Source organism: Panthera tigris, chromosome A1 (assembly GCF_018350195.1).
Source record: "Panthera tigris isolate Pti1 chromosome A1, P.tigris_Pti1_mat1.1, whole genome shotgun sequence".
NCBI classification, from domain to species: domain Eukaryota; kingdom Metazoa; phylum Chordata; class Mammalia; order Carnivora; family Felidae; genus Panthera; species Panthera tigris.
The window spans coordinates 96,032,373-96,104,461 of record NC_056660.1 but is presented as its reverse complement, the minus strand read 5'-3'; the positions used below and the strand labels follow the sequence as shown (position 1 = coordinate 96,104,461).

The window sequence follows — 72,089 nt, the reverse complement described above, 5'->3', positions numbered from 1 at the left end:
GAAAATACAAGAGAGAAAAGCAGGGTAATCTGTGGCTGGAGGCCTCTTCCTGCTTGATGATGTGTCAGAAGGCTGAGATGGAATGACCCCCAGTTACTACATAAATCTACTCTCCATGTAACCCAGGTGCCGTATCTATTCACCTCTATGATTAAAATCTCTTTTCCCCACTTGTCAGCACCATAGAGTAAATACGTAGCCATGAGAGCTCTGGTGTGAGAAATGGTGCCGCTGCATTCTCAATGCAGACAGAAGCTTGACTCTGGGCCAGATCTGAAGAATGAAGAACGTGGACTTCGACACAACACATTGTGTTTCTAATGATAACAACTGGAAGGGAAATTATTTCAACTGACCAAAATTGGTGGAAACCAGAGGGGAGATTGAAAACCAATAAAACAGTGAACAGATAAGAAAATTTCAGGAAGACTCAGGACATTAAAATCCTGTTTTTTGTGTGTACCATGCTCATATTAACCTAGAGCATAGAGACATTTGTTTACATTCTACAACAACAACAAAGACGGTTTGAAAGTTGGGATCAGAGAAACTATCAATGAAATATTTATGATCCCCTAAATCCATTCAGAGATGTCTTCCCTGTCTCTTAGTTAGTCCTCCAAACAGTTCTATTTCCTAGTTGTAATGGTCTTCCTATTTACAGATGAGGAAACAGTCCCAGAGATAGAAAATTATTTTTCCATGTTCCTGCCATTAGAAAACAGCAGAGCCAAAGCTAGAACCAAGATCTATGGGACCTTTGGGGTCCTTAGATTCTTCCTTCATGTTGCTTCAAGTCCCATTAGCCTCTTTTACAAAAGAGTAACAAAACAGGGTTCTTTCACTGACTTTGAACTCAGAATACCCAAGTTTATGTTTAGAATCTGCTCCTGAACTAACTTGGTATGAGCATCTATGAACTGTGGATTATTTTTGGAATTTGTTGTAAGAGCGCATTATTTGTGGGTGCCTGGATGGCTTAGTTGGGTAAGCATCTGACTCTTGGTATCAGCTCAGGTCGTGATTTCATGGTTCATGGGTTTGAGCCCCATATCGAGCTCTGTGCTGACAGAGCCTGCTTGGGTTTCATTCTCTCTCTACCCCTCCCTGTCTCTCTTTCTCTCCCACCAATCAATCAATCAATCAGTCCCCCCAAAACCCACATTATTTATTAACTGCCTTGTGGCTGTTGTTAGAGTAACAGAAAATCTCAATGTGATGTAAACTCACCTTGCAGTCTCGAAACAATGTATAAGGTAAGCTTAATATTACAGTAATTAATTAAACAGTTTTTAATAATTTATTAAACATTAATGATGATGGTAATATTTGTTGGGCTTTGCAAAGCTTATGTTTTGCTTTTAGTGTGTTCCTCTTAATTCTGGCGTTTAAATGAACATGATTATTTTCATCTGTCCAGTGTCAATTTTGAAGTAGAAGGCCAACTGTAAATGAACATGTAAATGCTGGGGCACCTGGGTGACTCAGTCGGTTAAGCATCTGACTCTTGGTTTTGGCTCAGGTCATAATCTCACAGTTCATGAGTTCAAGCCCCATGTTGGGCTCTCTGCTGACAGCTCAGAGTCTCGAGCCTGCTTTGGATTCTGTGTCTCCATCTCTCTCTCTCTCTCTGCCCCTCCCCTGCTCTCACACTCTGTCTCTCTCTCAAAAATAAATAAAAATTAAAAAAAAAATAACGGGGTGCCTGGATGTCAGTTAAGCCTCCAACTTCACCTTGGGTCGTGATCTCATGGTTTGTGGGTTCGAGCCCCACATCGGGCTCTGTGCTGACAGCTCAGAGCCTGGACCCTGCTTCGGATTCTGTGTCTCCCTCTCTCTCTGCCCTAGCCTGTCACACTCTGTCTCTCTTAAAAATAAATAAACATTAAAAAATTAAAATAAAATAAAATAATATTTTAAAAAGGAAATTTAAATGGTACCTAAGAAGAAGTTTAGAATAATGGCAGATGTTTGAGGTTTTAAGTCCCACAGACCTGGCGTGATTTTTTAGCCCAGAAACCCCTCCAGGTGTATATTTTGGTATAAATTACTTAACTTGAAATGTTTCTATATTTACAAAATGAGGATATTAAAAAAAATTATTTAACACTATTATGAGGATCTGAGATCCTGTACTCAGAGCCCCTGGCAAATAGTGAGTGCCCAGTGAAAGACAGATTCTCTTATGGTTACTAAAGTCATTTTCCATTTGATTCCTTCATGTAGATGGAAATGTCCCAGTCACATGAGAAAGGAGATAGTTTTGGCCAAGAATATTTTCTTTTCCTTCTGAAAATTCAGTCACAACAAGAAAGTTGATCACCAGGGCCAAACAAACCCCAAAGTCCACACTCTTGGGTCATTTTCCTCACTCTTCTGTGAGTTCTGGGGGAACGTGAAATGATATCCTTTCCAGAATGGGCAGTGAGCTCATAGGATTGAAGTCCTTTACACCAATATTCAGGCACACAAGATGATGCCTTTGCTCTTTATCTATTCACATGTACATAGAAAGTTTGTGTAATTAGTTTGCAATATAGTTTGCAATCTATAATAGGATTCATACCCATTCCAAAATCATGTGAAAGGCAGCCATTAATAAGAAAACTATACCGAAAGATAATCTTCTGATACAGGGTCTCAGAACCCTAAACTGAATAGTATGAGGTCAGACCGCTTAGTTTTATTCTGGCTTTTTCTGTGCTAGCTGTGGGAGGCAGGCTCATTTGACTTCAAACTCCAGCTCCTTCATCTGGGTAAAAAAAAAAAAAAATCACAAAAATTGCTAACAGCTGCCTCTTAAGTTTGTAAAGCACATAGAACAATGGTCAGCACATAGCACCTCACAGGACCACTTGTGCCTACTGTGATCAGGGAGATCACCCATCACTGGGGGGTCTGTTGTCCTACACAAGACCCTGAGCCCTGGCTGACCCTGCCCTGACTTGCATATTCCTTTGTGTATAACTCACAGCTTCACTTCGTTACAATCTTTCTTTCCAAAATAGACTAGAATTCATTCTGGCTGTTTGAAATTTCTGGTCCTTTGACTACAAAGTGATGATAGTTTTCTCCTTCTGTCTGGAAATGCCTCGGCCTGTTTTCAGTAACAGATTTAGTGTATTTAACCAAGTGAAATCAGTTTACGAATGCAAAATCAACTTTGCGTTTGAGATGGACCTGTAATTTTTCACCTCTGGTTTCTCTGCATGCCAGAGTGCACGCTTCTACGGGCAAATCTCATTTCCCTTTGAAAATCTGAAGGCATAAATTTGCAAGCCGCTTTCAAAATTTTGCTTCATTACACTTAATCCTTTTTGGAATCATAATAAACTTATTGGCTTTAATAATTTCCTCTGGGACCTAGTTCCATAGGCTAACTCAGCTTTATGCAGAGAAATATTTCTTTTTATCTATTCTTTATTTCTTGTTTTTTAACACTATTGTATCTTCCTAAAATGGAGCATCTAATTAATGTTCTGTTTATGTTTATGTTATGTTCTCATCTCATTCATCTTATAATGAAACCTGGGTGTGGCAGAAGGGACATATGCATGCACTGATATCTGCATTACTTTTTAATATTGATACCCTATCAAAATATTAAGAAAACATGTGAAAATAATATATTCTACAATTTATTCACAAATTGGACACCAAAGATGCATTTGTAAGTTTGTTACTTGAAATATGCAATGGAATTTCCATAATAATGATTTAAGAAATAGTTACTAAATGTAGTTTAGTTCGATCAAATACATATTTATGGAGCACATGCCATGTTTGGATAATGCGATGTGTCCTGCTCGCTATCAAGGACATAATCTCTGACCTCGTAAACTCTACAGTATACCTGTTAATCATAATGCAAATAATCATAATGGCTACCATTGACTGAGAACTTATATTAAATACTCTTTGAAATGTTATATGTAAATTACCTCATTTATCCTTCATGAGTGCCCAGTGAGGTAGATAAAATTGTTATACTTACTTTACAAATAAACACCCAAGGTTTGCAGATATTTTGAGTCTTGCCTGAGTTCAGAAAGTCAGAACGTGGCAGAGTCCTTATTTGAAACCAGGCCCGCCATATGTTCCCATGCATAAATAACATTATTGGCTAGATGGATATATGTTGGCTAAGCTAAGCAGCTACATACCATGGCAGTATTGCTTTCTTCAACTGTGTCCTTCAGAACGTTGATAACATATCTGTTCTGCATCCTAGAAGTCAGCAAGTGCTCCTTCTAACCTCAAACCTAAAAATAAGCCTGCTGGCCTCAGTAACAACAGTGATGGCGAGAACAGACATGCCAGTTTAAGACAGTGGAGAGGTAGGCACCTTGGCTCTGAAAGAAGGCTTGCCCTCTGGATACAAATAGATGAAAGAAGTCGGGGCTCCCAGAGGTGGATTGACTCACCATCTTACTCTATATTGAGATTAAGTTGAAATTTTAGGAAGGAGATTATAAACGGGAAAGATTTTTTTAATGATTTTTTTAGTTTTCTAAATTTATTTTGAGATAGAACACAAGTGGGGGAGGGTCAGAGGGAGTGGCATAGAGACAGAATCTCAAGCAGGCTCCACACTGTCAGCACAGAGCCCAATGCAGGGCTCAAACTCACAAACCATGAGATCATGACCTGAGCCAAAGTCAGAGGCCCAACTGACTAAGCCACCCAGGTGCCCCAATGGGAAAGGATTTTAAAGAAAAAAAAAAGGTAACCAAAGAAAGATTAAATTGGATAGAAATTATGAGACTATAATAGGGATTTCTGAAAAGAACAGTGAATGTTAAAGCAAAACAAAACACTTTCCCAAAAATATTGTCCAGTCAAATGGATTTATGTTTTTTTTTATTGAGAAGACATTGATTGCCACAGCAAGTGAAAATCTTGTGGCTTTCTGATTTGGATTCTGATTCAGTGTGCTTAAAGACAAGAGGACAGGCATGATGGGACAGAGTCTCAGAGATTAAGTTATTCTTCACATACATAAGGTTGCATGATGAATAGATTTTTGAGGCTGAGGAGGGCTTTACACCTCTGTTCGGGAAGCTTCATGAGTTGCACAGGGTGGAAGCATTTTTTAAGCAAATCTTGATAACTGCATACATTTTATTTATTTATTTGAGTTTATTTGTTTTGAGAGAGACACACACACACACACACACACACACACACACACACACACACGAGCTGGGGAGGGGCATTCAGAGGGGGAGAGAGACAATCCCAGGCAGGCTCCGTGCTATCAGCACAGAGCTCCATGTGGGGCTTCAACTCACAAACGGTGATATCATGACCTGAACCGAAATCAAGAGGCAGGTGCTTAACTGACTGAGACACCCAGGCGCCCATAACTGCGTAAATTTTAAAGCAGCAACACAAATTTGGATATTTTCCTGATGAGGGTGTGAATCGGCTAATCTGTGGAACCTTTTATTTATGTCTACATTATACAAACCTATGATTCTGTCATTAGAAATTGTCTCCGTAATTACTAAAACATAAAAGCTGCATCATGATTAAAACATGAAATATAGAGGATGTTTATCAGAAAATTATCCAGGTCTCTTTGAACTTATAATTCCACAAGAATAGATTTCTTCTGAGATTACCTCCTGGGGAAAGCGTGACTGTCTAATCATAATAAAAGTCTGCCTTCCTGTGTTTACAAAATTGACTGATGCGGTTTTCAGAAAATCAGACAATTCATAAGCTGTGAAAAGACAAAAACAAATGATAAGTTTGTAATGTGTCCTAAGCTATTTTAACTTCACTATTTTTTTTAAAGACCACGGTCTGAATTTGAAGTAGTTATACACATTCTTTTTTTTCTTTTCTTTTCTTTTTTTTTTTTTTACAATGCTTTGTGTTAATCTAACATGAGTAAACTCAATGAAAGAAAAGACAATAATAACATTTTTTAATGAATGAGCCATTTGGTGAAAGTATTTAAACATTAAAAACCCTGAGTCCCGGCTAGTTAGTTAGCTGTGTCTCTGAGAAATTGTTTCAGATAATTGAAGTCTCACGGGATTACAAGACTGGAAAATCTTGGAGATTATTCTAAGATGCATATTTCTCCAAATAAGAAAACTGAAAGGAGAAATTAGGATTTGTTTAACCCGGTGGTAAAAATGGACCAAACTGTTACTAGAAGCTGGTGTTTACAAACTCAGTTTAGGGTTCTCCTTTCTTTGTAGAGAATATGATATAATCGTCCTTCAAATGAAGAAAAAAAAATTCTGCCATTTCTCATGGTTCACAGGAGATACTAAATAGCCAATCTATAGAGCAAATGCTTTTTAAAAAAGTATTTATTTATAAGGTGATGATATAGAGTTTTGACTTTTCATTATGTTTGAGGGCATCTGGTTTTACTAAATAAGGAAAGTGACTGGCTTTTCATGGTCCATATATTCTATGTACATTCTCTTCTCTGTGCAGCAGTGATAACAAAGATAATCAGGTCGAATTATCATGTTTCCAGAAACTCTTTGGTGGGTACCTGGTTGCCGGAGCTACCTCCTCAAAGCCAGCAAGTTTAACCTATGAACTTGTAATAAAGGAAAACGTTCATGGTGATGCTCAATCAACAGAAAAATTGAAAGAGAGACTAGATTATCTAAATGGGGATAAAAGACGTTGGTCCTCATTGCTCTGCGGATGTGTCTGAGGCAAGAGCGTTTCAGAGCCAGCCAGTTTGATGCAAGTCTCTCTGGGACTCGCTGTATATGAGTTGGACCTGAACAAAACTGGAAACACAAATGTAACTACCTCTGAAAAATACCTTTTCTTTAGGCGTGGGTCTGGAAACCACTGTCTGGCAAACACCAGGCTGTTCTAAGCAGTACAGTTGAGTTGACAATGATGGTCCAAGGTAAAATAATGAAATGGAAATTGTCTTCTTAGAAAAGCAATCAAAGTGAAGTTAAGCACCCTCAAGATGAACGGGTCACTCTTTGCAGCTGGAGGACTTGACTGGACTCTTTGGACTAAAGCAGTCACACAACTTAACTGATAGTCCAGGCCTAATTATGATTTAAGATTGTTTAGGATGTGCCTCTTAAAAAAAAAAAAAATCCTGTACCCGTTCTTGCCCTTGAAAACTTCATCCCAGAGGGCCTTAATCCCCCTCTATTGGATTAGGGTTTTCTCAGCTTTCCTAGCACTAATTTCATGTGAATATTGACTAGGTCTCAAAGTCTTGGTTGTTCCCTTATGAGTTCAAAATATGATTTGTGTCTAATTTTCTATCATTGCATTCTGAGCATTGCGTTGATACATTAAAAAATTTTTTTTTGAATGTTTATTCATTTTTGAGAGACAGAGAGAGACAGAGCATGAGCGGGGAAGGGGCAGAAAGAGAGGGAGACACAGAATTCGAAGCAGGCTCCAGGCTCTGAGCTGTCAGCACAGAGCCTGACGCGGGGCTGGAACTCATGAACTGAGAGATCCTGACCTGAGCCGAAGTCGGACGCTCAACCGACTGAGCCACCCAGGCGCCCCGATACATTTTTTTAATGTATCACCCACACGTTTATCCTTGTGTGTCTTTAATTATTGAATAATTAGGTAATTAATGTCTTGAATGTTGAATTCTCAGTGAGTTATTATGAAAGTGTCTAGGATGCTTAAGTGGTATTTGGAGAAAATTGGTTGGGATTTTGGAATAGGCTGGGAATGCGTTATTTTTCACATTTAAAATAATAGAACAAAGGCTACCCTGTTATTAAACAGCATGATATTCTACCCGTTTAAAAACTCAATCTCAGTGATTATTGAACACATATAAATTAAAGTAAAAAATAGATATATTTTAACCCATCAGATTGGCAATTATTTAAAGATTTTGATGGTAATTCAGTTTTGGCATATTTATGGTGAAACAGGGATTCTTGTATTTCACATAAGAAGCCAAGATATATGTGTAGTATATACTTTACAGCATTATTTTTGACAGCAAAAATCTAGAATATACTAAATGTCCATTAGTTGGGAAGTGCTTAAAAATTATAAATGTACATTTCAGCTGTTAAATAAAATGAGGTAAATTTCACATGTTTTGATAATGGAAATATGGGGTCCTTTTGGTAAAAATAAACCAGTATTTATATTTCACAAGTATTATATTTCACAAATGTACAATTTGTGAAATATGGGTACCTTTGAGGAAATGTACAGAGGTGACTGGATGTGGAAATAGAAAAATATATTTGCATTTTGTATCAAAGCCTTTTGTATGTATTTTCCTACCATTTACATGCAATATACATTTTAGTGTCAGCAGGATTTTTGCCAGTGATGGGATTAAGATTTTTGTTTGTTTATTTATCTCTATATAATGTTCTTTCACAGCAGAATAAAAGTATGAAGATTAAAGTAAAAGAGCCACCTCAAGTATTTTTTAATGAATAGATATTCTTACAAACATTTCCCCCTAAACTGTGCTCTAGGGTGATTTTTCCAGATATTTTAAATATCACAATTGTAAATTAAGCCATCTAGCAAACAACCTGAGCTTGAAGTGATATTAAATTTGAAATAGAATTTTTTTCTGCCATCTCTCTTGGAAATAACATGTATTTATGCATATCCAATCATCCTTCCCCAATCCCTGAACCATTACACCATTTCCAGTCGCTTCCGCGGAACTAGAAACACGAGTAGGTTCACTTTAAACCTCTAATCTCATCATCCCCCCTTGCTTTGACCTTGGTCAGGGAGACCTGGGTGGAGATAACCCTTTTAATTCTCTCCTTGTCTTTTCCAGTATTAGAGAAAAGAAACAAAAATCTTTTCCTTGAACGGGCAGGCGGGTGTCCTCTTTCTTTGAGGTGGCTGCTTTGAAAGATTCCGTGGAGCACATGTGTAAATGCTTCGGAAGCTTCCCCATTGCCCTGTTTCCCAGCATGTGAGCTCTAACTCCATGTTCCTGCACCTTTTCTGTCCAATGTGCTTTCCTAGTGGGATGGGGAGGAGTCAGCATGTAAACCCCAGCTAGCCAAACCACGCTCAGCTCAGTCTCATTCTCCCCTTTTGTTTGCTGCCTTTTTCCACTGATGAGGTCAAAGCATGTGGGTTGTGTAAAGAGGTAGTTAGCCAATTAACTGACTTCTGCTAAAGCTTAGGAAGGGGACAGGGTCCCTGATTTTGTTGGGTCCAATAGCAGGACATTAGGAAGAGCTCCATCCCAGTTCATTGCCCACTAAATCCTCTCTAAATATGTGAAATAGACCCCAGAAGCTAGCTATCGTTACAAACTTTAGCCTCTGATGCTAGGAATCTGCCAGTTTATTGTAAATCTTGTTTGATTGAAGATTTCCTGAGGGTATTACTAAGCTAATATTTATTCTGTGCCTAAAAGAGGGGAAATGGTAAGACATAAGGCTGAAGAGATCAACCAGAATAAGGTCCTGAAAAAGTATTTTATTCCCCCCAAAATGAATTTGGATTTTGTCCTTTCAGTAATGAGAAACCTCTGAAAATTTTATCCGGGGTAATGATAACTAGCTTTGTCATTTAGAATGCACATTGGCTGCTATAGAATGGTTGGGGAGAGGCTGGCTCCTTTGGTGGAGTGGACTCACACCTGAATGAGTTTGTTTCTAAACTCAATAGGTAAGTCCAGAAGCATTGAAGGTTGTCAGATATGCCTTGAAATCAACTGGGGAAGTACCAAGTTCGAGACCAACATACCATCTTTAAATAGATATACAAGATAGGTAATTTTTCCTCCCCTTGTGATATGTCTGCCATATGTTTGGCTAAATGGCTGGTTAGCTTGCATTCAGCGGTTATATTGTAGTTTTCTGAAACTGTCTATTGCCAAGTCAATGAGAAGTTTACGCAGGAAAGGAACACACAGGAACTCAGACCTATAGAGGAACCAGCAAGTGCATCTGACACGTCTCTAGTTGATTCTGGGGCAACCCTTCATGAAATTAAAATAGTTGGTGGAATTGCCTATACTATCCAAGTAATTTTACCCTCTTTATTTTTGCAGAACATGTTAATTATGCAAAAGTTAACATTAGTATAATACAGCGCTGTCATGATCTAGACAGAGATAAAGAACCTTGATAGAGAGGAAGAAAGGTCAAAGTTTACATCAAGTTTTAGGGGAGGGAAAGTAATGGCATTTGGTCAATGATAGAGTTTGAAGGAGATGCAAATAATATCCAAGACATCAGGCTGGGAAACCAGAAAAATGCTGTGGTCATTTCTTTTACTAGAGACAACATTAGGAAATGTAAATTTGGGGAGAAGATTATTATTTCAATTTTAGTTTAGTTTAGATTTGAACAGTTAGTAGGATATACCAGTGTGTAGCTCTGGGTAAAGAGCTAAGTCGGAAGGGGGGAGTTTGGAAGTCATGAACCTATATGATCAGAGTTTCTCAGCCTCGGCGCTACTGACATTCTGTACAAGGTAATTCTTTGTTGTGGGGAATTGCCCTGGGTGCTGTAGGGTGGTCAGTAGCATCACTGGCCTTTTCCCTCTGGATGCCTAGTGCGGCCACCAGTCATGGCAACCATGGCATTGTCATTTGTGCCTAGAGGGCCGAATTGCCCCTGATTGAGGACGACTGGCATAAAAGATACAACAAGGCAGAGTTAGGTGGAAAATTCATTGGGAGAGAATTGCATCGACATTTTTTTGGACAGGCAAAAGAAGAACCATCTTCAAAGTGCACTGAGGGGTTCTGCTCTACATAAAGGAGGGAAACCAGAGGAACATGAAATCTTAGAATCCTGAGGAGATAGTAATTCAAGAAAGGAGTGGTAAATTCTCTCAAAAGCTATAAACATAAAATAAGGTGAACACATTAGTTTTCTCTTGCTGCTGTAATAAATGACTACAAACCTGGCGACTTAAAACAGCAGAAATGTGTTTTCTTATAGTTCTAAAGATCAGAAGTCTGGCAAAGTTCTCAATAAGCTAGTCAGCAGGAGTATGTTCCTTCCTGAAGTTTCTAGGGGAGAACCTGTCTCTTAGCTCTTTCAAGCTTTGGAAAGAGTTTGATATTGCTCTCCAAGCTTAGCAATATCATACCTCTGTGACCCTTCATCCTTTATCAAATCTTGTACCTCTGTTTCTGACTGCAGCTGGGGATGTTTTTTTCATTTTAAGGATTCCTGTTGATTAGAATGAGCTCATCTGGATAATCCAGGCTATTCTCCATTTTACCATGTTTAACTTAATTACATGTGCAAAGTCTCCTTTGACATGTGCTATAGTAGAGTCTCAGGTTCCAGGATCAGGACGTGGACATTTTGGTAGGGGGATTACTTTAACTCTCTCAGTGGATCTATGGAAGACCTTTAGGTCAAACAACAAGAGAATCATGTTTGGCTTTGTTGAGGGAATTTCAGAAGAACGGTAGAAGAAGAAGGCGGATTGCAGTGGGTTGGAGTATGAAGCAAATGAGGCAGAAAAACCAGATTGTTGATTTTACTTGTCTTGTTCTAGGACAGTTTTAAAGGGAATTATGTTGCTTTTTGCCATTATTTGTAAAGTTTCCTGTGCTCTGTCTTCCAAATAACTTTTGTGTTAGTGGCTATTTCTTACAATCTTGATTTTACTAAGAAGTTTTAAACTACTGAGTAACTTCTATTCAGATTTCTTTTTAAAACTATTAATGTGATCAGTTACATTAATAGCCTTTCTAATGACAAACTATCCTTCTATTACTAATACAAACCCAATCTGATTACTAATACAAACCCAATCTGGTGTAAGTATCTTTTACATATAATGCTGGATTCCATATACTTATGTTTTATTTAGAGATTTCCTATCGATGTTTATGAGAAAAGTAAACTTTAGCATTATGTTGTTCGGCATTTCAAGTTTTATATAAAGGACAAAATAAGCTCAAAAAACAGAAAATACAAAAATGATGCATTCTTCTTGTGTTTTTTTTTTTTTTTGGAAGTTTAAGTAAGATTAGCTTTTAGAATGTCTGATAGAATTCACCTTGAAAATTGCATGTGCCTAATGCAATAGGCACTAGATTCAATAGATATTCAATAGATTTTGTCTACTGATTCACTGTATTCATTTATTCTAGGTTAAATTGCAGAAATGGTTCAGTATTGGGAAATTGTATCTTTATAAATAGTTATTTTCAACCAGATTTTTTTAAATGTTTATTTATTTTTGAGAGACAGAGACAGAGTGCAAGTGGGAGAGGGGCAGAGTGCAAGGGAGACACAGAATCCCAAGCAGGTTCCAGGCTCTGAGCTGTCAGCACAGAGCCCGACGTGGGGCTCGAACTCACAAGCTGTGACATCATGACTTGGGCTGAAGTCAGCCGCTTAACCAACTAAACCATCCAGGCGCCCCTCAACCAGATTTTCAAATTAATTGGTATGAAATTGATGAGGGTATCAACCTTAGTAACTTTTGTGTCTTTTGCTGAATTATGTAAGCATGCTCACCTTTGAATTCTTCCCTTTGTTTAATTGTACCTCCTTTCTTTTTTTATTTTATTTATCAGTTTTATCACATTATTTTGTATTTTATAGCTTTTTCTAAAGAATCAGTTTCTGTTTTCCTCATCTATTTTCATATATTCTTTTTACTTTAGTCCATTTTTGCCCTTATCTTTATTTTTCTCATAGTCCCTTTTTCTTTTTTAAAGAATTTTTAAAATTTTAATTCTTTTTGAATTACTTCAAATCTACTCTTTGCTCCCTGTTCTAAGCCAGTATTTTGTTCAAAATACCTATCAGACTATAAATATCCCCCAAAGAAAAGCTTTATCTGCATCTTACAAGTTTTTACCTATACTATTTTATTTTGTCTCAAAACATGTTCAATTTTCATTAAAATTTGTTTGTTTGTTTATTTATTTATTTACACATACATGTGTGACCATGGCTGTTTAGAAGTATGCTTCTGGGGCACCTGGGTGACTCAGTCAGTTAATTGTCCTACTTTGGCTCAGGTCATGATCTCAAGGTCCGTGAGTTTGGGGCCGTGTTGGATTCTGTGAGGACAGCTCAGAGCCTGGAGCCTGTTTCAGATTCTGTGTCTCCCTCTCTCTCTGCCCCTCCCCCGCTCATGCCCTGTCTCTCTGTCTCTGCAAAATGAATAAACCTTAAAAAAAATTTAGAAGTATGCTTCCAAATCTTCAAATGGATTTTTGTTTTTGTTTTTGTTTTTTTTGTTACTGTTACTGTTTTGTTTTCTTTTTGTTACTGATTTCCAACTTAACAGATACAGAAAGCATAGTCTAGTATCTAAATTTTTCATATTTATATGGGCTCCCCCCTTTTTAAGTCATTTGCTTTGTAGAAGCAAAATGAATGGTTAGGCTTGGATCATTACTGGAACATCTTTGAAATTAAAGTTTTGTTGTTGTTGTTGTTGGTTTGCTTTTGTTTTTTATAAGTGAGGTTAACCGGAAAGATGTAAAATGCTAATGGCCAGAGAGAGTAGAGTATGAGAGGGGAAAATGAGTAGTGTGCATTCCCTGGGGGTTGGGAGGTGACTACTCTCCCAAATATTGCTGAGCAGTGTGTCTTAGAAATAAGTAGCCTTTATTGTCACAAGAGAGAATGAGCAAGGGTGTGTGTGTAGAAAGCTTTGTTAACTGAGTGGTTGAAAAGTTACAGAATGCATCTGCACTGCCTGTGAAAAACACAGCAAAATTATTCTGTAATGGCGGGGATTGGTAGGAAGTTTGACAAAATTGAGAAATATATAAAATACTCAGACATAGTCAGGAGCGCAAACTAGGGAAACATTAGAAGGGTTGATGGGCAATGTTAAGTAGCTAGAATAGTTCTTCATTAATTGATATCTATGTTAGTTTGAAGTAGCTCATGAGTAACTTTCCATAGACATTCACCCAAAATGCTTATTAAATATGGGGCATAACCTTCTTTCAAATCCTATTGAAACTGAAAGATATTCCATCACTTCCAGTTACAGGGTCTTTGGGGGCATATCCTTAACGCCCCACTCTGTGCTTATGTGAAGGAGGAAAACTTATTTTTCCTCTACCCTTTTTGGTATAACTGACCTAACATGAGGTTGCTCCTTGGTGAGTTCCAGTGAGAGACTACACCAGGTTGAGTTGTTCACAAAGTCACATTTATTTGCAACAAATAAGGAGATCACAGGGAATAACCTCCAAAGCCATGACTCCCCAAGCAAGGGTGGATGGGTTCCTTTTATTTAGGGTTAGCATGACTATTTCAGAAGGAGATCCTTGTCTTCATATATAGAGGCAGGCATAAAGTCCTGTATGCACCTTATGGAAACATGCCTACACACACATAGTATGTTATGTAAATGAGCCTTGTGCTCCTCCTTGGGTGGAGATTCTAGTATTATAATGAGGTAAAGGTAGCTGTCCATCATCCTAAAGGTTACTCCATGGTTCTTCTGCACAGGTATGAGTTGGGCTTTTGCTCAAACTGATTTGGGCGATCTCAGCCGGCCGGAGGTCTTATAGAGCAGCCGTTATTGCTAGAGGGGAGGTTTTGCTTTCCATTTGCCTGAGGTAAGAGAGAAGCTGAAAAGAAGAGATTAAGGAAAAATAGGGGACAAAGATCAGTGAGTACACGCAGGTGGATAGTAAAGGTCAGGTCTTGGTGTCTAGCTCATGACCTAGGTTTTTGGCTGAGACCTCCCTGTAATGAAAAGCAGATTAACAGGAGAAAAAACAGAAGTTTAATATGTATAATTCCTGTATACTTGGGAGATACCCAGGAAGACTCTCAGAAATGGTCTGAGCCACCAACTTAAAAAACATCTATAGTTAAAAAAGAAAAGATGTTGGGGGGCGAGGGAGGCAGGGAAGAAGGCCACTTATAGAAGATTATCAGAAAACTGCAGGAAACAAAGGTAAGGTTGTTATGCCAATTTTAATCCAAATGTATCCCTGATGAGTTTCTAGAGATTTGGAGGCATCCTTCTCTGCCTGGTACAGAGAGGGAGACTCCCTTACAAATAGATTTTCCTTATCAATGTCAGTGTCTCTAAGGCAAGTAACTTTTTTTTTTTTTAATGTTTGTTTATTTTTGAGAGCGAGAGAGAGCAGGCAAGCAAGTGGGGGAGGGGCAGAGAGAGGAGGACAGAGGATCAGAAGCGGGCTCAGTGCTGATGGCAGGAAGCCTGGTGCCAGGCTTGAACCCACGAACCATGAGATAATGACCTGAGCTGAAGACGGGTCCTTAACTGACTGAGCCACCCAGGCACCCCTGGAAAAGTAACTCCTACTGAGTTTTCAGAGCTTCACCTGTGTCTGCTGTTTCTTAAAAATAACCAGCTTAAAATAATCAATATGCTAAAGAGGTATGTGGAGGGGTGGTACATTTTCCTCTCTTCACTTGGCACCATAAACATGTCACATCCTTTCTTCAAAGAGAATTCCATTCTGGAAATTGTTGAGCAGACCTTAGCTAATAGGCTATAGTTGCATTATATTCAGAAATGTTTAAGGCATTTCATTTCCAAGATTGAATTTAGGATTAAAATTTTTCATTTAGCCTGCATGTTACACAGGTCTCATTTTTGAAACTAAATGCTGACTGTTCCTAATTTAAAATCAGGGTTAGTCTCAGAGCTGTCCCAAATGGCAAATTCAGTTTGTGTTCACGTAACTGTTTAGAGCTATAACTGCTTCAATTTGTGAATTTTTAAATTCTTTCTTTTTGCCTTTTTCCTGGCATGCTCTCTTGTTGGCTCACTTGGTCTCTGTCTCTCCTTCTCTCTGTATATTTATACTGATTAAACAGTATCCACTTATAAGCATATGTTACAACATCAATGATTTCCAACTAGAGGGCTGATATCTTGGATTCTATAAGTATTTCTGAATAACCACACTGTAGGGGAGGAAATTCTTTTCTTTCTTATCTTCTAGCTTCTTTGACTGATCTAACAATTAAATTGGCATTAGACACATTAACAGGAGTAACACAATTTAACTTCATTTGTATGGGAATCCCAAAGATACAAGACTCAAAGACAGGAAGTTGAGGTGTATATGCCATCTTGAGCTAAGAAGGTGCTCAGGGTTTGGGACTTCAGAGTGAAGGAAGACAGTTCACCGGAAAATGGAAAGAGCAAATGTTTGGCAAACACATGTTTGCCATGCATGCAGATAAGTGTTTCTGATACAAAAATTTATCTCTGGTAACAGCTGTCTTCCCGGTACAGGACCCTATCCCAATTCTTTTAGGCAGGTAAGGGGGAGGTAGAAAGCTCTCCTTTCTTGAGTCTGTTAGACTGACTTCAGCTCAGTTAATGCACATACCAAAGTGGCACATTCTGGGGAAGCCTGCCCTGAACCCCATCAAAAATATACAATGTACTTTATTACACTAGGTCTCAAATTGTTGGTCTTTTTTGTCCATATTGACGATTTTCTTCTGTTGCGCTCACGATAGGTGGTTAAGAACTCATGCTATAAATTGTTGGTGGTGTCTGTAAGCTCATCTGGAAATAAAGTGATCAGTGGTCTAGGACTGAGGTTTTCCTAGAACTGAGGGGTTCCCAGGATGTGGGATTTTCAGCTTTAAAATAGGAACAATCCCAGGAAAACTGGGACAATGCATCATCCTACTATGAGAATCAAACTTGATCCATAGTTTGGGTTATCTCTGTTTCTACCCAGAATTCAGTGTCTCACAGTTTGTTATTAATTTTTTACTTGTTTATAGTAATAAATGTGATAGTTCCCTTTCATGTATTCTATCTTAAAGATTGTCCTCAAAACTCTTTCAAAATAGGCATTTTATATGAGGTACACACAAAAAACTTGAAGAATCATGCTTGGACAAGTAATGCTTGCTCTGGAAAACTCTATTTGCCCTTAATGTGCATTTGTAAAGAACAGTAACTCACAAAGTCTGGAAATAATTTAAGGTTGCAGACCACAAAACCTCATGCATTAGTTCTGAAATCAAATGTCAGGATACTTCACTGGGTTGGCCTGATCCAAAAGAAAAGTGAATAAATACATGGTTTGGGAGAATGGGTGAGGGCTGGGGTGTTTATCTAAGTAACGCAAGTAGAGATCAAAAGTGAGACTTTTTCTCCTGCAAGTTTTTTTTCACACAATTATGTTCATTTGCTAGCTTTGGACTTTAATAATACACTAAACTAAAATAGAGCACAGGTGTTTGTGGAGATAAGTATTTTAGTGCAAGGTGTTGAGGACTTAGCTCTAATGCATTAACATGGTCTGAATTTCTTTGTCTGATATCCCATATATGATAGGGCAGGAGGGCCGAGCATACAAACCTGAAAGACTAAAAAGGAGCAAATGAGAAAAAGAGACATTTTTCATAAAGGGAATGTTGGCCAAATTCCTTAACCCTGAAAGTAAATTTTGACATAGTCAAAGGCTGAGGAAATAGGGCATATTTGCAGATAAAAAGTCAGTGATTTTGGTCTAAGGAGAATGGAATTGAACAGTTGTGCACAGTAACAGCACCTCCGTTATACAACAGGTATTTCTGGACCCGGTAGCGTAGACAGGAAAAGCTTTGCAAACATAGGTAAACACTTATGCCCCTCAGAGCTAGGATACCTTGTTAGAAATGAAGCCAGCAATGATACCTTGGAACATCTTTCTTTCCTCCCACGGTCATTAAAGCAAAGAGTTTAATTACGTCCTTGGAAAGAATGTGGGGATGGTAACACCATGTTTTTGTGAGAGAACAATCTGTGTAGATGTGGTGTAAAGAGTTCCCGAGGGGGATGCATGACTTTTGAGGAGAATGTCTCAAACACAATTACCCTCCTTTGATAGAGGAGAAGGCAGGAATGTGAGGCCAATGACGGTGTATGTGCAAAGACAGTGAAATCAGAGGGGAAGGGTATTGATAATGACAGGCACCTGTGACAGGGTCTTGGGAACCCATCGAAGGGCCGATTGAGTTTCAAGAGTAGGCAGGCACGCAGAGTGATGGTCAGAGCCCTTTGTAAAGGACACAGTTGAAACCTGCGTCAGCAGGTGACTTCTCTAATTTCACCTGTTTTCCCAGAGGTGGTGAAAGAATGGGGAGAATTAGTGTCAGCTGCCCCTGCTTTCCTGTCCCCACCCCCTCTCCCACCTTTTCACCCTTTCCAGCGGAGCTGGAGCAAGGCCGCTGAAATAGCTAGACGGGCTCATGTTTTGTGATATACCTTCCCTGGCTGGTGGATCCGTCAGCAAAAGGGAGTTGGCTTTATGCTGGATGGTAAGTGTTATTCATTCTTTGAATTATGGTTGCGGACCTAGTAGATTCTTTCCCTTAATGCACATTTGTGGAGCACCTCATAAGTGCCTGGTACTGTGCAGGGTGGATTTATGCAAACACTGAAGACAGTAGGAATTCAGATTACCCTTAATTCTATTTTCTCTGTTTGGAATTAACCAGCAGCTTGTAAGTCTCATAATAAAGGCATTGAAAACTGAACAGTGCTCTTCTCCCCTTGCCCGCTCCCCATCCCTTGTGATTTACACATTTGTGCAAGTAACAGTTTGAAGAATAGTGTTTGGGGTTTTATGCTAATTTCTAGTAAGCGTCAAATTAAGAAATGATAAGGGAAGGGCACTGTGTGTGGAGGGGGGAGGCCCTCCATTATTTAAAACTGGCTAATTCTATCCCTAATGTTGGAGCCCTCAGAATATTGAGGTTATTTTACCTAAAATCAGAGGGTACCTCTGAAACTTTCTTAAAAGCCCAATTTTTCTTCCTTTTTTGTATTGATTTGTTCATAGCACTGCCAAATGAATTGATTTATCCCATCTTCTACTGTCAATGCAGCCCAGCTCTAATATTGAACATGGGCCACTTCAGGTAATCTATCAAGAGATGGCTTAACAGTGCCCAAGTTCCTTTAAACTCCTCGTTGACTGTGTTTTCTTCTGAAAAGCCACCACTTTGCAGGCTGACCCTTATACCTGGTGTGTCAAGATTCAGTAACTTACTGAATACACAGTGATTTCAGTTTTCCACCAGAGGCAGCCTGATAATCAGAGAACTATCTTACACAGTGGGACCTATAAATTAGCTTGGTGGCCCATCAATCCATGCTCTGTCAAAAAGAAAAAAAAAAGAAGAAAGAACTGTTGGCAAAATTATACCCTTCCCCATTTGTACTCAACAAATAATCAGTACACTGAATCTGTGTTAGGATGTGAAATAAATATAGCCTTCTATTAAAATCCTTAGCATGTAGAAGGAAAAGAGAGCCCTCATCTGGGTTGAACGCATTTTATTGAACAATGAAGGTCTAACTCCCAATTTCATCTTCCCTGTCGTGAACACTACCTATTTTTATACATAATAGGTATTCTTGTAGAAAATGTTTTTTCTTTTTCTTGTACATTATAAGAACAAGGTGATCTAACAGATTTGAGGCTTCAGGTCACTTCCCAGAGACTCTGAAGTACAGATTCATTTGCAGAAAGTTTATGAGGGAATGTCCCTGTGGGGGTAGAAAACTGGATTATGCAGAGCAAGAAGTTGAGCTAGCAGGAAGTAATACCAAAACCTCAGCGTACCCCGGGAGGGGTTTGATGCTTGGGTTGCCCATCTGAGGTGTCCACATGTGGGGTCTGGCCCTTGTACCCTTGCTCGGTCATTGTATGCTGGATGCTTAGGATGACCTTTGCCAAGGTGACTCTCTTCATGTCCCAGGGAGAGCTTGGGCATTGAAGGAAGCTTAGCAGAGAGCATTCCCAACAGCTTAGGGAACAAACCTGTAAATCCTAAAGCAATTTGCTCACTCAGCACATCCAAACGTTCACACCATCACCTCTACATCAGCTGTTAACAGTCCAGTGTAAGCATGCAGACAGGTCCCGGAATTAAAAAATAGAAACAAAAACAAACTAAGAAACAAAAACAGTTCAGGAAAAATCCAAGCGGTTAATTGTTGTCTTTCTTGCCAAAATAAATGTTGGTTGAACTCCTTGGACATGAAGGCCTCAGTGTTAGATTCTTGACGATATCAGTTCTTGAGGCATACTTTGTGATGAGGGTGGCTTGACCCCTGCCCCCCATAGGTATATCACCAGTTTTGACTAGTGGTTTAACTAACATGCTGAGAGATTTTCAATAGCGACTTAGGAGCCTAAAGGGCCTATTAAGGTTCAGAGAATGGGCAGCCACAGATGCCATGCCTGGGATTTTGTTGTTTTTCAAAGAATATTCTGGAAAGAACCAGGCGGATGGCTATAGGCCACAAAGGCTGGTTGTATGGTTAGGAAGTAGAGAGCCGGTCAGTGCTTTTGCGCTGTCATAAACTGGCGATAATAAGTCAAGAAATCCAGCCTGTGACTATAAGAACAGGCTGTAGGAGTTAGAATAGTTGACATAAATTAGTTGAATCATAAGCAAGTGGTGCTTTAGAAGAAAAGGTCTATCACGGGAATCACAAATCTGCTCAAGGGAAAGACCTAGAGAATAAGGAGTGTGGAATGCTGTTGGGGCGATACGTTCATCTAAGGTTGGTCTTCGCCACCTCAGCATTGTTGGTGTTCTGGGCTGGATGATTCTTTGTTTGGGGGCTGTCCTGAGCATTGTGGGATGTTTAGCAACATCCCAAGACTCTACCCACTCGATGCCAGTAGGAACCTCTCCTTCAAATCATAACAGTCAAAAATGTCTAAGGACCCATGCGAAATTGCCCCGTCCTCACATTCTGTGCTGAGAACAGCCAGGCACGTTAGGGCTTGTGCTGTTAAGGGGAGCCTAGAGAGGAATTTTACTTGCATTCTAAAAACAAACTTTTCAAAAAGATCGTGTTTTTTTCGTGTTGCTGTTGTTCACTGGTGTCCCCCGTTCCTCTCATGAATGTGTTCCTTGCTTTATATTTATCATTTTCTAAGTCAAGATAGCTGTGTGTGCCATGGAAACAGTGTAATTGGAAAAGATGGAAATGGGGTGTAGAAAGAATGAAAAGTGTAATGGAAGGACTAGTTGGCTGTTGAGTGTAATCCTCAGGAGATTTTAAAAGTATTTCAGAGGTGGTTTATCACTGAAAATCTCTAAAGCTGTATTTTCAAAGGCATCTGTGATAATCAAGTCTTTCTAGGACTATGTTGATAACAACCCCATCGTTTTATTCTTCATCTGAATTTTTAATAGAAGTTTTGAACGTGATACATATATTTGGAGTCCTTTCACATTTTCCAAATATGTGAATTAAAGAAAATGTAATTCAGTGTTACGTGATTCTAAGCAGCTATAGATCATGTTGTGTGAGACACTCATACGACATAACGTTAGGTTATATAAGGGACATTTCAGGTGATACGATCACTTTTTTTTTTTTTCTCTCAGGGACAGTTTCATCGTACTGTTTATGTTTATAGAACTATATGAGCTTTATTAAATAGGAACATTCCATTTCCTTTCACACACTTAGAAAATAGACACTGAGCCAGATTTATCTGTTACCACAGCTGTGTGTTTGTAAATGTCACAGCAAGACATGTTGTATTAGACTGGTATCTGTTACCATTCATGAAAGTCCATTGCATTTGTATAGTTAGGAGAAAGGGACAGAAATCTAAGAGAAATTCACAATTAAATTCTCCTAGTACAAAGGCACCGGGGTGACTCAGCCAGTTAAGCATCTGACTGCAGCTCAGGTCATGATCTCGCACTCCATGAGTTCAAACCCCATATCAGGCTCTGTGCTGACAGCTCAGAGCTTCAGATTCTGTGTCTCCCTCACTCTCTGCCCCTCACCCACTCACACTCTGTCTCTCTCAAAAATGAATAAATGTTAAAAAAAAAATTAAATAAATAAATAATTTCTTCTAGTATCAAAGCTGTAATAAAGAGAATTGATACTTTCCCTAGTTATGAAAGGTTGCTTTTAAATTCCTGAACTTTGTTGGTCTTGTGTCTGTGTTTGAAACTCCAGGTCGACTTTATTAAAGACTTTTTCTGTTAGCCAATGGAGATATTAGGTGTCTTTGGAATATGGATTGTATTCAGTTCTTTGCATATCTCCTCTGTCACCTATGAAATGACCACCATTTCTCTCAGTTGAAGACAGTGTTGCTGCATATTTGCAAGTTACTCTATCACCAGAGAGAGGAACAAGGAGGTAGTGCTTTGAGAACTGAACATTAAAATGTTCACCAACATAAGTTGTTTTCTTCGTGCGTGCTGAATCATACCTTTGATTTAGTTCCAAGGTTCGACTCTATATTTCCTTCCAACTGAATACCTTCAATCCCATATCTGATTGGTTAAGTCATTATCAATTTTTTTAATTTAAGTTTATTAATTTACTGTTTCTAAGAGATAGAGCACAAATGGCAGGGGTGGGAGGGGCAGAGAGAGAGGGAAACATAGAATATGAAGCAGTCCAGAGCCTGACCCGGGCCTGGAACTCACGAACTGTGAGATCATGACCTGAGCTGAAGTTGGGGGCATGACCGACTGAGCCACTTAGGCACCCAAGTCAGTATCAATTTAAATGCTGTCCTCAGAGATCATCAGCAAGTTGTAATTCTCCTTTGCTGTGTCTGGTAGGCTGAAACTCCTATGAACAAGATTGTGCCTTCCCTTTTGCTAATGGCTTCTATCCTCAGCTCCTGATAGTCCAGGATTGACTACCCACCCATTCCATGTCATTGTCTTTCTTATGGATGTAAGAGACCTCAAGGGTGGTTCTCTCAGGAGTTGATACTTATGTATGGAGAAAAATCTCCATGGGTGTTTTGAGTTTGTGCATGTCTTATGAGTGGAGACACTGCCTGCCTTTTTTCTCTAATATCTTTTTAGATATGTTTATGTAAGGTGCAGTTGTAGAAGATAGTTTCTAATTCCAGAGCAAAGGGTCATTTGTTTTCTATTGACTATAATAAAAATAATATCTTCCTCTGGGGCAAAGATTATACAGGTATCTGTCCATTATAAAAAGGATGCGTTCTAGGAGTGCTTGGGTAGCTCAGTTGGTTGAGTGTCTGACTCCTGATTTTAGCTCAGGTCATGATCACATGGTCTTGAGATCAAGCCCCACATCAGGTTCATGCTGAGCATGAAGCCTGTTTGGGATTCTCTCTCTCCTCTCTCTCTGCCCTTCCTCCACTCATGCTCTTTTTTTTTTTTTCTCTCTCTCTCTCCCCTTCCCCCCCCACTTAAAATAAATAAAATTTAAAAAAAAAGTATGAATTTATAAGGTCAGGGATCTTCTCCTGTGATGTACCCTGTGGAGGAGGAAAAATAATAATCCTTCAACCCTTCTAGGTCCTTGGCTGAGACCCTCCCTGTTATTAAAAGCAAATTACAGGAGAAATGCAACAGTTTAATAACATGTATACCTCTTGTATACATGGGAAATACCCAGGAAAACCAAGTAATTCCCTGAAATAGTCCAAGCCACCACCTTAAATACCATCTCCAGCTATAGACAAAGTGTTGGGGGATGAAGGGAAGGCCAGTTAAGGGAGATTACCAGGAAAATCACAGTACAGGGTAAGGTTGCTAGGCAGATTTAAGTCATTGCCTTCTCCACTGATGAGAGTCCCTAGAGATTAAGAGGCATCCTTCCTGGTACAGAGAGGGAGACACCCTTACCAATGGAAATTTCCCTTAAAAATGCCAAAGTCTCTTACAAAAGGGTAACTTCTACTCAGTTTTGAGAGTTGCACCTATGTCTGCTGTCTCTCAAAAATAACCAACTTAAATAACATAAGGTATAGAGATGCTGAATCACTAATTGCACACCTGAAACTAACATTGTGTGTCAACTATACTCAAAAGAAGTCGAAAGTAATAAGTGCTGAAGAGGCTTATTTTGGAGTAATATCACATTCCCCCTTTAACCCCAGTGCTTTTGAAGGTGTTCCTTTTTTTTTTCATTCTGTTGGAAATAGGGCTTGAGGAACTAGTGCAAAGGCTGATTCTCTGGCTACTACTATTTCAGTGACGAGTAAACCATCTTGTGTCTCTGACCCAGGAATCTTGTGTTTCCTTTCAGTGTCCATGAAATTAGGGCAACATTACTTGTTAGCTTGCAAGTTGGGTAATGTCTCATAGACCTTTCAGTTTATGGCATTCTGATCCCTGGAAAATGTTTCTCCAAACTTGCTCAGCTGTCACTGGGCCTGTGATTCCTTCTGAAACACTGCCCTCTTCTCTGTCCTAGATTCTTTAGGTCTTCTCTTAAAGATTGTCTTTTTCTTGATGAGTCTGGCTAAAAGTTTTTAAATTTTGTTTATCTTTTCAGAGAACCAGCTCTTATTCTCATTGATATTTACTACCTTTTTAAATCTTTATTTCATTCATTTATGCTCTGATCTTATCTTCTTCCTACTAATTTTATGCTTTGTTTCTTCATCTTTTTCTAGTTTCCTGAGTTGTGGGATTAGATTGTTTGAGGTTTTTCTTGATTCTTGAGTGAGGCCTGTGTAGAACTGCTTTTGTGGCATCCCAAAGATTGTGATCTGATGTTATTTCCACTTTCATTTGTCTGAAGGTATTGTATGATTTTTCTCTTTCATTTCTGTGTTAACACATTTGTTGTTTTAGTAGCATGTTGCTTAGCCTACATGTATTTCTGTTTTGTCCAGTTTGCTTTTTGTAATTAATACTAGTTTCATATCATAGGAAAGATGCTTGATACAATTTCAGTCTTCTTAGAGTTATTGAGAATTGTTTTGTGGCCCAACATGTGATTTATCCTGGAGAATGTTCCATTTGAATCTGAGAGAAGGTGTATTTGACTGTTCTTGGATTTAATATTCTGTCTGTATCTGTTAAGTCCAGCCCTAGCAGGCCAGGTAGAACCTCCTGGATCCTGCTCCTGTCTGTGCTGTCAAGGTGGAGGGCAGATGTAAATAGTGTGCTTGCCAGCACCTTTGATTCTGGAAAGTTTCTGCAGTTCTGTTGTTATTTGGCAGCTGCTCTAGGGTTACTGAGTAGATTTCCTTACCTTAACTCTAGTTGCCTTTAAACTATTCTGCCGTGCCCAAAGGCAGGTGAATCTGTATGTGGGCACCTCAGTGATGAGTCGCTCCCTACTGCAGGTAGGGGGTGGGGGTTCCAATCATTCCCTTGGCTCCATGTCTGCTACCCCTGTCTCTGTGGTCTCTCCATCCTTTGTCGTGCAGAAGCTGTTGAGTCAGCTGGCTTTTCAAGAGGAATTCCTTTATTTGTAGTGGATATTTTGTGTGTCTGAGGAAGGAAGTGAGTGCAAGGTCTTCCTATGCTGCTATCTTGGACCCTGAAAGTGCTATAGGTCCTATTTGTTTCTTAAATACTTTAATGGCATTCTGATTATATAAGTTCATAAAATTCACTTTGTTTCTCAGAGTACCAAAATGATTGCTTTACTATCATTTTTTAAACATCTTTCTTTCTTTATTTTGATGGGAGGAAGGGAAGACAGAGAGGAAGAGAGAGACTTCTAACCAGGCTCTGTGCTCTCACCACAGAGTCCAATGTAGGGCTCAATCCCACGATTGTGAGATCATGACCTGGGCTGAAATCAAGGGCTGGACTCTTAACTGACTGAGCCACCCAGGCTCCATGCCTTACTATCTTTTAAAATTAAATGTTGCCATGGCTTAAATCTCCTCTTGAATTTTGTTTCTGACTTTATACCTACAAGATTCTTCTCAGATGCTTTCTTTGCTATCACTGTCATTATCAGAATCGTCCTATATAATAATAATAGCCAGTATATTTAATTTCTTTTTACCTATTGGGGATGGTTCTAAACAAAGAACTTACTCTAAATTGTCTAATTCTCATAACTCTATGAGGTTGAGCCATTATTATCGACCTTTGATTGTGGATAAACAGGCACAAAGAGTACATTATCCAAGGTTATACAGCTAGATATAACATGGATTTGAGCACAGGAAATATGACTCCAGAGCCTCTAGTCTTAACCACGATGCTATGCTGGATTTGAAATCATATAAAAATTGATCAAATAAAATCATAAAAATTGGTCAAATAGATGCTCAATTTCTAAGCATTAAAATAATATATATTGTTAGGGAGGAAGAATTTTTCCTCTACCCTTCTAGATCCCTCAGCTGGTAAAGTGGTATAAGACAGATTAACAAGAGGACAACAAACTTAATTATGCATGTCCTGGAACCCCCTAAGAATCTGAGATCCCACAGGCTGTCAGGCACTGAGGCTTACATGCCATCCTGAGCTAAGGAGAAAGGGGTAGATGCCTGAGACTACAAAGGGGAGGGATACAACTTAAAGCAAGATGGGAAGAACAATTATTTGGTAAACAAATGTTGGCCATGCCATGCACAGAGAATAGGACACAGGGAAGAATTTTGTCTCCAGGCTCCACTGAGCTGAGCTTTGTCCCAGACACCGTGCCCCATACATAGTCCATGCTCGTTATAGATATCTTTGGTAGTGATTCTCTTCCAGGACCAGGGCCTCTGTCTCAATTCTTTTAGGTAGTTAATGGGGCATACAAGCTTTCCCTGAGTCTTTTGGACCTCGCTTGACTTTAGTTCAGAGTGATCCATATGCCAGGGTGGCACGTTGTGGGAAGGCTCATTCTGAAACCTTTGAATATGGAGGAAAATAAAACCTGAAACTCTCCCTTGGCTTCTCAATCCCATTTTCCTCTATAGTGGCAAGTAATGTTCACACTTGAATATTTATCTGTAAATTTTAATTTCTCATAGAAGCATACACTTGTATTTAGCATAGGTGTTTCCTTCAGTAAATTAGAATGTGGCATAATGATGTTCTACGGTTTACAATATAAAATAGATCTTGTCCATGAGCTTAGATATGTCTAATGTTTTTAAATATTTCAGAGTATTCCAAATGTCAGTAAACCATAACTTATTAACTATTTATCTCTGGATAGACATTCTGCTGAAACTTAAAGGCACACATAAAATAATTATAGTATTTATTTATTTATCTTTATATTATATATTTGTAATGGGCCTCTGGCTAGACTCTGGGTTTTGTTGGGGTCAAGGCTAGTTTGTTCTTAAGTTAAAGTCATTCTGATGCTTGACACTTGCCCCATCCGGCCTTCTTGTCCATTGAAGCCCTACTTCTAAAGGTCAGTATGCCCTCTATTTGACATCCCAACTAACAATTTCGAGTAGGCTCTTAGGGCATATTGTCAATATTTAGTGTGGCAAGAAATGCCAGTCATGTTGTCTTTGCACTTTGGTGGCTGGAATTTTCCTGTGGAACATAGCTGCCTCTAGATCATGATGAACTTTTTCTTCTATTATTCATATATCTAATGTCTATTTAAAAATATTCAAGTCAGTGAAGCTTTCTCACTTAGGGATCCATAAATGATGCTGCAATGTACTTTCCATTTTTAACAGGAAGTCCTTAATGCAAATGTGTGAATCTCCCTGGATGCATTGATGTGACTTTGAATTATACAAGTTTTTATGTTTAATCAAAGGAAATTGTAGAGGTGTACTATATTGTGCTCTCATGTACTCCTTTTGTTGTTGTTGTTGTTGTTGTTCTTGTTGTTGTTGTTGTCAGAGACGTACCTGGCACACTATACTAAGAAAAATGACAGGTCCATGGATTGGGCAAACTTAGACTGCTCTAGCTTTTTCCTAATTTCTTATATACCAAGACTGGAGAGATCATACTGGTCGCTCTCAGGACTCTCAGCCTTGTGTGATCAGTGCCAACAAGTATCCTAAAAATACACACTTATGAGGCCCATTCATTAACTGTACTTAAGAGAGAGTCAATTTTATGTACTTGCGAAATTGCCTTTGTCAGAAACTCTTTTGTGTAAGACGATTTGTTCTGCTTCAAAGTTTGGCCTTGCAAGGAATTTGTCTGAATAGTGTCACTTGACCATTTGGGTCCTTCATTTCCAAAGAGTTAACCTCTTGGATATCGGGTAGACACTGACTGTTTCCTTTCTGATTGACCTTGAGCAGGGGAATTTAACCTCGACATTGTTTTTTCTTTGTCTGACCCACCTGTCGTTCTATCTCAGCTTTATGCCAACTGGTTTTTTAAGGGAGATTTAATTCATGCTTGTCAAAGCCTTTTAATATCCTTAGCTGAAGGTGTTCTAATAAATAGAACAATGTTAACATAATAATTTGAATGAGAATAAAGAGATAGGAAAAATGAATTCAGAGAGCCTCTAGCTAGCTCATTTTAAAATGAAAATATTAGATCAGAGATGAAGATCCCATATAAGCATGTCATTTGCATATAGAGTTATCCGGATTTGATAGTGGGGCTTAACATAGCAAAGCCTGACAATCTTATCCGTAGACTTTCCATATTTAAGAAAAGCCATAATACCGAATTCTCTTTTTTCCTGTGGCAGTGAAACAGATGATTTAAATGAATCCTGCAATTCGCCCTTTGTGCTAATTTCAGAAATAGATAGCATGTCTTAAGCATTTCATTCAAACAGCATTTTTCTTGAAGCTGATGGCAGAGGGCTGGGAAGGAGGTCTGTCTCAAAACAAAATTGAACATTCCCTCAATATTTGCACTTACCATTCCAATAATAATAGGAAATCAAGTTTCCATAATGATACCATCTTCTCCAGCTGGAATCAAGAGGAGAGTTTTCTCCACTGCATTAAAGATCATCACAAGCAAAAAAAAAAAAAAAAAAAAAAAGGCAAAATAGGAATATACAGGCACTAAGACCTTATGTTTAAAAAGCCTTGCACAAAAATTTTTATGATGCTTTCTTATCCGAATATACAAACTAGAGATGTATTCAAAACAATTAAGATTATATTTCGTACTATCTTCCAATGCAATACTGCCTTTGTCAGTTTATTATTTGATTGTAAAGGTATATAGTAAAATACTATTTTGAAACCATAGCTGATCAGGTAATGAAAAATATACTTGTAGACTTTTTCATAATGGATTTTGGAATCTTTTTGGATCACAAGGGCTCACTACATACAGTGTAATTATCAGTATTGTTTTAGAGATAACTTAATCTAAGGGTACCACGTGATAGTTCAACCATGCTTGGTTTTATTAGCAACTCTGTGTGATTATAAAATGAAAATAACCGTGGCTCTGCTTCTACATCAATGAAATGACCATTGCAAAATTTTCTGTGTTGTGTGTGTGTGTGTGTGTGCGCGCGCACGCGTGTGTGTGTTTTGGTGGTTTGCACTGCAATGTAGATGCTGATCAAGGGAAAGTGATTATCTTGAACTTTTGTTGTTGGTATTTGTTTCCAATCCGCTAGCCTCGTGCCAATTTTTCCCCCCTTAATAAACAACCAGCATAAGTCATTTATCAGACAAACATGGCTGTGGAAGTTTTGGGGGCGCTATCTTGTTCCCTCCTGCAGGATTTTTCAGCCTCTCCAGAGAAAGCATACACGGTATCTTTGTCCTTCTCCTACAGTATTCTTGGCATCTAGTGAGAGTGCCAAACCTCAGGTTTCTGGATTCTCATCATTTTCCTACCTCCTACCAGAAATTTCCACTTTGCCAAATTTCCACTTTCCTGAGTCTTTTTGGGTAAAGCACTTCAGCTGCTCATCTTCTCTGCCTCTGTGTTCTAAAATGGGCTCGGTGTTTTTCTACACACAAGCACAGGGTCCATAGAATGGTTTTGTTTGCTTTTCTTATTCCATGAACAAGATATAGAGGCCCAACAAATGGGAATTTAATTCTCTATCTTCAGTAAGAAGAAACAATTGGCAGCATTAAAACAGCAATCAGTAGACACCCAAAAATAGACTAATGAACACATGTCTCTTCGAGCTTCTAAACATCTAATTTTGATGTGTCATTACCTCTACCCATTTACAGAGAAAATAGATGGTTTTTAAATTGGTTCGCATGAACCATCTAAAGGGTCCTCACCCTATTCTATTTATTATCCATGTACCCCAGGATCCTAATGCTGCTGTGGGATCCCAGAAGGCTGTCCTACCAGTGGCAGAGGTTAAGTATGGATGTGGAAGAAGGTCAAACCCAAGCCATATTTCACATGTGTGGTGTGTACGGGCGGGGGTGGGGTGCTCTTTTAAGAACCCACAAACACAGCCTATGTCAGCATGATGTGAGATGTCATCTATATATCTGTCACAGAAAGATAATCCCTCCTAAAAAAACAGCGAAGAGCAGAGAGGGTGTTCAAAAGAGTCCTGGTATGTCACACAGGGAAGCTCTGCCTCCCCTATTGCTCCCAACCTCAATACCAGGTGGAAGAAAACCTTTCTTTCTTTCTCTCTCTCTTTTTTAGGCCCTTGAGGACCTGCCCATTCAGTCTTTACTTGGGAGTGGATGGGATGGAGGAAGGTTGGTGGAGAAAGAAAGAGGTATGGGAAAGTTTTCTTTTCAAAAAAAAAATATTGTTTACTTAAAAGCAAGATTATAACATTAAGATGCACAGAACTGAGTCTTAGTAATAATAGACTGAAATTATGAATGGTCACAAAATGAGACCATTTTGGGCATGGAAAGCCCAAAATTTACTTAACAAGGTCACTACCTTGTAGGAAAAGGGCTTCATATAGCAGAGTAAGGACCGATTTTTGAAAAACTTAAACCAGCTATCGATTTTCATTCAACGGTGGAATTTCATGAATACACTTGGCTCTATAAGCAAAGAATGTGATTGAGAGAGGAAAGACCGAAAATAAATACATCGATCATTATTTTTTTCTCTTTATCCCTAACAGAGCTATAAAATCATGAGTTCAGACAACTGAGAATCTTGGTGCAGGTTTAACTGTCTTGATGTAGTTTTTATTTCTACTATCCTATCACATTTCTTGATGTTTCTTTTATCTTGACCTTGAGAAACCTTTCTTCATTCTCTAGATCTCTAGGGAATCTGATTTATTTATTTATTTATTTATTTATTTATTTATTTATTTATTTATTTTTTCATTTTAGATCTGGTTCCATTGAACCCAGCTTTAGATTTCTTTAATTAGTGCTGCTCTTAACCAGCCATGAACATTGTAAACTCACGAGAATCGTATTCTTTATGATGTTTGTGCCCCCCAGATAACGAGTGACATTAGGAGTGAATTGACAGATCTTTCCCCAATGAGTACAGTGGCAATGGGAAGAGTCCTGCAGAAGTTCAGTCACTTGGATTAAGGAAGACAGGGGTCAAGGATTGTGCTCAGGGCAACCACCTTAGGAAGTCAAAAGTGAAGGCAGATTCAAGTAATGGTGACCCGTAGGATACAAAGAATGCCAGAGAAAAACGCCTGGAGCCTCTGTTATCTGTGTTCAGATGAAGAATTTACAGAGTCAAACTCTAGCTGTCAGAGCCTCAGGAGTAAGCTTGATCTGAAATGCAGAGATGTCATAAGGTTCTTCCAAGCATTGGTACTAGACAAAGAATGGTCTTAGGTTAAATGGTGTAATCATTAACATAGCTGTGCTGGTTGATAAACAAGAATGACCTTAGTTGGAAAACGTACGTTGCAGTTGGAAATTGAGAGAGTTAAGTGCAAGCATTATGTACAGAGCTATTTTAATGAAACCGTTTAATCTGTAAGGAAGAGAAATTTAGGTTTCAGAGAAGAATTGTGATCTTCTCGAGATATATCCTTTATATCTTTACATAAAACTTATTATATAGGTCTTTGTGGTAGGGACTTTCTAGCTATTGAAATCCATTGCTCTTCTCTCTTGGCTCCTGACTGTGAAGGGTAGAATCAATCATAATTTTATGTAGAGAAATGCCTTTTTAGCATTTATGGGGAGGTCCATGTGTGACTCCCAAACAGGCTCATAAAAAGGTAAAGCAGTGCAAAGATACTCTTTAAAACGTTCTCCCCACCAAGATGGCTCCATTATCTGACACACTACACATTCAAGGGACTTTCCCTGGCTATGTCTCTTCATTGCTTTAGTAAGTAATTGCAGTAACCCAGGACTAATTTCTGAGAGTTATCTTTCTTGCACAGGGAGAACTTTTCATATTAAAGAACAATATTTTTAAAGAAAGATCAAATATCTTTAGGAATTCTAAAAAGAGAAATTGCCATTGGTGAGGATGTGGTTAGAAAAGGGGTGTGTAAAAAAAAAAAAAATAAAAATAAATAAATATTTTAAAAAATTTAAAAAAAAAAAATAAATAAATAAATAAAAAGAAAAGGGGTGTGTTCGTTCCTTCGTTGCCCCAAACCCAACTAATAATAACAGTTGTCTCACACCAAGACATAATTAGCTGAAATGGTTTAACAGGTCATTTTTTCAATAGCCTTCATCCATTAAAGTTATTTTGGTCTCCGGATGTGTACATAGGTCCGCAAGAGGTTATCCTAAAATAACCTTAAAGAGATCACAATGTTTGAGCAGTTGAATTCAATAAACTTTGAATTGAACGAGGAAAAAGTCCACAAAAATACATTAATATGAATTTTAGACTGATTTAGGTAGACTGCCATTAGAAAAACTACCAGCTTTACAGCCATTGAAGAGCTTCATCCATAGCTGAGCGGGGTCTCTTGTTTGAGGGAAGGAGTGGGAGTAAATGGGAGAGAGGTATGCAAAATATGAAAAACTTTCCTGTCTCTTAGGCATTTTTATGATCCAGGCCATTCTTTGACAGTGATAGCTGGATTCTGCTCATTACATTGGATGAAGCTAAACACCTTTCTTTGGGGTACGATGAAATCTCAATTTCTGGACTCTAATATAAGAATCAAATTTGTCTTCACTCTCAAGGTCTACTTCCGGGCCACCTTGCACACTCGGGCATTTACCCTGAAATAATCCTGGTGCGAGTGTTTTCTGCTCTCAGTGTTTAGACTGGATTTGGCTTACTTCCACTTACTCTGAGTGTTGAACAGACTTGTGATTGCCTTCAATCAGAATAAATAAGGAGATTACTGTGGCACAACAAATAAATTATGGGCTAAGTCTTGTCATAATAATAGTTTTCATTTTTGTAACAGATTGGCTTGGGAGATCTTGAAGAATTTGCAAATATGGTTTCCTCTGTTTTGCTGATAGGAAAACAGTCTCTGGCTCCAGTTTAGGATTACAAATCTCAGGGACTCCAGCCTAAAACAGAGAACACACATTTTAGAAATTTGGACTTGGTTCATTAGAGCAGGATAATAAAAACATGACCAGGATCTGCATCCTTCTGCCATTTGGAGGAGGTGGATTTGCTGATTCTGCTAAAGAAATACTTGGCAAAGAATTTATTGTTTCCTGCTTTGAGACTTCGAAAGGATTTAGAAAACGCAGGATGTGAATCCTAAAATAAATAATAGCAGGGGGTCATATGCTAACCGCCATCTCTAAGGATTATCTGGAAACAAATTTCCCATTTTGGACAGACACTTTTATTTAGGAAGTACAATCTATAAATAGGCTCTGCTTGGTTAAATATTCTCATACAATTAATCGAGTAATGTAATTGGCTGGCCTTAATAGGCATCAGCTCTATGGGCAGCATTGCTAAAGTTAACAGTTACACTGGAGTTGGGACCAAGAGGCTGCAAATGAAGCCAGATGTACACACAGAGGGGCTGTAGACCCATCAGGGTTTCCTGGGGGAAGTATTCATTAGACTGTGCATCTGGTAGAGTTCTTCAGAAATCACCTCCTAAGTGATCCTTTGGTATATCTAGTTTAAAACAATCCTTCCCCCCCCGACCTCAACCTCCACCCATTTGAAAAGCAAACAAACGTATGATTGTCTTAAAATAATATATTATCACTAAACATATTGCTCAGACAAAATGAAAGCTTCCAAAAGTTAGTGATGGAATGTAATGGAAACTTCCTTCTCCCTTATTGTTACAATAATATATAGATGATGGTGGATTAAAGATGTTTGTATTTCTTCGATACTCTTTTTCATTAATACTTAAAATATTTCTTTAACCTCAATGGCACTGCCATTTTCTTGTCTATCTCCGCTCTCTGTGACTTTTCCTTCTTAAGCCCCTCTTTCTTTACATCAGAGTTTTTTCTCTTCTTAGATGATCCCCTTCATATCCATCGCAGAACTTGCTCTTGGGCCAGACCTCTCTGTTGAGGTCCATACGTTTATATCTAACCATCTATTGGCTATCTCCACCTTTCCCGTATTGAAACTGTCATTTTCCTCTTGTCCACATGTGACCAGCCTGTCTCACACTTGATGTTTCATTCTCAGTGAGTGACCACATCCCCAAATATCCAAGAAAAACCAACATTCCAGCTTGGTTCTTCTCTCTGTCACGTCTTCCAAGTTCAATCAGCCACCAGAGGTGGCTTTTGTGACTTCATGAAACTCACCCCCATCTGTCCACTTCTTTCTGATTGCTCTCCTCCAACCTTAGGGTAGGCAATCATCCCCTGACCACTCTTCCCCTGTCCCCTCTGCCTCCCATATTGACCAATCCATTTTCAACGTACCAGTTGAGATAATCTTTATAAAATGCAAACCGGAACATGCCATTCCCTTTTATAAAAAAGTCTTCAATGACACCTCTGCCCCCCTTAGACATCAGGTCTTTTATTTACATTTTCTGCTTCTCTGAGCTCTTCTCCCCCTGCCCACCTTTCAGTGGCTATGAACTTCCTATAGGAGCCATTCAGATTTCTTTTCTAAACTATCATGGGAAGCACCTGCTCACTCTTAAAGTTCCTATGATAAATGGCAGAGGGCTTAATCACCTTTCTTCACCCACTCCTTTTCTGTAACATACTGGGCCAACCTCAACCTGTCCCACATTTAAAATGAGCTCAAAATTATTTGAACTTGGACAAAACATCTCTTAAGAGTGCTGCTTGGTAACTTTACGGTGCCATTTATTTTGACTAAATACCTCTTTTGAAACTACAACCTTCTGTTATTCTCTATGAGACAGCTCCTGACTATTTTTTTGCTGAATAATAGTGGCATGTGTCGCATTAAATTTTCCTTTGCCTTGTGTCTCTTTCTGAACTAAACCCAGTCTGTTCCTGGAGTTAGCCTGTCTGTTGACATAATAGGACATACTGGGCCTCTATGATGATCTGAATCCATTCTTTTTGTCTTCATTAACATGAGGTAGGAATGGGAGGATTCTTATTTGCAGTAAAAATTACCAAATACTAACTATTTGGGGGGGGGGGTGACATCTGATCTTTAAAAGACAAATCTGTATGTTTATTTTTTCTCAGATTGGTATAGTTCCAGTTCGGAATGTGAGGTGGCAAGCTAAAATAAATCTGTAAGACTGATTTTTTGTTTACTCTTAAAACTCAGGGTCTTAAATCAATGTTTTTAAACAATCCTAGTTATACTCCAGTGCAATAGCAAAGCCCAAGGAAAAGCTCAAAACAACTCAGCTTACACTTATTGATTTACAAATTGAGGAGCTGATCTTATAAACAATGCACAGAGCATTGTCTGACTCAGATATCTCTAGGCTTTAACTTTGGCTTTTAATAGCTACATATATTAATATGTTGCTAGTTGGAAAGGTTAAAAAGAAAGAGTTTTAGAACTTATGCCTTCTTACTATTGAAAGTAGAAAATTTAAAAAAGGAGAAAATTAAAATTTTACATATTCCTTATATATTAAGAATAAGGTCTGTTAACTTTCTATAGTGCCTTCCTTTAATATTTACTGTTTTAGTATTTATGTATGTAGTATGATACATATTTTTTTGCTACATAATATATACTCCGTTAGCATAATAAATAGTTGAATGAATGGAGAAATGTATATAAATGAAAGTAATTATACTTCCACATGTCTTGAAGTAAATATGATATTAACAAAAGCATACTATTCTATAAATCATCATCTCCTTGGATGCAACAATTTCCCTCTTGTTAAGCATCCACATGATTTCTTATTGTAAATAAATGCAAATATGATAGACCTTGGGTATATATCTTGCCTGCGTTTTTTTAAAATGACCGTTTCCTTAGGGTAATACATATTTTTTTAAAACATGCTTGATAAATACTACCAAACTGCTTTTCAGAAAAATGGTGTTTAATTCATGTGTTCGGTAAAACTGGCTGGGAGTATCTGTTGCGAAGTGCCTTGGTTACACTACACATCTTTATTTCAAAACATAACTTTTATGGTAAAGTCATCTTATATTATTGGAATTTAAATTTCTTTTTATTTTATTTCTGTATTTTTTAGTAGTATGGCTAAACAGTTCTCATTACCGTCTCTTGTACTTTTGTGGGTTTTCTCTGTGAATCTATTGACAAGGTATTTTTTCCCTAACATTTAGTGAACACCAAGCACCATTCTGAGGGTTTTACTTTTATTGATTTGCTTGATCCTCATAAGACCCCTATAAACAATAGGATACTCCTATAATCCCCTATTTTATAGAAATGAAATACATAGCTGAGATGATTTCTGATGTTGTCAAATCATTTTTTTCTTATTAATTTTTATAAACTCTTTACATATTAAAACTGTTAGCCAGGTAGACAAAAGTGTAGCAGATAGTCCCATATTATACAAATTCCTTTTCTCAGGTTTATCAATAAATTTTATTTTGTGAAGTTCAATGATTGTACTATTCAACTCATCAAAACCTTAAGTTCATAGGGTTATTATTTATATATTATCCCTGTCTTTTGTGTTTTTGTTTGTTTATTTGCCTCTTTTGTTCATTTATACTTCCTGTTGATTTGGAAATAATGTGTTATGTGAAATGAGAATGTCCCTTACTTTTCCTTCCATAATCGATAAAGTTTCCACTGATTTGTAGTACTCACTGAAGTATACTGAGTACATGTACCTGAGTATGCATGTATATGTACATATACCCAAGTCTATTTTGAAACATTACTTAACATTTTTTGTCACATGATATTTATTTCTAAATCATATTGTTTTCCTTACTGTGGTTTGGAAATCATTTTATTACATGAGATGACAAATAATCCCTTGTTATATTTCCTTGGAAATGTTTTGGTCTGCTTCGCTGACCACAAAACAAAAACAAGTCCTGTTGGATTTGAATAAAATGAAACACACATATTACAATAAAAGAGAATGTATTTTTGTTTTACTTTATCTTCATGTAATTTGTGATTAAATGTTACAGTATGCAATTAGTTTTCAGGAATGAAAAGGAAATATAAACATATCAGTAAGGATAAAATAGGTTCTACTGTTGATGTCTTCACTGTTAGCTTTCATCCAGGAACTAGATGATTTGGGGGGACTGACATTAGTGATTTGAAAGAACTGGAGGAACACCCAGGCAGTGCTGAGCTTCTTGGTCAGTGCTTACCAATTCTGCGTGTAGATACTCTGGGAGGGCAAAGGAAGATCCTGTTTCCTGTCAACTGACAGGTTTTCTTTCTTCTCAGTCCATACAATATGGCTGAACTAGTGGTTAAGTTTGCCAGCCCCACGAGGTTCTTTAAATTTTCATCTTTTTCGTTGTCTTCTTAGGTTTTAAGTAACTAAGTAGAGTCTCTGTTTGAAAATGAATGTCTTCTTAGCTTCTCTTAGGATAATGACAGATTTTAAAGCAGTACTCAGAACCAAGTCTCACTAAACTCTTCAGGTATTTCCATTTAGGGGAAACGTACACACCATTTCAAAGTAAAAAGTTAATCTTGTATGCTTCTACCCTTTATTTTTTTTTTTCTTCTTAATTCGAGAGGGAGTGGGGGCGAGAGAGAATCTTAAGCAGGCACCACGCTCAGCATAGAGCCCAAATGGAGCTAGATCCCATGACCCTGGGATCATGACCTGAACTGAAATTAAGAGTCAGACACTCAACTGACTGAGCCACCCAGGTGTCCCATTTCTACATCTTTTTAATTATATCTGTAAAAGTGGATATAAAATATTTCCCTAAAGTGAGTCTGGACAAGACACTTAGTCTCCACGTTCATTCTCAGGAAAAGAGTAAAGGAGCAGTCAGAAGATGATGTTTTTTCCTCGGTGGTTTGTAAACATGCTATGGTGTATGGGCAAAGTGTATTTCACAAAATTTCACTGAGCCTCCTAGATGAATTTATTTCTCTATCATCTCCATCTTCAATTTAGTAAGAAAATCCATTTTTTTCTCTCCTATATCCCCACCATTATATAGTTTCCAGATATATTCTGCTTTCTTACATAATAGCATCAACTTATATCTAATGTTTGACATGTTTATTCTGTTTCAAACTTCTATAGCTGGTGATACTTATAAGTAATTTTTAAATAAAATGGTAATATAGGATCTATGTCTTTTATTTACCTCATAGATCCTTTAATTAGTTGGAGCTTTTCCATGCTTCCGTGATGACTTAGATGAGCTAAGTCAACATTTATACTATGGGTAACATCTAAGGGTATGTGAGGATGCACATGAAAGTTTCATATGGCAAATATGATGTTGATAAAGGTAGTATTTCTGAAAATTTCAATTGGTGGATTTTATGGAAGGTTTTTTTTTTTTTTTTTTTCAGATACCATGCTTTAGCTATTGTCTAAATAATTCAGTTTTTAAAATGTCTTCCAAAGTTATGTAATAGGATTTACGTATTTGATTAGTGTCTATCAGAAAGTTGTTCTGAATTGTACGGGTACTGTAATTGCTCCAAGAGTATGTCTCAGTGACAGTGTTTAAATGTTATAGCTCAGTCAGGATAGATTATGATCCTATGTAATGGATTTTGGTTTTATTTTCATTTTTTAAACGTTTATTTATTTATTTTGAGAGAGAGAGAGAGAGAGAGCGCGCGCGAGAGAGACATTGCAAGTGAGGGTGGGGCAGAGAGAGGGAGAGAGAATCCCAAGTAGGCTGTACACAGTCATCACAGAGCCTGATGGGAGCTCAGTCTCCTGAACCCTGAGATCATGACCTGAACCAAAATTGAGAGTGGAACACTTAACCCACTGAGCCACCCAGGCATCCCCTGTGCAATGTCTTTTATGCAAAAATGTTTCATTTATTGTTTGTCTGACCTTTGCTAGGTATCACACCAGATTTTTCAACACACACACACACACACACACACACACACACTTTACATCACTTTTCTCTACTTCATTTTTCATAGACATGATCATGTGAAACATAGATGTGATTAGAGATATAAAAACTAAAACTTGAAATGTTATCACTACTTGAAGGTCATACAGGTCATAAGTGGTAGAGCCCGCATTAGAACATACACATATTTGAATCTTTTCTTATGCTTAATCGAATATGTAAATAAAATCCCTGTAAATAGACTCCCTGAATAGTTTGATTAGTACATATGTGTCACTAAATCACCTTCTAAGGAATTGGGTTAAAATTACATGAAGCCAGGAGGCATTTCCACATGTATTTTTACCTATTTGACCTAGTTTTCTACATGTATTTTTGCCTACTGTATCTAATAGGACTTTATTTGTTTATTTATTTATTTTTCATTTTCTAATATATCTAATAAAACATAGACATCTTGAATGCAATGGGAGTTATACATGTTAACTTTGATCAATGTCGCTGAAATACCCTCCAGTTTACAGCCCTGCTTCATTCTCTCCCAGTGATAAAGACTAAATTTCCAGAATGCAGCAGAGCAACCATCTTTTTGGCATTGGCCATATGGTATGGTTGTTGCAGAACTAGGTTGTTCTGGCCTGAATCTATGAGTGAAAGAAGATCTTTGGTCACAAAACTTTTGGGAGAGAATCTAAACTCATGCAGTCTGTATCATCGAGATGGGTTGTGTTTTTAATACAATTAACCTAACCCAATAGAAATTAAACACTTGTGGTGAATTATGACTAATTATTTGAGGTGTCACCAGTTATAAAGTTAAGGAATACATACTTGGAATGGTTTACTAAGTTTTTTTTTTTTTTAATTTTACAAATGGCAGTAGAATCTAGGATGCTCTGATATATTCTAACTTTCATTTGATAAACTGCCTTGAATGACAGAGAAGGTATAGGTGCAATGCAAAAAATATACCTACTGTGAATATACATATTGTGTGTGGTTGTATGTATATGTACATGTGGGTGTTTGGCAGTGGTGATGAAAGTTACAGGTAGCTAAAATGCTTGTACTCTTTGGCATTACAGATACTGACTTCAGGTTGGTTAAGTCACAAATACATGTTCACAATTTAAAGTTAGCCCCAAAAATGATATAAAACATAACTTCTAAACCAGTAGAGGGGAAAAAGCTAATAAAGAAAGTTCGATCAATACAAGAGAGTACAGGAAATTAGAAAAGAGAATCAAAGAACAAGCAGAGTAAGAAGGAAGCACACAAAAGTTGGTAGAAATAAATCCAAATATATTAGTAATCACCATCATCCATCATGAGTGCTAGGATAGAGGGCAAGTCGAAAATTGCTGATATAGATGATATTGTGCAACCAAGGATCTTGGTAGAAATCCTGAAATATTGGAAACACACAAAAGCATTCTGATCACAGCATAATGGCTAATCTAGTGTTTGACCTGAGATAACTCTGGGTAAAATTTCACATATGTTGAGCATCAGTAAGATTTCCATATTACCTATGCTAAAATGACTTGCACCTCAATTTAATGAGTTTTTCCAAATCATTTCCTCTCGCAGTACCCTGTTATTTTCCTACTATCATTTGTAACTGTATAGCACAATTTTCTATATTAGTTTAATAGCTGTCTTTGTAAGCAGTCAGTATTCCTGCCAAAGCAGAGACTACTTCCCTTTTGTTCTGTAGAATTTTCCCAATGGCTGGCATAAGTAGAACATTGATACATATCAAATGAGTAAATAAATGCCATTGACTGATTGAGATAAGTTTTACCCTACAGGATAAAAAAAAAAGCAAGCCATCCAGATACGTTGTCATAGTAACATGCCTGAAAAATGCCATTATAAGAGCTATATGGCCCTTTGCAACTGAAGTACGTATGTTCTGCAACTATATCTGGACAATTATAATCAGAGATTTTTAGCAGAATTATACTCATTCTGGTTTTTCAAGTATCATGTGGCGCATTTAACAATTGTATTAATTAATTCATTTTAAATTCATTATAAAGAATAATTGATCAACAGTGTTATATTAGTTTCGGATGTACTGATCTGAAAATTCTATATATTACTTAGTGCTCACCACGGTAAGTCATTTGTCATCATACAGTGTTATTACAATATTATTAACTGTATTTCCTACGCTGCAGTTTGCATCTCTCCAACTTACTTGTTTTGTAACTAGAAGTCTTCATCCCATTAATCTAATTTCCCATCCCCACAACCACCTCCCCAATGGTAAGCATCAGCTCACTGAATTTAGAGGACTGTTTTTATTTGGTTTGTTTCTTAGATTCCACCTATAAGTGAAACAATATGGTGTTTGTCTTGGTCTCTTTTTACTTAGGATAATAAGCTCCAGGTCCATCTATATTGTTGCAAATGGCAAGATTTCATTGGCTAACTAATGTTCCATTTTATCTGAATAAATAAATAAATAAATAAATAAATAAATACCTCCAACATCTTCTTTATGCATTCATCTATAAATGGATGCTTCCATATCTTGGCTATTGTAAATAATGTTGCAATTAACAGGGTGCATGTATTGTTGTTTTGTTTTTTTTTGTTTTTTGTTTTTTTTTTTGAATCAGTGAGGTTTTTTTTTCCTCCTTTGGGTAAATACCAGTAGTGGAATTACTGGAGCATATGGTATTTCTATTTGTAATTTAAACAAAAATTTAATGTTTATTTTTTAGAGAGAGAGAGAGAGAGAGAGAGAGACAGAGTATGAGCTGGGGAGGGGCACAGAGGGAGACAGAATCTGAAGCAGGCTCCGGGCTCTGAGCTGTCAGCACAGAGCCTGATGTGGGCTCAAACCCACAAACCGTGAGATCCTGACCTGAGCTGAAGCCAGATGCTTAACTGACTGAGCCACGCAGGCACCCCCTCTTTTTAATATTTGAGGCGCCACCATACTACTTGTCAGTGTGGTTGCACCAATGTACATTCCACCAACAGTGCACAAGGGGTCCCTTTTCTCCACATCATCAGCAACACTTGTTATTCCTTTTCTTTTTGTTACTTGCCGTGAGAACTGGTATAAGGTAACATCTCGTTGTGGTTTTGATTCGCATTTTCCCTGATGAGTGAAAATGAATATCTTTTTATGTATATGTTGAACATTTGAGTCTTTCAAAGCCACATCATGTGTCATTCAAAGTCACTGTTTCAATGAGAAAAAATGAAATATGGCCTTTTGTAGCAACGTGGATGGAACTGGAGAGTGTGATGCTAAGTGAAATAAGCCATACAGAGAAAGACAGATACCATATGGTTTCACTCTTATGTGGATCCTGAGAAACGTAACAGAAACCCATGGGGGAGGGGAAGGAAAAAAAAAAAAAAAAGAAGAAGTTAGAGTGGGAGAGAGCCAAAGCATAAGAGACTCTTAAAAACTGAGAACAAACTGAGGGTTGATGGGGGGTGGGAGGGAGGGTAGGGTGGGTGATGGGTATTGAGGAGGGCACCTTTTGGGAAGAGCACTGGGTGTTGTATGGAAACCAATTTGACAGTAAATTTCATATATTAAAAAAAAAAAGTCACTGTTTCCTTGTTGGTCTGGATGATCCATCGGGTGATGTAAGTGGGGGTGTTAAATTCCCCTACTGTTACTGTAATACTGTCAATTTCTCCATTTCAGTATTTTGGTACCTCTATGCTGGGTACATAAATATTTACAACTGTTGTATTCTCTTGTTGGAATGATTCCTTTATCATTATGTAATGGCCTTCTTTGTCTCTTGTTACAGTATTTATTTTAATGTCTATTTTGTCTGATAATAGTATGGCTTTCCCAGCTTTTATTACATTCTATTTGCATGGAATATCGTTTTCCATTTCTTCACTTTTAGCCTATGTGTCTTTAGTCTGAAGTGAATCTCTTATTGACAGCATACAGATGGATCTTGTTTTTTGATTCATTCGGTCACACTGTGTCTTTAGATTGAAGCATTTATTCCATTTATATTTAAAGTAATTATTTATAGGTATATATATATTATCATTTTGTTTGTTTTCTGGTTGTTTTTGTAGTTCTCCGATCCTTTCTTTTTCTCATACTCGCTTTCGTTGAGATTTATTGACTTTCTTTTGAGTTAAGCCTGAGTTCCTTTCTGTTTTTTGTGTAGTTTTTCTATAGTTTTATGGTTTGTGGTTCCTGTGAGGTTCATATGTAGCATCCTATGTATGCATTAAGCAGTCTGTATTAAGTTTATGGTTGCTTAAGTTTGAACACATTCTAAAAGTACTACATTTTTACTTTCCACTCTACATTTTATTTATATGATGTCATACTTCATGTCTTTTTGTGTCTGCCTTAACTAATTTTTACAGACATAATTGATATTACTACTTGTGTCTTTTAATCTTCATAGCTTATTTATAACTAATTGATCTAGTACATTTAGTGTATGTTTGCTTTTACCAGTGAAATTTTTTCTTTTATAATTTTCTTAATTCTAGCTATGGCCTTTTCTGCTATAAAAGTCCCTTTTATGTTTCTCGTAAGGCTGGTTTACTGGTAATGAACTCCTTTAACTTTTGTTTGTCTTGAAAATTCTTTCTCTCTCTTCTTCAATTCCGAATGATAGCCTCATGGGTAGAGGACTTTTGGTTGCAGGTTATTTTTAGCACTTTGAACATACCCTACTACTTCTTTCAGGCCTGCAAAGTTTCCGCTGAAAATTTGTTGATAGCTTTATGTGGTTTCCCTTGTTGGTAACTATTTGCTTTTCCCCTGCTGTTTTTAATATTCTCTCTCTCTCTCTCTCCCTCCCTCTCCCCCTCTCCCCCTCTCTCTCTCCCTCTCCCTCTCCCTCTCCCTCTCCCTCTCCCTCTCCCTCTCGCTCTCCCTCTCCCTCTCCCTCTCCCTCTCCCTCTCCCTCTCCCTCTCCCTCTCCCTCTCCCTCTCCCTCTCCCTCTCTCCCTTTTGCCATTTTAATTATTATGTGTCTTAATATGGACCTTCTTGGATTCATCTTTACAGGTTCTCGGTGCTTCTTGGAACTGGATATCTGCTTCTTTCACCTGATGAGGGAAGTTTTCAGCTATCATTTCTTCATAGAAGTTTTCTGTCCCTTTTTTGTTCTGTTCTCCTGTTGGACTCCTATAATGCAAATGTTAGTATGCTTGATTTTCCTTGGATGTTTCAGCCTATCCTCATTTTTTAAATTCTTTGTTTGGCTGTTCACCTTGGCTGCTTTCCATTACCCTATTTTCAGATTGCTGACTCATTCTTCTGCCTTCTTTAGTCTAGTGTTTTTTCTTTGCAGTGTGTGTGTGTGTGTGTGTGTGTGTGTGTGGTGTTGGGGGGGCGGGGGCGGTGAGCAGGCAGAAGTTTATTAGAATATAAGACCAGAAAGGAAGAATAGTATGAAAACTCTTTTTCTGGAGAGGGGGCATTTAAAACTCAATACCCCCTTGTAGTGTATTTTTTTTAAATTTCAATTATTGTATTCTTAAACTTTCATTCTTTTTTATGTATTTTTTTCTATCTCTATGTTAAAGTTTTCATTGAGTTAATTCACTCCCAAATGATGTGAGCATTTTTAGGACCATTACTTTGATCTCTTTACCAGGTAGATTGCTTATCCTTGTTTTTTTTTAGTTAATTTTTTAAAGTGTGTGTGTGTGTGTGTGTGTGTGTGTGTGTGTGTGTGTGTTTTGAGCATATTCCTTTTTCTCCTCATTTTGTTTGACTTTCTGTGATTGTTAGATATTAGGTAGGTCAGCTACGTCTCGTGGTGGTGAAAGTAGTGGGTTTGTTGGAAGGCATCCTGTGGCGCCCAGTAGCACAATCCCCCCTGGTCTCCAGAAACTGGTGCTCCAGGGATGTCCCCTGTGTGGGGTGCATGTGCCCTCCTGTTGTGCTAAGGATGCACTAGCTAGCAGGCCTGGCCCTGTTGGGGTAGCGCCACAGGAGAACACCAGGGTGAGTGAACAGTGCTGTCAGGTAGATTGGGGAATGTTAGAACTGGTTTCTCCCAGCATCTGACCAACTAGGCTGAAGGAAGGCATGAAAAATGGGACCCACCCTGGTAAAAGTTTCTACCATCCCTACCCATCTGGTGCTCACTCTAAAATTAATTAGTAAATCTTTTTGTGTACTAGTAGTGCTTTCAAACTGCTGTCCCTGTGTTGAGTCTTGGACCTAGTGAGTGTAGTGTATTGGCCCTTGGAGAGTGGAATCTTGGTTTCCTGTAGCCAACTGGGTCTTCTGAAGTTAAGCTCAGCTGGTTTTGAAGGCTCCCAGAGTTAAGCCTCACCGATTTTGAAAGCCAGACATTAAGGGTGCTCACATTTCTGGTTCAGATCCCCAGGACTGTGGGGTTGAGGGTTGTCCATTCTGAGGCTTGATCCCCTTGCTCCTCTGGTAGGACCTCTTCACCTCTGATATCTCTCCCACTTGTGGGTTTCCCTGCAGGAGTTTGGTTCCCCTCCTACACCTCTTGATGTGAGTCTCTGTATATCGTTGCCTGTGGGAACACGATTCTGCTAGTCTTTAGGTTGTTTTCAAAAAGTTGCAGTATATATAGTTGTAGCCCTGGTATATCTGTGGAAGGAGGTGAGCTCAGAACCTCCTACTCTCCTATCTTTCCCGAGTCTCCTTCGTGTGTGGCATTCTTAACATATTTTGTCAAATCACGTAGACTTTGTATATGTTTTGAGAGCCATGAGCAACAAGAACTTGTTTTGCTGACGTGCAACTCCCAGTTTATGTATAACACTAGTGGAAGTTGAAATTCCTGGCTGTTCTCCGTTGTCTGTGAGTTAGCCTCATAGCAATTAACACAATTTGTAATTACTTATTTATTGTGTTTACATGTGATTAACATCTGTACTTCCTTGAGGCAAGGATGATTATCCTCACAGATACATATATTTTCTTGTACCCTATCAGGATGGTTATTTGTCCCAGCATTATATAATCTTTTAAAAAGGGAGTCATAGAGTCTGTGCATTTGTAATGATCTTACCATTATTTCAAAATGTTCTTGGGTAGCATTAAATTTTACTCTACATTCCAGGAGTATTTTTATTCTCCTCGAGGGTGTTGGTATGGGTTTACATGAAAAATTGTTTTCAGTTCAGAGTGGAAAAATTCTAGAAAAAACTAACGTACCTATGAACCCAATTGAAAGGAAATTTTCCAGAGTAAGCACTATCATAAAATTAGTATCAGAATTCACAGCTATAGTTTTGTTCCACATTTTCTTCATTGATCGTATAGTGCCTTTATACAGTAATAAATATGCTAAATAGGAAAATGACTAAATAAAATTTTATATATGTGTAAAATCTATTCTAAAATACATATTTTACCAAAATTAAATAGGGTAAGATTGAATCATGAATATTTGAAACCTGGAACACAGTGTGTCACACATAAATCAAATGTTACATCTTCCTTCATTTTGTAAAGTAATTTCAATTCAGATGTAGTTACTATATAGTTTTATATTAGTTTTGGATGTACAACATAGCAATTCAACAATTGCATATATTATTCTGGGCTCATCAAGGTAAGCGTACTTTTAATCCCCTTCACCTATTTCACCAATTCCTCCACCCACCTCCCCTCTGGTGGCCATCGGTTTGTTCTCTATGGTTAAGAGTCTGTTTCTTGATTTGTCTCTCTCTGTCTCTTCCCTTTGCTCATTTGTTTTGCTTCTTAAATTACCATATGAATGAAATCATTTGTATTTGTCTTTCTCTGACAGACTTATTTCAGTTGGCGTTATACTTTCTAGATGCATCCACCTTGTTGCAAATGGCAAGATCTCATTCTTTGTTTATGGCTGAATAACGTTCCGTTATATATATATATATATATATCACATCTTCTTCATGCATTCGTCGGTTGGTGGACCCTTAGGCTGCTTCCATACTTTGTCTATTGTAAATGATGCTTCAGTTAGCACAGGGATGCATCTACCTCTTTGAATTAGTGTGGATACATACACAGTGGTGGGATTACTGGACACAGTGTAGTTATATTTTTAATTTTTTGAGGAACCTCTATACTGTATTCCAGAGTGGCCACACCAGTTTGCATTTTCATCAGTTTGTGAAGGTTCCTTTTTCTCCATATCTTCACCAATAGTTGTTTCTTGAGCTTTTGATTTTAGCTATTCTGACCAGTGTGAAGTGATAACTCATTGTGGTTTTGATGTACATTTCCCTGATGATTAGTGATATCTAGTATATTTTCATGTATCTGTTCACCATAGGTAGGTCATCTTTGGAGAAATGTCTGTTCATGTTTTTCATCAACTTTTTAAAATTTATCAACAGGTAAATGGACACATAAATTGTGATATATGCATACAATAAGCAAAAGAAATAAACTACTAATGCACACTACAACATGAATGAATCTCAAAAATAATAAATACAGTATGACTGTATTGATATGAAATGTTAAAAGTGTAAATCTATAGTTAGAGTAAGGAGGGGATAGGAGGGGCTCAGGTTATATATACAAGTGTATAAAATGAGTTTCTCAGAGATGATGGCTCATTATCTTGATTGTAGTGATAGTTTCAAAGTCATAGTCAAAGGTCCAAACTTATTAATTTCTATCCTTTTAAATATGTGCAGTTTATTACATTTCAGTTTTATCTAAATAAAACTGTATGAAACAATAAAATAATTTTCTTGACCATCTCTAATTCAAGATTTAATCAGGAAGCTTTATTTTAACCTTCAAAGTTGACATAATCTAGGATTTTAGATACAGTTTGTTATTATTGAATAGTTGCCTTTGATTTTTAATGCTCTTTCAATACCTAGGCTTAATATTTTAACTTCTTACACTGCTTATAATTAAATCTTTATTCCATAACTTCTCAATTTTTGAGAATATTATTATTCATTTGTTGCTTTCCTGGATTATAACTTGAGGCATTCATATGCACAGTGGTGTATTTTCTGAGACATTCCAGAATCATACATTTGTGTTCTTAGATGAGACATGCTTGTGTAAAACATTTGGGGAATTTGCTTCTGCTTTCAGAGGTCTATAAAATATCCCCAGTGTTTCCTGGTATGGAACCCTTCTTTGTAGGTAACATTTTCTTCCTGTAGATTCTTGGAATAACTTTAGTGTCCAACTCTTGATTTTGGCTCAGGTCATGATCTCATGGTTGTGAGATGGAGCCTCCATCAGGCTCCCTGTTGGGCATGGATCCTGCTTAGGATTCTCTCTCTCCCTTCCTTCTGCCCCTCCCCCACTCAAGGACACACTAAAAAATATATTAATCATGCAATGTCTAGATATGGGGTTCCTTTCTGTTAATTGTGGTATTAAGTGGACCCTTTTGATTTTAAGACATTCCATAGTTTGAGTTCTCTTATTTTTTGTTTCCTTTATTGTTGATGTCTACTCTACTTGTTATTTTCTTTTCTCCAGGAACTACAGTTCTCTATTAATTAAATGTCTATTTTTTGTCCTCGACTCTGTTACCTTTTCAACTAATACCTTCTTTTATTAATCCTCGTTTGATTTCCTACAGTATCAGTTCTCCTTTTACTACCTTTAAAGCAAAATTATAATCTGTATCACAATAGGAAATACTTCCTTTTCTTATCCATTTTTTCATCTCTTCCTCCACTTTAATTAGCTCCTTTTTACCTCATATTTAAGTTTTTATTTAAATTCCAGTTAAAATACAGTGTATTAATAGTTTTAGATGTACAGTTTAGTGATTCAGTACTTATATACAACACCCAGTGTATATCACAAGTGCACCTAATCCGTATCACCTATTTAATCCATCTCCCCATTTACCTCCATCTGGTAACCCTCACTTTATTCTTTATAGTTAAGAGTCTCTTTCTTAGTTTGCCTCTCTCTGTCTCTCTCTCTCTCTCTCTCTCTCTCTCTCTCTCTCTCTCTCCCCCTTTGCTTGTTTGTTTTGTTTCTCCAGTTCCCCATAGGAGTGAAGTAATATGATATTTTTCTTTGACTGACTCATTTCAGTTAGCATAATACTCTCTAGCTCCATCCATGTCATTGCAAATGGCAAGATTTCATTATTTTTATGGCTGAGTTATGTTCCATTGTGTATATATATCACATCTTCTTTATCCATTTATCAGTTCATGGACACTTCAGCTGTTTCCATAATTTGGCTATTGTAGATTATGCTGCAGTAAACATTAGGTGTATGTATCCCTTTGAATTAGTAATTTTGTATTCTTTGGGTAAATAACTAGTAGTGTAATTTCTGGATCATGGGGTAGTTCTATTTTTAACTTTTTGAGGAATCTCCATACTCTTTTCCAGAGTGGCTGTACCAGTTTAAATTCCCATCAGTAGTGCAAGAGATTTCTCCTTTATTCTCAGCAATACCTGTTGTTTCTTGTATTGTGGATTTTTAGCCATTTTGACAGGTTTTGAGGTGATATCTCATTGTAGTTTTGATTTGTATTTCCCTGGTGATTAGTGATGTTGACCATCTTTTCATGTATCTTTTGGCCATCTGGATGTCTTCTTTGGAAAAGTATCTATCCGTGTCTTCTTCCCATTTTTAATTGGCTTATTAGTTTTTGGAGTGTCGAGTTTTATAAGCTCTTTATATATTTTGGATACTAACCCTTTATAAGATACATCATTTATAAATATTTTCTCTGATTCAGTAGGTTGTCTCTTAGTTTTGCTTGTTGTTTCCTTTGTTGTGCAGAACCTACCTCTTCCTTATTGAGAAGGAAATAAAAACCCTCAGAAAGCCTTCAGGAACTGTGTCTCATAAACATAGATCTCAACTCACAGTCGTTTGCATTTAAATATATAACAGTTAATTAGACTCAGTGACATCCCAAGAATGGCAAAGTAGAAAGCCCCAGGCCATCCTTACTCCCACAAACACACTAATTGAACAACAATTTACAGATAAAATCCTTTTGAGAAATTCAGAAACTAAATGAAAGTCTCTTGCCCTCTGGAAAAACAGAAAACCAGACTCACTGAAGCTGGTAAGGAGATATGGCACACTCTCTCAACATTCCCTTACCTGAGTCAATGCCATAGGATCAGAAAGAGACCTCGAAGCTCCTAGCTTCTCCCAGAGGAGGGACAGTGTTGCTTTGCATGTCTAGCTCCCCAACTTTCCAAGGGGGTTCCCCAGGGGATTTATCTCAGTTCTGCAAGTCTTGGAGCTCAGATGGGTCCACTGCAATCTAGCATCTTGTGGGAGAACACAGACAATAGCTTGGGCTGGAAGATGCCATAACTTTCCCTCATGGCTCCCCATAGAGTGAGATAACAAAAAGGAAACTAAAGGCATATAAAGAACATTTCAACCTGAAACAGCAGAATATACATTTTTCTCAAGTGTACCTGATTCCTTCTCTGGGGAAAATCACATGTTACTTCACAGAACAAATCTCAATGAATTTAAGGTTAAAGTTATATTTTCTATCTTTTTGGACCACAGTGGGATAAAATAACAAATCAAGAGCAGAAGGAAATCTTGAAGATTCACAAAAATGTGGAAATGAAACAACATACTTTTGAGCAATTATTTGGTAAAAGAAAAAAATTTATAGAAATTGCAGAATACCTCAAGACAAATGAAAATGAATAAAAATACTATCACTTAAAGGATGCAGCATAATCAGTATACAGAAGGACACTCACAGGGATGAACAAGTACACTAAAGGAGAAGAAAGGTTTCAAATAAAATACCTAACTTTACACTTACTTGAATGAGCTGGAAAAAGAATAACAAACCAAGGCCAAACTTAGTGGAAGGAAGAAAATAACAAAAGTAAAAGCAAAAATAAATGAAATAGAAAATAGGAAAACAATGGGAAAAAATCAATAAAACTGAGTTTTTTTAAAAAAGATAAACAAAATTGATCAACCCTTAGCCAAACTAAGTGAGAGCAAGGGAAGACTAAAATCAGAAATGAAGGAACATTACAAATGATAACACAAAAATGAGAAGGATTTTAAGAGACTATAGGCTAACTGGATAGTCCAGAACAAGTGGATAAATTCCTAGAAGTACACAATGTTTCCAAAGTAAATCATAAGGAAAGGGAATACATGAACAGATCCATAGTTGGTATGGTATAGAGATTGAATCACTATTCAAAAACTTTCCATCGAAGAAAAACCCAGGATCAGATGGCTTCACTGTTGAATTCTACCAAATACTTAAAAAAAAAAAAAAAATCCTGTGAATCAAGTCAATCCTTCTCAGGTGCTTGCAATAAATTCAAACGAATCTAAGCAGTTAAGAATTAAGTATGTATAAAATAATAGGGTCTAAACCAGCTGGTTACCAAGATCACTTGGGAGTCCTTTAAAAGGTAGAGATTGCAGAGTCTCTTCCCCAGAGGGTAGGATTCATCAGTTGGCAGGTGGAGGTCTTGTAATCAGAATCTTAAAAATCTGTTTCTGATAGAGTTTGGTTTTCACTTAGATGGCAGCCCCTTAGGAGAGGTGGTCTATTCCCAGGAGAATGGTGGGCAGGTTCCAGCTCCTTGTGATACTTCCGGTGTTCTTCCCCGCCCCCGCTTTTCTTCTTGTGATCTCACAACTGCTCCCCCTTTTAAAGCTGTATTGAGATACGTCTGGATTTACAAAGAGGGGTTGTCCTGAAAACAGCCCTCCAGAATAACTTAGGGGTTTAGGGGTGGCTTCCTGGTATACTTCGTAGTTCTCCTTGTTGTCTACTTACAAACCATGAACAAGAATTGCTCCTTCTGTAGAAAACTCCTGCTCTTTTTTTTTTTTTTTTTTTGGTCATAGCTATCTCTTTCGCAGGGTCTAAAATCAAATGATCTACGATCTACTTCTCAAATAGTAACTGAATAAGAATGGACATGGTTTTGAGTTTTTCGTTTGTTTTCTTTGTCAATGTCTAGTAACCAACAGACAACAAAAGGAATGAAAAAAGTTCACCAAGGCTTTAAGGTCTAAAACTAGCTGTGTCTTCTTTGAAGTGTAGCTGTTAAAGCCATCTTTTTTTCCCCTCTCTTTTAACTTTCCTTGAGAGTTAGAGACAGCTAGGCAAGGCTTCCAGCTACATTTTTATTCCTTGAATTAATGTATCAACACTTTCTCACCTTTTAAATCCTCTTTTTCATGCTCCCTTGTCTTTGATTTTACCCCAGTTCACATACATAGGGTCAGGTAAACCAGGCACTGTGGGCGCCTCGCTGAGCCAAGGAGGCAAGATGGTTTCTCTTAGCAGAAAATACAGAAATGGAAAATGTAATATCATGGTTCTTATATGGTGCCGTAACTTGGATGGCCTCAGATTAAATGGGCAATCACTTCCAGACTATCACAGTTCTTGTACAGTGGAGGCATCTGGCTCAATGCTTTTGGAGTACATTAGCCCTGTGCAGTTTGTTGGAGGTGATTCCTAGATGCTAGCTTTTCTCTTTCCTACCTGTTCCGGTGATCACTGTCAAACCTCACGTTCTCTATGAATGTTCAGTTTTTGTGAAGGATATGTAAGAGGCTTGCTGAAGAAATGCTAAAAACTACTCACACAGATATAGTATTTTACACCCACTTAACGTACAGTAAGCTGGTTGCTGATTTTTGCAACGTCTCAAAACATACTAATTTCTGTGTTTAAAAAAAGCAAGCAGGTTGATACACTTAGCCTCAAGGACTGTCTTTCTTTAACTTTCTTTGTTTAAGACCTTTTGAATTGTGAGGCTCCTTAGTTTGGGGAGGAATTAAAAGAGAGTGGTAGGAAGGTGCTGTAGAGAAAATGTCTACACAACAATGTGGCTACCAGTTTTGAAACTGAGGCATCTCCCAAAGGGATGTTTCCAGTGAGTAGGTAGAAAATGAAAGTATTTGCAAAGAAGTGAGTGCTTTATCAACACAAGAATTTGCTATGTTTTACAATTAAAAACAAAAAGCATTTAGCCTGGAAACATTTTAAGTCTCTTTTTTTCTTTTAGTACCTCTCAAATAGTGTGGTTTATAATATACAATATATTCCTACAAGAAAAGTGATGTTCACACAATACTTATATGAGCTCCTGTTTTAATTGTCTGGCACAGAATCCATGCATGTACTCGGTAATTTTTTGTGGTGTGAAACATTTTAATTTTGTCTATGTTTATTTATTTTTGAGAGAGAGTGAGAGAAAGCAAGCAGGGGAGGGGCAGAGAGTGAGGGAGACACAGAATCCAAAGCAGGCTCCAGGCTTTGAGCTGTCAGCACAGAGCCTGATGTGGGACTTGAACTCACAAACCATGAGATCATGGCCTGAGTTGAAGTCGGACGCTCAACTGACTGAGCCACCCAGGAGCCTGAAGCTTCATAGCCTGAGCTATGAAGCATTTTAGAAGTATCATCCTTCAAAAGCTGATGCTTGCTGGAGCCTCTCCCTTTTGTGCTTTCATATGCAACCTCTTAACACCAGCAGAGCAATTACAACTCCCTTTTAGTTTTTTTTTTTTTTCCCTCTGTTTTGTTTTAAATTTTAGAGTGAGGAATCTTTTGTTGCTTCCAGCCATGTCACATCACCTCCTCATTGACATGGGTCAATGTGCAACATGGGTCACTGTGGCACTTTTATCTTTATTCTGCTTACACGTTTAGATAGAAGATGATTTTCTTGGGGTGCCTGGGTGGCTCAGTCGGTTAAGCGTCTGACTTCAGCTCAGGTCATGATCTCACAGTCCGTGAGTTCAAGCCCCGCATCGGGCTCTGTGCTGACAGCTCGGAGCCTGGAGCCTGCTTCGGATTCTGGGTCTTCCTCTCCCTCTGACCCTCCCCAGTTCATGCTCTCTGTCTCAAAAATAAATAAACGTTAAAAAAAAAAGATGATTTTCTTGGAGACAGACTGCATTATTCCAGGTCAGGCTCTCAAATGCCTTTGAAAGGCTACCCTTGTTGATGCTTGGGAGAAGTAACAGGACAGCCATGAGGAACGCTCCCCGGGAGAACCTCTTGTTGCCTTGCATGCTTCGCTTGCAGGTAGAATGCATTTATGACTTTGCTTTAAGAGTAGACGTCAGGAAGATAATCAGTTGTCTAACACCTTAGGATTGGAAGTAAGGTCAAATCATCAGATTGTGAGACTTAAGCAGATGAGGTAGTGATTGAGGAAGCATGACATCCGTCGGTAGAACTGGGCCACAGAACCATAAAGAAGATTGAATAGCTCACTTGTTCGGTACATTTTAATTTCGTTCTTGGAGTGGATACTTTTGCTGGCTCTCTTGGTTTTCAGTTTATTAAAGTGGGCATTGGCTTTTTAAATTCAACTTGGTTTCTCTACATTTATTACTGTCTTGTTTGACTAAGGTGGCACAATCTCATTACAATTTTTAACGGTCTCATCGGTAAAAAGCACTTGAGGATATAAATTCACTTCGGCAGGATGTTGACTCATCAGTAAAAATTGTTTTTGGACATAAACACAGTTTGGCTGTAATTTGGCTGAATTATGAATTTTGCTTTATTTTTAAAAATTGTTCTACCATGAAGTGCTAAAATTTTAAAACTCTCAATAGAACATTCAGTTCTATCCAACTAAGTTGACCATATGATTGGCAGTTAATATGTGCCCAACATGTGGGAAAGTATACATTAAGCACAGGGGTAAAAGGCATGGCTTACTTTGGAAAAGTCAAATACATTGTTTCTATACCTAAGCTTATATGTGCTTAATGATAAGAGGACTAAACACTGGAAATAGCATACCATATTTACCGGGACACCCGGGTGGCTCATTCGGCTAAGCGTTCAACCCTTGATTTTGGCGCAGGTCATGATCTCAAGGTTTGTGCAACTGAGCTCCAGTCAGGCTCTGGGCTGACAGTGCAGAACCTGCTTGGGATTCTCTCCCCCCGCCCCCTTCTCTGTCTCTCCCCCACTTTTGCACATGCTACTTCTCTTTCAAAATAAATAAACATTTTTTCAAATACCATATTTATTGATTCTAATATTTTTCAATTTTCTAAAATTGGGTTGTGATGTTTATTCATTGTATACGGATAACATATTGTCTTTCTCTCCTTCCCTGTTCTTATCCACTGACCACTGACAAGTTGTTCGAAGATGTATGGTTTCTTTGTTTCCTGACTAGCGGTGTCTTATAGTTCGCTGCCTGAAAATGACAGTGCATTGAAGGAACCTTGAGCATAAGGTATAAAAATGACTGTGGTAAAGACACAGAAGGAGAGAAGCTAGTTCAGGAAAGGGTGGATGTAGGAACAAATGCCTTTGGTTTGGAATGAGCATGTTGTGATCAGAAGGTTAAAGACGGATTGCCAGCAGTAGAAGGAGACACCCTCAGAGTCATGGAGCTCAATTCATAGGCAAAGTGGGTCCTGATAATGGAGTGTAAACTTGGACTTAAAGGATTGGTTTTGGATACCTTTGATACGTGAAGCCTCTTTACAGACTTTTGAACAGGGAAGTAGCAAAAGGAAGCAGGGTTTCCATATTTATGGGTCACTTGTAGATCAGGAGGAAGATGCTGGGAGAGGTAGCTATATATACAGGAAACAGAGAAAAGGACGCTTTTGGGTTCTTTCACACATTTGAAAGAATGATGAAGAGCGAGTAAGACAGAAAAGCTGAAAGGTCTGTTTTAGACCAGATAGCTCATGAGCAGTCTGCATATGTGGATAAATCCTTTGTAAGGGACGCTGTAAATGTTGAAATAAATGGACGAGTACTTAAAAATATGATACACTGGCTGAATATTCAAATAGATTCAGCTGCTACATGTGAAGAAAAAGGGAATAAGAAAAGAGAAAGAGTGAGCAGTTATTTTAATTCAGGCATGGGGATAAAGATAGAGGAAGAAAAACAAGAATATCAAATTGAATAAGCAGATTTTAGCATATTTCATGGTAGTCGATGATAAATAGAGTAGTATCTACATATACTTTATGCATTCATGACCTCTCTCTCATTTTTTTTTTTTTTTGATTCTTTTGGGCTGCATGGTTTGTCTGCCAGTGTTTTTCAAATTGTCACAAATCTCCAAAAATGTTTCCAGTATATTTACTGGGGGTGGGGGGGGGTGGGGGAGGGGAACATGAATAAATGAACCTACGTAGTTCAAACCTGTGATGTTTAAGGGTCAAGTTTACTTTCTTAAGGCAGAAATAGGAAACTAACACAAGTTGGTTTTGGGGAAAGGCGTGTCAGCATTTAGTAGTGGGAAGGCATAAGTTTTGACATTTGGAACATTGATTCTGCAAATATTTAGCTGAAGTGTCTTGGGGGAACTGCTTATATTCTTTTGGTGTCACTTTCTTTATTATTTCCTTGGCATCCAGAAAGACTTGTACTTGGTTCTATATGTTCTCTCTCTGACTGGCCTTTTTTTTCTGACTCTTAAAGTGCTCATGGTCTCCGGTATTCTCACTTTCTCCTTTCTGATTTCCTTTCTAATGATTTGACTCTTGTACAAATTGCATACATATATATTTTTTAAATGATTCCCTTAGAGGTCACTAGAAGGGTATATCAAGCTCAACTTGTTTCTAAGCAAACTGACCATGTTCTTTTATTTATTTATTTATTTATTTATTATTATTATTTTTAACGTTTACTTATTTTTGAGACAGAGAGAGAGCATGAACAGGGGAGGGGCAGAGAGAGAGGGAGACACAGAATCTGAAACAGGCTCCAGGCTCTGAGCTGTCAGCACAGAGCCTGACGTGGGGCTCGAACTCACGGACTGTGAGATCATGACCTGAGCCGAAGTCAGATGCTTAACCGACCAAGCCACCCAGGCGACCCTGACCATGTTCTTTTAAACAGTTCAGTTCCATTTATACCATTAACTGTACTCTAAGCTTCTAAAACATAAGCGCTTTAATCTCTTTGCTTAGTTAAATCACAAACATTCCCTCCTGATCACCTTCATTGAGGATAAGAGGGCTGGAAATGAAATAAGCATTTACTGAACACTCAATATATGTAAGATATTGAAATAGATCTTATGCAAGAAATGGGGATTTTTTTTTTAAGAGAAAAAGTTAAATGGCTTTAGTTAAATTGAAGTACTAAGCTTCGTTGTGTCTCCCTAAGCATTTGAGCAAAGGCATTCATCACTTCTGGAGGAGAGAAGATGCCATACAGAGCAAGAGTTGGCAAACATTTTTCAGTAAAACACCATAATAGATATTTTAAGCTTTGTGAGTCAGGTAACATGTCTGTCTCAGATTCATCTTTGTTGGTTTTTGTTTGCAAGGGTGTTTGTTTCTTCGATCATTTGTTTGTGTGTATTCTCTAACAGTATTCTTAAAATATAAAATCTATTCTTAGCTCCTGGACCATTCAAAAACTGATTCAATTCGGTGCACACACGGGATTTGGCTTGCAGACTGTAGTTTGCCAACTAGAACAAATAGGGCATTAGTGAAGCGTATCATAGTGAGAAAATATTCTTGAAACCCAGACTTTGTTGAGAAAGATTTTTTTCCCCTTCTAAATTATAAATATTTCCTTTCATCTAGAGAGTACTAGTTGTGGTGAAACTGGATTGTTTTTACCATTAGTAATAGCAGAAAGGACGGGACTTAGGGGCTATTCTTTTAAGACAAGAGGGAAGTAGAAAGACCTTCTGGAACTGAGTGGTAAAGCCCAAGAAAAACAGAAATGCGAGTGATTGGACAGGAGTCCCTTTGGATTTGCCCAAATCCTCAGGTCAAATTAGAAGGGTAGGTGTAACAGAAATATCAGGTAAGATTTGGAGTGTAAGATTCCAGCAGAGTGGGAATTTTTTCTGTTTTTCCCAATGTATTGCCCCCACAATTATAGCTCATTAAAGAAAGAACCTTATCGCACAAGGTCTAAAATGTGTCAACTAATATATCAATATATTAAGTTACTTAGATTTCGGGTGTAAATGTAATCAAACAATTTGGGGAGGGGCTCATGGACTGAAATGCCCCTTCTGGCATAGTAGTATCCTAATATCCTGGAAGCAGGAAGATAAGGTGCTGAAAGAACAGGTCATGAAGAAGAGGCCTGCGTTTTAGACAAGGAAGTTTCTAAGGTTCATGATAGTGGAATATGCCAGGGACCATTAACTTCAAAAACAGATGTAATTTGGATGCTCTGATAGACAAGTTTAGCAGTAGGGTAATCAGCAACAATGCCAAAGCGACTATATTCAAGTGAGTATCCACAAGACAGTGTGGTGGACATTACTTTTACTCAGGATTCATTCAAGCAGTAATAGGTTAAAGAGGACCACAAATATCCTGATTATATCCCTTACCCCTTGACTCAGGTCAGATTCAGGTCAGATTCAAGCAACTGCTTTGACCAACATACTATGGTGGAAATAATGTAATATCAGTCTTTATATCCAGGCTTCAAGGGGCAGGCAAATTTTTCTTACTGTCTCTTAAAACATTTATTCCTGGGACACCCCTCTGGGGATCTCCAAACTCAATGTTGTGAGAAGCTTACCCAGAAAAGAAAGCTACTTGGAAGTCCTCAGGTCAGCAGCCCCCAGCTGAGCTCCCAAAAGCCTTCATTCAGTGATATGAGTGAGCCATGTTGGATGTCTAGCTCTGTTGATTGCTTAGGGATAACTTCAGCTCAAGCCAGGTTCTGGCTGCTTCTATATGGGAAACATTAACTGGGCTCCAACAGAGCCCAGCTAGTCCACAGAGATATGAGACAGTACAGCAATACAATAGATAATTGAAAGACAGTTCAAGAAGACATCACTATTACATGGAGAAGAGCTCTCCAGGTGAATCACCCATACCAGGAGTGGACTTTTATCAGTGATAAATAGCCTTTAATATAGTAAATTACTTAGATTTCAGGGTTAATTTTCACCACAGCCAAACATATGGTTTCTCAAAACAAACCAACAAACAAAAAACCAAAAAAAACAAAAAACAAATTTTTTTTTTTTTTTTTTTTTGGAGTTTAGTGGTTATCAAAGTACATTTTGCAGACCTGGGAGTTCCTGAGATCCTTTTAGGCCATCTGGAAGGTCAAAGCCATTTTTATATAATTTTAAGATATTTTTTGATGTTTGTATAAATGGTGCACAAGCAATATTGGCCAAGACTGCTGATGCATTAGCATGAATTAAAGCATTGACACCCATTGATAATGGGAGTCATTGTATGCTTTGTTGGCATGCACTTGGATTTAAAAACTGCCAATGTCATTTAATAATGTCCTTGACGAAGTAACAAAAACTGGTATTTTATATATTAAAATCCTTGCATGTGCATCTGTTTATTATTTGTGACAAAATGGAAAGTATGCATAAAGTACTATATAATACATTATGATATTTATGTTAAGAAAAACCATTTGGGTGTTTTTTGAGTTGTGAGCTAAACTACCTGTTTTTTCCCTCCTCCATGGATCACTGTTTTTACTTAAAAGTACAACCGACAGGGACCCAATGATGATTTCAACTTGGATATCAGATAGATACTTTCTTGAATATGGACAAAGTAAGCCTGTCATTTCAAGAAAAAAAAAAAAAAACACCACTGATTGTCTTTGTTTCTGGGAGCAAAGTAAGAGTATTCAAGGAAAAATTAGAAATTTGGTGTGGTAGGCCAAATAATACCCCTTGGCTCCACAAGGCCAATGCCTTAAACTCCATGGATATTTTAGGTTAAATGACAAAAGGAACTTTGCAAAATATAATTAAGGCTGCCAACCTTAAAATAGGGAGATTATCCTGGATTTTCCTGAAGGGCTAGTCTAATCACATAAGCTTCTGAAGCGGGGAACTTTCGCTACCTGAAGGCAAAAGAGCTAAAGCATAAGAGGGGATCAGAGAGCTTTAAAGTGTGAGTATGCAACATGCTATCGCATGTTTGAGGATGGAGAGAGTACCATGGCCAGCACTGAGGGTGTCCTTAGGGAGCCGAGGGCCTTCCTGGCTGACAGCGTATAAAGAACCAGGGACCACAGACTGCCACATAGAACCAAATTTTGCCAACATCCTGAATGATCCTACAAGCAGATTCTCCCCATAGCCTTATTAATCTCAATTAATGTTTCCCATATGGAAGCAGCCAAAAACTGGCTTAAGCCACAGATATCTCTAAATGATCAACTGAGCTAAACATCCAGTGTGGTTCCCTCACATTATTGGATGAAGGCTCTTGGGAGCTCAGCTGGCGCTGTTGACCTAAGAGAGCAGGCTGGCCAGTACCTTGACTGTACCCTTGCAAGACTCAGAGTAGAAAAACTAGCTGGGTCTCTCTGGATTTCTGAAAACACACTGTGAGATCAGAAGCTAGTAGTAAATGACAATAGTAGAAAACTGAAACATGTGAATAACTTGTATTTGCTACCTTCCCTGGTATTTCTCATAAGATCAGTGGTGATACGAATGAATAATTTTTGATGTTGCATAGTGAAATGTGTCACCATATGGAATATCTGCATAACTTATTCAATATTTTCCAAAAGATGTTACAAAATCATGCATGAGGGGAAGACCTATCCATATTGCAAGGTAAACTTGAGTATAAAAAGAGTACAAATTCATTGATAGGCTTTCACATTACTACTTACTTTTAAGAAGTTCTCATTGAGTTGGATTTAGTTGTAGAATTAAAAAAGAATATCCACAATTAGGTGAAAAGACTATTATAATACTCCTTTGTCAATACAGGATGTGTTCAAGGCTGGGTTTTCTTCAAATATTTAAACTAAACGTATCACCAGATTGAATATAGCAGTACTGATGAGAATCCAACTATCTTCCATTAATCCAGGTGTCTGTACATCAAAGAGCTTAAGTGCCACTCTTATCATTAACACTTTTTTTTTGGAAACCAAAACTTATTTTTCCTGAGAAATTTATTTGTGTTAATATGCAGTGAATTTTCAGTTTAAAATTAATTTGCAGTTAACATTTTTTTTCTGTTTTGATTTCTAATATGGTAGATATCGAGAGATGACCCACATCAACATATAAACAATATAACCTATATAAACAATATGACTCACATACACAAAAACTTTTGGGTTTCTTAATAGTTTTTTGAATATGAAAAGGGTCTTGAGGTCCTAATGTTCCAGAATCAATGACTTCATCAATCCTCACAAATATAGACTGCAGATAAATTGGAGAGCCCTCTGAGTAGTTCTGTAAGAACTCTCCCTTTTCTCTGTATCTGAAACATCTTCAGAAAGAGAAAAGGGAGGGAGGATGCTTTGAGAGGGGGAGCCATTCCTGGTTTTGACTTTGAGCTTTGAACTGAGTGAAAAAATCAACCTGAGAAAGGCTGTCTTAAACAGGAAGAAATCAAGGGCACCTGGGTGGCTCAGTCAGTTAAGCACCTGACCCTTGATCTCTGCTCAGGTCATGATCTCAGGTCCTGAAATCAAGCCCTGAGTCGGACTCCATGCTAACAGCACGGAGCCTACTTGGGATTCTCTCATTCCCTCTATCTCTGCCCTTCCCCCCACGCTCACTCACTCTCTCTCTCAAAATAAATAAACTTAAAGAAAAAAACAACCCAAAACACAGGAAGAAACCAAGTTTCCTTTAATTGGTCAGGTCAGATTTACCTATCTTGGATCCTTATTGCTTTGTTCATCAGCAAAAACAGGGAATCCAGAATATAATACCAGTTTACAGAAGTTGCACTTCACCTCTGTTTTATAATTGAGAAAAATGAAGTTCAGAGAGGGTTAGTGTCACTGTGCTTAAATAGCCCCCTGTTGCCTTCTGAGCAGTGTAAAAATCCCTATGCAGACACTGGCTAGTGTGGCCAGTTTCTTGGCACTGTCACCTGTCACCAGAATTTTGTACCTGATGAGCTTTAGTTTCAATTCACATCTGGTGATTTTACGCTTCCTGAATACAACAGCTCTGTTTTCTCCCAAGCCTGTGCATTTCTTTTCTGTCTTTAGAATGTCCTTTTCCTTGGGGTATGCTTGGGGATCTTATACTTAAAAAAAAAAAAAAAAAAAAAAGCTGTTGTTATGCCCCCTCCTGTCTGAAGCCTACTTTGAATAACTTTTTTTTTTATTTTTTTTTAATGTTTATTAATTTTTGAGACAGAGACAGAGCATGAACGGGGGAGGGTTGGAGAGAGAGGGAGACACAGAATCTGAAGCAGGCTCCAGGCTCTGAGCTGTCAGCACAGAGCCCGACATGGGGCTCGAACCCACGAGCCATGAGATCATGACCTGAGCTGAAGTCAGACGCCCAACAGACTGAGCCACCCAGGTGCCCCTGGATCTTCTACCTCTTTTTAAAAAAAAATTTTTTTTTAACGTTTATTTTTGAGACAGAGAGAGACAGAGCATGAACGGGGGAGGGTCACAGAGAGAGGGAGACACAGAATCTGAAGCAGGCTCCAGGCTCTGAGCTGTCAGCACAGAGCCCGACACGGGGCTCGAAGTCACGGACCGTGAGATCATGACCTGAGCCGAAGTCGGATGCTTAATCGACTGAGCCACCCGGGCGCCCCTGAATAACTTCTTTAAGACCTCTCCCAAGCATCATAAATTCCTTCCTTTTACGTCTCTTAAAATATTCACTTACTTCATAGTGACTGGGTGACTTAGTCGGTTAAGCCTGACTCTTGATTTCGGCCCAGGTCATGATCTTAGGGTTCACGAGTTCAAGCTCTGTGTGGGTCTCCACGCCTGGCTCCACGCAGACTGTGCAGAGCCTGCGTGACATCCTCTCTCTCTCCCCCTCTCTCTGCCCCTCCCTTGCTTTCTCTCTCTCTTTCAAAATCAATAAATAAACTTTAAAAAATACTTCATTTATTTCTAAATGGTACTATAAACTCTTTTGGGGGATTTTTTATTTTTGATAAAAAATGAGGCAGCATGGTATTTTCTGATAAATTGTGGACTTTGACTTATCCACCCCTGACTTTCCATTGTACTTTTATTTCTTCTATACTCATCCCATCTGGCTCCTCTATATTGTCAGCATAACGTTTAGTCCATCTGAATATGTCGGTTGTGATGTGGTTGTCTTAGAAACTGAAGATTTAATGTGAAATGGGGAAAACAGGTTACTTTTTCATCTTGCCAAATGCACTATGAACCCTGGGAAGACAGACTCCGTGATGGTGTTCCCAGCATTGTCCTTGGCACATTTCAATGTGATGGTAGGTAAATATGTGGCTGATGAATGTGTGAGTGATAAGATGTTTGAACTGGATAATCTCATTCTTTCTAAAAATCCTTCCAATACGTAAGCCCTATCTTTTCCTCTGAAGCTCTTTTCTCATTTTTCTCCCCTAATTAATCTCTTTCTTCCTGATTTTGTTTTCTTTTCCTTGGTCTTTTTTTTTATGTCTACCATTCTTTCTTTCCCATTCTGTTTTTTTTTTTTTCCATTTTAAAGCAAATAAAGACTTCATTTTTAAAATGACATTTAGTTAGCAGCCTCTGATGGAGATTTTCCTACCTGCCCTTTTCCTAACAATGTGTGCTTAGAGATAGGAAATTTCACATTTTTCCCATAAGTGAAGATGAACAAATTACCCTACTGTTCTTACAGTGAAGGTATATCAGTTAATTGAGAAAGATAATCTGTGACCCATTTATGATTTAAATGATTTGGTGTTGATGATGCCAACATCAGACACTGCCAGCAACTAGCACGTGATCTTTGCTAAGCCTTTAGGAAACCAAGAATATAGTTATTGCAATTACCGCCTAGGTCTAGTAAACCCCTTTTCAGTTTTTATACTTTTTAGTCATTTTATGAAAACTTTACAGAAGAATAAAGAGATGTTAAAAAGAACTAGAATTATTAGTCTAAACGTAGCAACACTTTTTGTGTCGAGAGAATTGTAGCATACAAACATGATAAAAGGTGCAAGAATACTATCACACTTGGAGCAAAATGGGATGATTTACGTTCTTGAAATGAAATACTGTGTTGTTAGGTTCTTGTTTTATGACTAACTGGTATATATTTTTTCTTTATAGTCTGAGAAACACATTGTTCACTCAGAAGTTCTTAAGAAAATTCATACTGGATTTCACTTACACAAATAATTTTACTCTCATTTTTATCTTGAATGCTGTGCTGCCTTGTGAAACATCTTTTCCTTTGTCAGTTTCTTTGGTTGGTATTTTGGGTAGAAATTCAAAAATTCTGAATTCTCAGTTGTCTTTGATAAAAGTAAATAGCCCAATACAGATAGTATCTTCAGTCTTTTATACCTTAGAAAGATGGTATAATTCTTTAGATAACATAGTAAGAAAACCAATGAAGGAAATTATATCACTTCCAGGCTACTCCATCGTGGTTTCTATTTTCCTGTTTTTAGTTATTTCAACCATCAGTGGTGATAATGATGAGTAATGAAGATTTAATGATACAGTAATCTCTAGCATGATGAATAATGAAATACTTTGAGATAGGGAAAAATTAAGCATGAATTGTCCATAATGAAGCATAGATAGAAAAGGCTCAGTGGATCCATTTGGTAATGGCTAGATTGAATATGTTTCATAACATTTTGCAAAATTAGTAAAATTTCTGTCTGATCCCAGGAGAACCTTGAGTAAGAATAAAAGTTATTAAATATTCATCCTTACAGAAAGTTAGAATTGCTCGAGGAAGAAACTCAAAAACTAAAATTTGATCTGATGGAGTCCGAGGCATACTGAGAGTTAATATGTGTTAGCGGCATTTGGAAGACATTACTCATCTTTGTACTTGACCTTACCTATTGTATTCAGAGCAAATAATCAGGACAGGAAGATGAGCTTTTTGGAAAGGGGAGGGGCAAGAAGCTATTGGAAGCCCATTGCATTACATGGATTATGGGATCGTAATGCTACAGGGAGATTATAGCCTAGAGGAATTTAAGTAGCAGTGTGAGCTCTGGATTGTTCTTAATTTTCTTCTTGTCTTCTCGGTGAGCATAGCCACCTTATTTGATATTGGACACTGAGCATTAGGCTGGGAACCTTGCACATGAGCCTGTTCGATTCATTTAAGTGAAGGTTTCTTCTGGAATCAAAGTATAGATTTAAAATCAGAGGAGAGATCACTGGGCAATGAGAAAGAATGAAATTTGGCCATTTTCAGCCACGTGGATGGAGCTGGAGGGTAATATGCAAAGTGAAATAGGTCACTCATAGAATGACAGATATCATGTTTTTATTCATATGTGGAACTTGAGAAACTTAACAAAAGACCATGGAGGAAGGGGAAAAATAGTTACAGAGAGGGAGGGAGGCAAACCATAAGAGACTCTTAAATACAGAGAACAAACTGAGGGCTAATGCAGGAGGGAGGCAGGTAAAAGGGGAACATGGGTGATGGGCATTGAGGAGGGCACTTGCTGGGAGGAGCACTGGGTATTGTATGTAAGCAATGAATCATGGGACTCTACCCCTAAAACCAAGAGCACACTGTATACACTGTATGTGAGCCAACTTGACAATAAATTATATTAAAAAAAACTAAGATCTAAGGGCCATCTCCCTGTAGGCCTATACTGAATCAAGATAATATTTCTCATGCAATTAATAGTAAAGAATTTTAAATGGAACACACACACACACACACACACACACACACACACTAACCAAAATAGGACCTGCAAGCAAATATGACAATACAAGAGCTAGGGGATATAATTCTGAATATTCTGAGGAAGAGTATTTCAAAACTGATTTGCATTATCATGCATATTGATAAAATTTCTAAGCAGAAGCAAGAAGAATAAATTACACGGGTTGTACAACGTAAAGCAGAGTCGCAAGGAGACTAAAACTGTAGTCTAAGTGAAGTCCTTCTCATAGTGAGTAAAGAAGAGATCTGGCATTGCAGAAAGTGAATCCAGGATGTGGATGATAAACTTGAAAGCAGAGCTAAAAGGCATGTAAATAAGAAAGGAGATGAAAATGCGAAGTGTAGGTAACGATATCCAACCCAAGATTTTTCTGAAGAAGGTCAGAAAAAGCACAAGGAAAAAAAAAAATCAATAGCATTCACTAAAAGGGGATCTACCTTATACCAAGTTGCCTAGCTAAGGATGGACACATCAGTCACTCAGTAAATATTTGCTGACTGGATGGATCACAGAAAGATGAATTGATAATTGTAACTAAGTGATGTCAAATGATAGGCTATCACCAAATGGGGCTGGCAGATAATTTATGTGGCCCGTACAACGTCACTTGAAGAAAAAAAAATGTTAGGCCAATATTTAAATAGTGTGATATCACAACTTCTCTTGAGAAATTTGACTACATGGGTACAGTTAGCCACTGTTTCCAAATGGCAACCACTTCTTAAATTTGAGTAGCTGCTACTCTCTTTAGGTGGGGCCTGCGTTTTCTCTCAGGACCCTCTCCACTATTCACTTGTCTAGACACCCGGGTTATTGGAGTTGATGACCTGTGCTTTCAAACAAAGAAAAAGAATCCGTGAGATCACATTGAAATGTGATGGCTTATCACAATGCAAGTATATATATACATGTGTGTATGAATATATATATATGTGTGTGTATATATATATATATATATATATATATATATATATATAAAGAGAGGTCAATGAGTCTGGATGTATTCAGGCAAAACAATTAATTACAAAATCACGAATAAAATTATGCAAGCATCTATGCCAAAAATACGGTTTACCCACCAAACAGAAGTCAGAATGAATTTGGTTTTACTCTTCAATGACAGATATAAGATAGTAATAGAGGCATAATCACAAAGTTTCAGGAGAAATTTTTACAAGTTAAACTTTATACTCATCGTTTTTGTCAATGCAACATTTTGTAGGGGAAACTAGACCTTAAACACCCATCACGAGCACGTTACTGAAAAATGCAGATGTATCCATACATTTTACAGTCAGGGAGAGCTCAAGAATAGTGCATGTTTAATAGGATGGTGGTGAGCTCTGAAGTCATTTACACAAAGAATTGCTGATATAATTATTGCATGTCTGGCCATGACCCTACACAGTAAAGTCAAAATAATTTCACAAGCAGCAAATAATAATACAAACACATATCCCAAACTCCAAATCCCACACTAACAAAGGTTTAAAAAAAAAAAAAAGACAGGTTATCAAAGGCCATTGAAAACATGCTAAGTTACAGTTTTGTGTAAAAAGAAATTCACTGTACCAGTTCATAATTTCACCAATCAGCTAATTTCAGGCTTAAGGATACTTGTGAAAAACCTCAAAGCTAAACAGCGTATACAAAATGGTAAGACACAAAACAACACATAACAGCCTACCAGTGATGATCTTGCCTGGCCCCCAAATGAGAACAGAAAATTTACCAAACGAGAAATATAATTATCTATAATCACAAATTACCCTGTTGCAGTAATCATGACAACAGTTACCGATTATTGAGTTCATTATACACTGTCAGATGCTGTGGATTGGGTGCTTACTTTGTGCTAATTGGTCCACTTCTGTTGGCTAACCAGTCCGATTCACATCATAGTCATACTGAGGTGGGTATGATTATGTCTGGTTTTAAAATGAAGAAACAGAATTTGGGGAATTTGAAACAAGCCACCCCTCTAGTACTGAATAGCATGAGAATTTCATACCCAGCAACCTCAGGCTACTTTTCTCACTAAGTGACAATCTGTAGTTCACCTGTAGGGGCAACTCAGTAGGCAAATTGAGACCACAGGCACCAATAAATCAAGGACTCCACCCAAACTAAGGTGGTAAATTTATTAGAGTGATATTTCAATGTTTTATTTCATTTTTTTATTTTTTGAGAGAGAGAGAGAGAGCACCAGTGAGCATGAGCAGGGGAGGGGCAGAGAGAGAGAGAGAGAGAGACACAGAATCTGAAGCAGGCTCCAGGCTGTGAGCTGTCAGCATAGAGCCCGATGCAGGGCTTGAACCCATGAACCATGAGATCATGACCTGAGCCCAAGTCGGACGCTCAACTGACTGAGCCACCCAGGCACCTCTATTTGAGTGATATTTCAAAAAGAGCTTTAAAATTGCTTTTGAAAAAAAAAAAAAAAAAGAGGGGGAAGAGAATTGTGTTCGATTTTGTAAACGCTTTTTTTTTTTTTTTTTACAGTTTAATATTTTTACTTTCAAAACCATTTTAATGAGTGTGTGATTGGGGAGTAGAGACTATATAATCAAATTAGTGCTTAGGGCATGAAAAAATATTTACCAAGATCAGAGTTTCCCTGAAGTGTGGTCAGCAAACCATTTGTGTTCTAATTTTTGACGGAAGTGATAAGAACAGAGGTACATCTAGGGCCACCTTAGGGCTCTTGAATTCAACTGTCTAGCGGCAAGGCCAAGAAAGCTAGGGGCTTAACTCGCTCCCCAGATGACGTTAATGTACAACAGAATGTGAAGACCACTATTTTTTTTATTTTGTGAATCTTCCATTCATTTTTTTTTAATGAAGTGTAGTAGACAGACAATATTATATTAGTTTCAGGTGTCCCACTTAGTGATTTGCCAAGTATATACATTACAAAATGCTTACCGTGAACTTATAGTTACCATCTGTCACCGTACAAAGTTACTACGGTGTTATGGACTGTATTCCCTATGCTGTAGTTTGCATTCCTGTGACTTATTTATTTTAAAACTGGAAATTTGCTCCTCTGAATCTCCTTCACTTATTTCACCCCTCTCACCACTTGCCTCTGGCAACTGCTACTTTGTTCCATTTATGAGTCTGCTTCCGATTTTTTTGTTCATTTGACTTCTCATACATTCCACATATAAGTGCGGTCATATAGTTTACCTTTTCTGTCTGACTTACTTGACTTACCATAATACCCTCTCTGTGTGTCTCTGGTGTCATGAATGGCAGTGTTTTATTCTTTCCCATGGATAAGGCCAAGGCTTTTGGCCTGGCTTATGGCCATGGCTGAGTAATATTCCATTGTATATATGTTTGCCACATCTTCTTTATTTATCTATCAATGAAGACTTAGGTTGCTTCTGTATCTTGGCACTTGTAAATAATGCTGCAGTAAATGTAGGTGTGCATTTATCTTTTTTATTTCATAGTTTCATTTTCTTTGGATAAATATACAGAATTGGAATTACTGAATCAGGCAATATTTCTATTTTTAATTTCTTGAGGGACTTCTCTTTTTCATAGTGGCTGCACAAATTTAGATTCCCACTAACAGTGCACAGAACTTCCCTTGTCTCCATATCTGTGTCAACACTTCTTTATTTTTTAGCATTTTATTTTTGTATTCTTATTTATATTTTAGTGAATAAACAGTGCAATATTGGTTTCAGAAGTAGAATCCAGTGATTAGTCACTTACATGCAACACCCAGTGCTCATCCCAACAAGTGCCCTCCTCAGTGCCCATCCCCCACTTCCTTCCATCAACCTTCAGTTTCTTCTCTATTGTTAAAAGTCTCTTGTGGTTTCCCTTTCTCTTTCTCCCCTCCCGTCCTGTATGTTCATCTTTTTGTTTCTTAAATTCCACATACGAGTGAAATCATAGGGTGTTTGTCTCTCTCTGACTGACTGACTGACTTTGCTTAGCATAATACACTCTAGCTCCATCCACGTTGTTGCAAAAGGCAAGATGTCATTTTTGATGGCTGAGTAATATTCCACTGTGTACATATGTACCACATCTTTATCTTTTCATCAGTTAATGGACATTTGGGCTCTCTCCATAGTTTGACTCTTGTTAATAATGTTGTTATAAATCGGGGAGCAAATACCCCTTCAAATCTGTATTTTTGTACCGCTAATTATAAGGTCGTTCTATTTTTAGATTTTTGAGGAACCTCCATACTGCTTTCCATAGTGGCTGTACCAATTTGTCTTCCCACCAGCAGTGGAAGTGGGTTCCCCTTTTTCTTCATCCTTGCCAACACCTGCTGTTTCTTGTGTTGTTAATTTTAGTCATTCTGAGAGGTGTGAGGTGGAATCTGATCAATTACAATTTTGATTTGTAATTCCCTGATGATGAGTGATGTTGATTATCTTTTCATATGTCTGTTACATATCTGGATGTCTTCTTTGGAGAAGTATCTATTCATGTCTTCTTTCCATTTCTTAACCGGGTTGTTTGTTTTTAGGGTGGTGAGTTTTATATGTTCTCATTGATTTTCGGATACTAACCCTTTATCAGATATATCATTTGCAAATATCCTCGCCCATTCTGTAGGCTGCCTTTTAGGGTTTTTTTTTTTTTGTTGTTGTTGTTGTTGTTGTTTCCTTTGCTGTACAGAAGCTTTTTTTTTTTTTTTTTTTTTTTGTTAAAGTCCCAATAGTTCATATTTGTTTTTGTTTCCTTAGCTGTCGGTGACGTGTCTAGTTGCTCTGGCCAAGGTCAGAGATTGCTGCCTAAAATCTCTAGGATTTTCATGGTTTCTTATATCACATTTAGGTTTCTTACCCATTTTGAATTTATTTTTGTGTGTGGTGTAAGAAAGTGGTCCAGTTTCATTCTTCTGCATGTCACTGTCTAGTTTTCTCAACACCATTTGTTGAAGAGACTGTATTTTTCCTATTGGATCTTCTTTCCTGATTTATTGAAGAAGAGTTGACCATACAGATATGGATCCATTTCTGGGTTTTCTGTTTTGTTCCATTGATCTCTGTGTCTATTTTTGTGTCAGGACCATACTGTCTCGATGACGACAGCTTTGTAATATAGCTTGAAATCTGGAATGATGATGTCTCCGTTTTGTTTTTCTTTTCTAGGATTGCTTTGGCTCTTTGGGGTCTTGTGTGGTTCCATACAAATTTTAGGATTGTTTGATTTAACTCTGTGAAGAATGCTGGTCGTATCTTTATAGGGATTGCCTTGAATATGTGAATTGCCTTGGGTAGTATAGACATTTTAATAGTGTTTGTTCTTCCACTCCATTAGCATAGACTGTTTTCCATTTCTTGTTGTCTTCTTCAATATCTTTCATAAGTCTTCTATAGCTTTCAAAGCACAGATCTTTTACCTCTTTAGTTAGGTTTATTCCTATACATCTTACCATTTTTGGTGCAGTTGTAAATGGAATTGATTCCTTGAGTTCTTTTTCTGCTGCTTTGCTATTGGTGTATAGAAATGGCAACAGATTTCTGTATGTTGATTCTATAACTTGTGACTTCGCTGAATTCATGTATTAGTTCTAACAATTTTTTGGGTGGAGTTTTTTGGGTTTTCTACATAGATTATCATGCAAATAGTGAAAGTTTGACTTCTTCATTGCCAATTTGTATACCCTTTATTTCTTTTTGTTGTCTGATTGCTGAGTACTTCCAGCACTATGTTAAATAGTAATGGTGGGAGTGGTTATCCTTGTCTTCTTCCTGACCTTAGGGGAAAGGATCTCAGTTTTTCCCCATTGAGGATGATACTAGCTGTGGGTCTTTGGCATATGGCCTTTGTGATGTTGAGGTATATTCCATCTATTTCTACCTTATTGAGGGTTTTATCAAGAATGGATGCTGTATTTTGTTAAATGCCTTTTTTCTGCATCTTTTGACAGTATTATACACTCCTTATCCTTTCTTTTATTAATGTGATGTATCATGTTGATTGATGTGTGAATATCAAGCCCTGCAGCCCCAAAATAAATCCCAGCTGATCATGGTGAATAATTCTTTTAATGTACTATTGAATTTGATTTGCTGCCATCTTGTTGAGAACATTTGCATCCATATTCATCAGTGATAGAGGCCTATAGTTCTGCTTTTTAGAGAGGTCTTTGTCTGGTTTTGGATTCAAGGTAATGTTAGCTTCATAGAATTAGTTTGGAGGCTTGCCTTCCATTTCTATTTTTTTTGGAACAGTTTGAGAAGAATAGGTATCAGCTTTCTTTAAATATCTGGTAGAATTACCCTGGAAAGCCATCTGGCCCAGGACTCTTGTTTGTTGGGAGATTTTTCATTACTGACTCAATTTCTTTGCCGGTTATGGATCTGTTCAAATTTTCTATTTCTTCCTGTTTCAGTTTTGGTAGTTTGTGAGTTTCTGGGAATTTATCCTTTATTCCAGATGGCTCAGTTTGTTGGTATATAATTTTTCGTAGTATTCTCTTACAATTGCTTGCATTTCTGTGGTATTGGTTGTGACCTCTCCTCTTTCACTTGTGATGTTACCTATTTGGGTCCTTTCTCTTTTCTTTTTGATAAGTCTAGCAAGGTGTCTATCACTTTTGTTAATTCTTTCAAAGAACCAGCTCTGAGTTTTGTTGATCTGTTCTACTGGGTTTCTGTATAATTTGTTTTGCTCTAATCTTTATTATTTCCCTC

At 37.8% G+C, this 72,089-nt stretch overlaps 1 long non-coding RNA gene across 2 annotated transcripts; it reads right to left on the bottom strand.

Annotated features, from left to right (window-relative positions):
• Positions 1-32,844: 32,844 nt before the first annotated feature.
• On the bottom strand, positions 32,845-51,400 carry LOC122231244. 2 transcript variants are annotated; one of them, XR_006208437.1, is made up of 3 exons: positions 51,201-51,400; positions 49,924-50,096; positions 32,845-32,986 (listed from the first exon to the last, which is right to left on the bottom strand). It is a non-coding gene; the product is annotated as an uncharacterized LOC122231244 (long non-coding RNA). The 2 variants fall into 2 exon arrangements; XR_006208439.1 differs by lacking the exon at positions 32,845-32,986 and adding an exon at positions 40,199-40,280.
• Between the last annotated feature and the right edge of the window lie 20,689 nt (positions 51,401-72,089).